Source organism: Thamnophis elegans, chromosome 4 (genome assembly GCF_009769535.1).
Source record: "Thamnophis elegans isolate rThaEle1 chromosome 4, rThaEle1.pri, whole genome shotgun sequence".
NCBI classification, from domain to species: domain Eukaryota; kingdom Metazoa; phylum Chordata; class Lepidosauria; order Squamata; family Colubridae; genus Thamnophis; species Thamnophis elegans.
In genome coordinates this window covers 139,536,107-139,607,600 of record NC_045544.1, presented here as the reverse complement: position 1 = coordinate 139,607,600, position 71,494 = coordinate 139,536,107, and the positions used below count along the sequence as shown (strand labels likewise).

Sequence of the window (71,494 nt, the reverse complement as noted above, 5' to 3'; positions counted from 1 at the left end):
ACCATCTAGGTCAGAGGTGTCCAACCTTGGTCACTTGTAAGACCTTTGGACTTCAACTCCCAGAATTCCCCAGCCAGCAGGTCTTCCAGTGGCCAAGGTGGAAGTTCACAGCTCTTTTAAGTCTTGTGGACTTCAACTCCCAGAATTCCTCAGCCAGCAGGTCTTCAAGTGACCAAAGTTGAAGTCCACTGGTCTTTAAGTCTTGTGGACTTCAACTCCCAGAATTCCTCAACCAGCAGGTCTTCAAGCTGGAGTCCACAGTTCTTTAAGTCTTCTGGCCTTCAACTCCCAGAAATCTGACTGGGGAATTCTGGGAGTGGAGGTCTACAGGTCTTCAAGTGGCCAAGGTTGGTCATCTCTGACCTGCAGTGTCTCCCAGAGCGGGAGGATATCGAATCCCCTTTGAGGATGAAAACAATGGAGCGGTCAACCAGAGTCAAATTGCACCCACAACATTTGTCCTGCCGCCCTACCGAAATAAAAGCGAGCCTCTTTGTGGTCCTTCTTGAAGTAAAAACCAGAAGTCTTGGCATGGACACAAGCCCCGTTCTCCACCAGGAGCTTCACAAGAGCAAGGTTCCTCTTCTCAATGGCGATGTGGAGCGCTGTTTGGCCTGCAAAGATGGTGAGAAATGGCACCGGGAGAAGATGGGAGATTTTATCAAGAGGTCTGCACAAGTTTAGGTCAAAAAAAGTCAAGATGGCGGCCACCCCTGGGCCATCAAAACTCCAACTGTTTCCCTGTTTAACTGAAAAAGCTCCATTGTTTTTAACTGTATCAATAATGCAGCCATTCCTGATACACCCGTACCGGTGCCTGCTGGAAGCAGCAGCCACCGTACCAGAACAGTGCTTTGGTGGGCCCCGCCCACCCTCGTTCCTTACCTGTATTTGAAGGAAACGGGCCATTTGTGCAGCGTTCGGCACCTGCGCGACGCTCTGCTGAGTAGCTGGAGTGTCGCAGGCGGTGGATGCGCATGCGTGCATAATGCCCGTACCCGTGGTGGACACCCGGTCCTGTTGCAGCATACGGGATTGTAACGGGATCCGGAACCCACCGCTGAGCCATTCCCCCGAATTTCCAATTGCATGGGAAGAATTCTCATTTCAAGAATGAGAAAAGGACGGTCTCTTCATGGGATCACCCCTGGGATCAGGGGTGAAATGTAAAAATGTTTGCCACTGGTTCTCTGGGCGTGGCTTGGTGGGTGTGGCTTGGTGGGGGCATGTGACTGGGTGGGCATGGCCAACTTTTTAAAAAAAAATTAATATACTTTTTTATTTTCCATTTTCATAACATATAATCACATGTATACTATTACATAGCCAATATCCTATTGTATTAAGTAGTAATTACATCAGTTCCTCTTGTCATCAACTCCCAGAAAGATAAAAACCCATTATTAGCTCTTCTGCTCTCCATACACCTCTTTCTTCTGCCTCTCTCCAACTTCCTATCTTCCTCCATCATCCTTTTCTACTCTACTTCCCCTTCCTTTCTCCTTCTCCTTTCTCTTCATTCCACTCCTCCTTATCCTCCTCATCTTCCCCCCTTACCCTCTCTCCTATCCCTCTCTTCCTATCTTTCTTCTCTCCTTTCCCACTCTTCCTCTCATTCACTTGGTGAACTTTTTTTTAATTTTTAAAGTATTTTTACTACCTATTCGCCCGAGCCGGTAGTAAAAAAAGAATACTTTAAGAAGGGGGAAATACAGATGAGAAATACAAGCTGGAATGGAGAAGATGGATTGATTATATTCAAAATAAATATGGGACTAAGAAACTTCAGTTAGCTTATGAATGAATGAACAAGGAATGTTACAACTTTTCTAAGTTAGCTTTAGTTAAAGTACGAGCGAAGGGACGATGCTAAAGTTAGTTAGTTTATTTTAGTGTATGATTGCTAAATGTTCATACCCTGTATTTGCTCTGGGAGGTTGGGGGGGCGGGGAAGGGTGGGAGGGGATGTGGGTTTGGTGGGGAGGGAGGGAAGGGGAAAGGTATATAATTGTAAAATTTATTAAAACTTTTAATAAAAAAAAAGAAGGGGGGAGGTTCAGCTGTGCAGGGCCATCGTGGGAACCTTTTCGAGGTTCCGAGGTGGTGCAGTGAGTAGAGTGCAGTACTGCAGGCCACTTCAGCTGACTGCTAGTTCAGCGGTTCAGCGGTTCAAATCTCACCGGCTCAGGGTTGACTCAGCCTTCCATCCTTCCGAGGTGGGTGAAATGAGGACCCGGATTGTTGTTGGGGGCGATATGCTGACTCTGTAAACCACTTAGAGAGGGCTGAAAGCCCTATGAAGCAGTATATAAGCCTAACTGCTATTGCTATTGCTATTCCCCCCCCCCATTTTTAAAGCATTTTTTTAAACTACCGAATAGGTAGTAAAAAATACTTTCAGAAGTGAAAAAAAATAATATTCCCACCATTAAACAGCACAGCTGATTGTCACAGAACCTTTTCCCCCCCCCACTTTTTAAAGCATTTTTTAACTACCAGTTCGGGCGAATAGGCAGGAAAAAAATGCTTTAAAAAGTGTGGGGGGAGGGGAAAAGCTTCTGACACTGTGAGCGGAACCAACAACAATTGTCCCTATCGGTTCGCGCAAACCGGTAGCATTTCACCCCTCCCTGGGATGGTGGTGGCCATCTTGACTCTTATGACCACATTCCTGGCTGTCTATTCAGAAAGGCGTTTGTTATATTAACGTTGGGGGGAGGGCATGGAAATTGATGAAATAAACAAATTCCCCAAATTTGTTGGCAAAAAATGCCATGGGATTTCCATAAGATCGAGGCAGGTCTTCCCTCTGCTTGGACAGCCTATGCTCCTAGTCCTCAGTGAGGTGCTTCTGCTGAGCCTCCTTCTCGGTCGGATCCGGTTTGAACTGAGCTGTTGTGCCAACTCTTTCTCCTGGCGGCTGCTTAGCTCCAGCAACGGCTTCCTGTTGGGGCCCCAAGGAGCCCGGGCGGGCAGGCGAGGAGTGGCTGGGAGGGGGAAGGGCTAAGAGAGGCCAGCGAGGCGCCCCACAATGTGAGTGACACCGAGTTGGCCACACCCACGCAGTCACATGACCACCTGGCCACGCCCACCCAGCCAGTCGCTAGGCAGATGATATCATTGGCCCAGGGGATTTAAAATTATGAATTTAGTGGTCGCTGAAGTCCGAAAGGTTGGTGATCCCTGACCTGGATGACTGAAGATTCTCCCCAGAGTTTCTCCCAACTGAAGATCTCCTTCCAGCCACCCCATCCTAGAAGACAGAGTCCTCCACCCTCACCGTCCCAGGAAGGAGCCTTACCCTCGTAGCTGTCAGTGCAAGCGGTGTTGACCAAAGACCTGGGGTTCTCTGTCTCCTTGTCTATCTCCAGGAGCAAAGGGATAGTGGGGTTCTGTCCATCTTTCAAATGGAGCAAGGCCTTCATCAAACAGGTCTTCCCCTTCTTCCCATCTGGAAGAAAGAAGAAGCTTAGGTGAAGCCCATCTCGTCTTCCATCTTCCTAAAACAGCCTTTTCCACTTTAGCCGTGGACGGACTTCAATACCCAGAATCCCCCAGTCAGGATGCCTTAAGAGGGATGGACTCCCACTCCCAGAATCCCCCAGCCAGCAGGCTTTAAGAGGGATGGACTCCCACTCCCAGAATTCCCCAGTCAGGATTCTTTTAGAGGGGTGGACTTCCACTCCCAGAATCCCCCAGCCAGCATGCTTTAAGAGGGATGGACTCCCACTCCCAGAATCCCCCAGCCAGCAGGCTTTAAGAGGGATGGACTCCCACTCCCAGAATTCCCCAGCCAGGGTTCTTTAAGAGGGATGGACTCCCACTCCCGGAATCCCCCAGCCAGCAGGCTTTAAGATGGGTGGGCTTCTACCCCCAGAATCCCCCAGCCAGCATGCTTTAAGGAGGAGGAATTTCCTAACAGTTGGGACAATTAACCAGTGGAACAGCTTGCCATCAGAAGCTTTGTGTGCTCCATCACTGGATGTTTTTAAGAAGAGTCTAGACAGTCACTTACAGTATCTGAAATAGCATAGGTTCTCTTGCTTGAGCAGGGGGTTGGACTAGATGACCTCCAGGTTCCCTTTCAGCTCTATTCCGATTAACCCCACAGTTCTCCCCTGAGCTGCAAATATTCCATTTTAGGGGAAGTTCTATAAGGCTTGTCTTTTTGTTACCCTAATGTAACGGCATGAGAGTCAGCAAGATCTACCTCTAAATTGAGTGTCGGTGAGAAAGGTGGACGTTCTCCGCAGATAATTACTCAGGCCATTGAGCCGTTCCGGGCCTCCCGCGACTACGGCTTGGAAAATGCGCTTTTTGTCGAAGTGATTTGGATCATCCGGTCTGAGGAAGAGAAAGGAGAGGGAAAGGGTCCAAGACAGATTCACTCCTTTGGTCCACTGCCCAGCTGTTAACTTTGGGCCAAATACCAGGAGATGGTGAGTTCTAGTCCCTGCCTTAGCCATGAAAACTGGCTGGGTGACTGTGGGCCAATCACCAGGAGCCAATGAGTTAAAGGTGGCTCATAGAACATAGAATAATAGAGTTGGAAGGTTAATAATAAGTTAATAAGGTTAATAATAGGTTGGAAGGCTCGGTGCCTTTGGGCCAATCAGCAGGAGACGGTGAGTTTAGTCCCACTTTAGCCTTGGAAGCCAACTGGGTGTCTTTGGGCCAATCACTGTGTCAAATATTTATTTTATTTATTTTTAAAAAAACACAAATATTTCATCATTTGTCAATCATTAAGGCATTGAAGTACAATTTTTTTGTGTGTGCCCCTCCCTCCCTCCACCCCCCCAACCCCCTCCTCCTTCCCCCCCCCGACTTCCCAGAACCCGTACACGGTATGGATTTTTAACTAACACAGTCTAAAATCTATTGAGAAAAAAGAAATAAAGAAATTAATGACATTCTGCATTGACCTTAGCTTCTTCTTACTGAACTAACTTTTAACAGTTTAAATCATTTCTGATCTTAAGCATAGGCTAACTGGAATTTCTTGGTCCCGTATTTATTTTGTATATAGTCAATCCATTTTTTCCAGTCTCGTTTATATCTCTCATTTGAATGATCTTTAAGATATGCCGATATTTTAGCCATCTCGGCTAAGTTTGTCACTTTCAATGTCCATTCTTGGATTGTAGGCAAGTCTTCCTTCTTCCAATATTGTGCCACCAACAGTCTTGCTGCCGTTATTAGGTGCAGAATCAAATTGGTCTCTACCACTGTAAAGTCAGTACATATACCTAGTAAAAATAACTGAGGAATAAACTTTATCCTTCTTTTAAAAATATTTTGCATGACCCACCATATTTTTATCCAGAATGCCTTAACCTTTTGGCAGGTCCACCATATATGATAATATCTAGCATCGAGAGAACCACACCTCCAACATTTAGGCTGTACATTCGGATACATAGAAGCCAACTTTTTAGGATCTAAATGCCATCTATACGTAGAACATCTTGTAAAAATTTTCTCTCAGATTTTGAGCTTGTGTAAATTTCACATTTCTTACCCAGATTCTTTCCCATGTATCCAACATTATTGGTTCCTCAATATTTTGAGCCCACAATCTTTAACTAATTCTGTTTCCGAATCCATCTGTATTAATACATTATATATCCTCTTTATATGCATTAAGCTTTGATCTCTTATTTGTTTAAACAGATTATCCTCAACTTGGATAAAACCAATTTTTTGATCTATTTTCCACCTAGCCTGTAATTGCCCATACTGGAACCATGTTTGAACTACCTTCTCCTCTTTTAATACCTCTAAAGATTTTAATTGTAATACCCCCCTTTCCGAGGTAAGAAGCTGTCTGTAAGTAATTCTGTCCTGTTTTTGTGCTGTATTCATATTTTCAATTGCGTGTCTAGGAATTGCCCACATGGGTATCTTGTCATTTAATTTAAATTGGTATTTCTTCCAAACCCGCAATAAAGCATTTCTTAAAATATGACTTTTAAAATTCTTATCCAATTTTTTGTTGAATAACAGGTAAGCATGCCAGCCAAATACCAGATCGTGTCCCTCAATATTCAATATTCTATCATTGGTTAAATGAGTCCAATCACTAATTACAGATAATGCCACTGCATCATAATATAGTTTTAAATTAGGTAGTTTCAATCCTCCTCTCTCACGTACATCTTGCATTACTTTCATCTTTACCCTCGGCTTCTTTCCTGCCCACACAAATTTGTTGATACCCTTCTGCCATTCTAAAAGGTTCGCATCTTTTTAAAGTATAGGTAACATTTGGAAAAGAAATAAAATTTTTGGTAAAATGTTCATTTTCACTGCCGCTATCCTACCCAGCAAAGATAAGTGCAATTTCTCCCATTTTTTCATCTCCATCTGTATACTATGCCAAAGTGGTTCATAATTATGCTTATATAATTTCCCATTTGAAGTTAAAATGTTAACTCCAAGATATTTGACTTTTTTAACTACCTCACATCCTAGCATCACTCCTAATTCTTCCTTTTGTTTAATATTCATATTTATAGCTAATATTTTGGTTTTTCCTAAATTTATTTTAAAGCCAGACACTTGACCATATTGATTAATCGTATTCATAAAACCATACTGGATTCCTGCGGTTGTTCCAATATTATGACCAAATCATCCGCAAAAGCGCGGACTCTATATTCTTGCTGCCTAATCTTGATCCCTTTTAAACCATCCAAGCCCCGTATTTTATTCAACAATACTTCCAAAGTTATAATAAACAATAATGGGGACAAAGGACAGCCCTGTCTTGTACCTTTTCCAATTTGAAAAGAGTCTGTTAAACTTCCATTGACTATGATTTGTGCTGTTTGCTGTTGGTATATTGCTTTAATTGACTGTAAAAAATTATCTCCTATCTGCATTTTTTGCAATATCTTTGGGCCAATCACTAAGAGCGGTGAATTCTAGTTCTGCCTTAGGCATGAAACCCTGCTGGGTGCCTTTGGGCCAATCACTAGGAGCCAGTGAATTCTAGTTCTGACTTAGGCATGAAAGCCAATTGGGTGACTTTGGGCCAATCACTAGGAGCCGGTGAATTCTAGTTTTGCCTTAGGCATGAAAGCCAATTGGGTGACATTCGGCCAATCATCAGGAGGCAGTAATTTCTAGTCCCACCTTAGCCATGAAAGCCAGCTGGGTGCCTTTGGGCCTATCACTAGGAGCCAGTGAATTCTAGTCCCACCTTAGCCATGAAAGCCAGCTGGGTGCCTTTGGGCCAATCACCAGGAGGTGAGTTCTAGTCCTGCCTTGGGCATGAAATCTGGTTGGGTGACTTTGGGCCAGTCCCCCCGCCCTCTCTCTTTCTCTCCCTCTCTCTCTCTCTCTCAGGCCAACCCACAGGGTTGTTGTTGTGGGGGAAATAGAAGAAGGAAGGTGCCTTGGATAGATTCACCGTCTTGAGTTATTTGTAAAAATAAGAAAGGCAGGGAAGAAATGAAAAAAAATAATTGTGTCGTGCATCGCTTTAAGATGACAGAATAACAGAGTTGGAAGGGACCTTGTGGGTCATCTAGTCCAACCCAAGGCCGCGATTCCTGCACTGGACTGCAAAGCAACCCGTAAACCTTGGACAGAGACCAACACAAAAATTCTTCCTGGTGGCGAATTTCTGCAAAATAATTCCCATTGTGATAAATGACTTACGGGACGAGTCCTGGCCGGTAATTCAGGTTCACCCGGATCTGGGGGGAGGGAGGGGCTTCCTTCTGGAAAGGGCTCTCCAAGGGTGGCAGCCCATGCTCCGCCCCAGCTGCCCCCTTCGTGGCTCCGTTCGGATCCTCCGCAAGGCCATCATCCGTCTCCAGCGCAAAGTGGGATCTGCTCATTGTCCCGACAGTGGCAAGTGGGCCAAAGGCTGAACCTAAAGGGCTGGCAGAACTGGGTAGGGAGGGGTTGTGGGGAAGGGGTTGGGACAAAGGGATCTTGCTGTGGACAATCAATTAAATACGAGCCAGCAGTGTGCATTGTCAGCCAAGAGCCCATGCAATCCTAAATTGTTTGCCTCCTGAAAAAAGCACCGTTGGGACAACCACGAACTGAATGACGGAGAATATCTACAGAGTTTTAGCTACGCAATTTGGGATGAAGACCCTTGGAATGGTTGTGGGAACAGGAATGGATTTCCAGAGGGAAAAGAATTGCAGTCGACAGGAACCATTTGCACCCCTCGGGTGACCCTGAGGACACAGAGAAACCTGCAAGGGTGGGTGTTGTGGCCCAGCAGGAGCCGTTGGAGCTGCCACCAGACTCCGACAGCGAGGGGCCCTATGAGTCGGCTCTGGAGGATGTGGAGGACCCTGGACAGGGTTCCGACTCCGAGCAGGGCGCAGAGAGGCTGGTTGGCAACAAGGAGGTGCCTGAGCCTTGGACCAGTGGGGAGGAGACAAAGGAGTGTGATCCTGACATCATGAATTGGAGCAGTTGGGAGGAGACAAGGGAGTTGTTCCTGGATGCCCGGCAACGGAGAGCTAATAGGCGTAAGGAACAGTTACGCAGTTACAGGAGATAATTGCACTCAGCCGGTGGTAATTAGGCTCCTCTCAAGATTATAAAAGGAATTATTGTGCACATGCCATTTTGCAGGAGTCAACGTATTCACTAAAGTTGGAGAACATTCGTGGCTAGCCTGGCAGGCTGGATTGCTGCCAAGGTTAGTCTGTGCTGGATTGCTGCCAACGTCTTGTCTGTGCTGGCTTGCTGCCAAGGTCCTGTCTATGTGTCAATAAATCCTTGCAGTATCTTTGTCTCGGCGTGCTTTGGTGTAGGACGAGGGAGGTCAGAACAGGTGGGAATGGAGAGTTTGCAGTACCCTTCCCCTGCCAGGCCCACCAAGCCACGCCTGCCAAGCCACACCTCACCCACAGAAGTGGTAGTAAATAAATGTGAATTTCACTACTAAACGCATCCCATTAGTAGCAAAGCAAAAGTAAGCATTTGATTCCCTCTGATCTAAACTGCAAGACAGTTCAGCAGTCTGCACATGCTCTAAAGCCATCTCGTTCACGAGCCCCATTGTTTTATTTTCGGAGGGGAAGGAGGATACTCACTGACTGGTTGGATTTCACGAGGCTAATCCTCCCAGATCTCCAGAATCCTTTGCAGGGATCTTCATCAAAGGCAAGATATCAACCTGGGTCCTTGGTCTGCAACCCCGACACGACCTCTCCGCTGCGAGATTGGCGGTGCATCCGAAGAGCAGCAGTTCTACCTGGAGTAGAGAAGCCTTAAGTATCTCTGCCAGGAAGGATGTGGCTACCATTATAACCTGAAAAAGGGGGAAGTGGTCGGAGTTCTCAGACTCAGACCAATTATATTAGACACACCACCGTGAGAAGTGACATTTCGCAGGTTCAGGTTATGTGTCTAGAAGAACCAAGAACATTTCTGGAATTAGCCCGTTTAACCCCTGTGTCCAAAGCAGGAAAAAAATGTGTTCCGATATTTGTAAGAGGTTATTTCTTCTTGGACTGGAGGTCATCCAGTCCAACCCCAGCTCAAGCAGGAGACCCTATATCAGTGTTTCTCAACCTTGGCAACTTGAAGATGTCCGGACTTCAACTCCCAGAATTCCCCAGCCAGCGAATGCTGGCTGGGGGATTTTGGGAGTTGAAGTGCGGACATCTTCAAGTTGCCAAGGTTGAGAAACACTGCCCTATATCATTTCAGACAAGTCTTTTTAAACACCTCCAGTGATGGTGCACCCATAACTTCCGGTGGCAAGCAGTTCCACTGGTTAATTGTTCTCACTGTTGGGAAGTCTCATCTTAATTCCAGCTAAACCCACATCCTGCAACCATTCTTCGTATGTTTTAGTCTCCAGGTCTTTAATCACCTTCGTTTCTCTTTTCTGCACTCTTTCCAGAGTCTCCACAAGTTTTTTATTTTTTCATTTTCATACAAATAACCGAATGTACCCTGTTACATAACCAACATTGTTTTATATTATTAAATATTTAAATACAATACAATACAATAGCAGAGTTGGAAGGGTCCTTGGAGATCTTCTAGTCCAACCCTCTACCTAAGCAGGAAACCTATACCGTTTCAGAGAAATTGCTATCCAGTGATGGGGCATTCACAACTTCTGGAGACTCTAGAAAGAGTGCAGAGAAGAGCAACAAAGAGGATTAGGGGACTGGAGACTAAAACATATGAAGAACAGTTGCAGGAACTGGGTATGTCTAGTTTAATAGAAAGAAGGACTAGGGGAGAGATGATAGCAGTCTTCCAATATCTCAGGGGTTGCCACAAAGAAGAGGGAATCAAGCTATTCTCCAAGACACCTGAGGGTAGAACAAGGAGCAATGGGTGGAAACTAATCAAGGAGAGAAGCAACTTAGAACTGAGGAGAAATTTCCTGACAGTGAGAACAATTAACCAGTGGAACCGAAGTTGCCTCCAGAAGTTGTGAATGCCCCAACACCGGAAGTCTTTAAGAAGATGCTGGATAGCCATTTTTCTGGAATGGAATAGGGTTTCCTGCTTGATCAGAGGGTTGGACTCTGATCCAACCCTCTGATCAAGGGGGTCTCTTCCAACTGTATTATTATGTTCTGTAGCAGAAGAAGAACCAACATGAACAGAAAGAAGAAGGAAGTGGCAAGTGAGAAGAAGGGAAGGAAGGAAGGAAGGAAGGATCAATGATAATAGAGCTTGAAAGGACCCACTTCTTCAACCAGAAAACCTTACTCTATTTCAGACAAGTGACTGTCCAGTCTCTTCTTAAAAATCTCCACAACTTCTGGTGGCAAGCTGTTCCACTGGTTAATAGTCCTCGCTGTTGTCCTCACTGTTCTCCTTAATTCCAGGTTAATTCTCTCTTTGATTACTTTCCATCCATTGTTTCTCCTCCTGCCTTCTGGTGCTTTGGAAAATACGTATGTTGACCCCAGTGGTGGGTTTCAAAATTTTTAGAACCTATTCTGTAGGTGTGGCCTGTTTTGTGGGAGTGGCCTGGTGGTCATGTGACTGGGTGGGCGTGGCTTGGTGGGCGTGTGACCGGGTGGGCGTGGCTAACTTGGAAAATGTGGTGAAACTCACTTAACAACGCTCTTGCTTAGCAACTAAAATTTTGGGCTCAATTGTGGTCATAAGTTCTCTTTCTTTTTCTTTCTTTCTCTCTCTTTCTTTCCTTCCTTCCTTTTCTCTCTCTTTCTTCTTTCTTTCCCACTTCCTTTTTCTTTCTTTTTTCTTTCTCTTTCTATCTTTGTCTCTCTTTTTTCTCTCACTTTCCCTCCCTCCATTCCTTCCTTCCTTCCTTTCTTGTGTGTATATCTCTCCCCCTTCCTTCCTTCCTTCCTTCCTTCCTTCCTTCCTTCCTTCCAAACAGGTTCCAAAAGGTATGCTAAATTTCACGAACCGGTTCTGGCGTACCAGTGCAAACCGGGAGAAACCCACCCCTGGTTGACTCCCTCCTCTTTGTGGCAAGCACTCAAATACTGGAATATTGCTGTCATGTCCCCCCCTAGTCCTTCTTTTCTCTAGGCTGGAGATATATGCAACATGATATGTTTTAGTTTCTAGGCCTTTGACCCCCTTAGTTGTTCTTCTTTGCATTTTTCCAAAGTCTCAACAACTTTTTTGTAGCGCGATGACTGAAATTGGATGCAGGATTCACGCCCACCCAGTCACATGACCGCCAGGCCACTCCCACAAAACAGGCCACACCTACAGAATAGGTTCTAAAAATTTTGAAACCCACCACTGGGGTCAACATACGTATTTTCCAAAGCACCAGAAGGCAGGAGGAGAAACAATGGATGGAAAGTAATCAAAGAGAGAATTAACCTGGAATTAAGGAGAACAGTGAGGACAACAGCGAGGACTATTAACCAGTGGAACAGCTTGCCACCAGAAGTTGTGGAGATTTTTAAGAAGAGACTGGACAGTCACTTGTCTGAAATAGAGTAAGGTCTTCTGGTTGAAGAAGTGGGGGTTGGACTAGAAGACCTCCAAGGTCCTTTCAAGCTCTATTATCTTCCTTCCTTCCTTCCTTCCTTCCTTCCTTCCTTCCTTCCTTCCTTCCTTCCTGCCTTCCTGCCTTCCTGCCTTCCTGCCTTCCCTTCTTCTCACTTGCCACTTCCTCCTTCTTCCTCCTCATGTTGGTTCTTCTTCTGCTACAGAACATAATAATACAGTTGGAAGAGACCCCCTTGATCAGAGGGTTGGATCAGAGTCCAACCCTCTGATCAAGCAGGAAACCCTATTCCATTCCAGACAAATTAGCTATCCAGCATCTTCTTAAAGGCTTCCAGTGTTGGGGCATTCACAACTTCTGGAGGCAACTTCTGTTCCACTGGTGAATTGTTCTCACTGTCAGGAAATTCCTCCTCAGTTCTAAGTTGCTTCTCTCCTTGATTAGTTTCCACCCATTGCTTCTTGTTCTACCCTCAGGTGCCTTGGAGAATAGCTTGACTCCCTCTTCTTTGGGGCAACTTCTGAGATATTGGAAGACTTCTATTGTGTCTCCACTAGTCCTTCTTTTCATTAAACTAGACCTGCCCAGTTCCTGCAACCGTTCCTCATATGTTTTAGTCTCCAGTCCCCTAATCCTCTTTGTTGCTCTTCTCTGCACTCTTTCTAGAGTCTCCAGAAGTTGTGAATGCCCCATCACTGGATAGCCATTTCTCTGAAATGGTATAGGTTTCCTGCCTAGGTAGGGGGTTGGACTAGAAGATCTCCAAGGCCCCTTCCAGTAGTTAGTAGTTGTAGTAGTTGAGTTTATTTATAGGCCGCCCTTTTCCCTGAGGGGACTCAGGGCGGCTAACAACTTGTATGGGAGGGGAAGACATACAATAACATAAAAACACAATGTATAATTAAAATCAAGCAACATTCATACAACATTCGGGTGGGGGCGGATTATGGTCTTTACCCCCAGGCCTGGCGGGATAGCCAGATCTTGAGGGCTGCGCGAAAGGTCTGAAGGGTGGTGAGGGTACGAATCTCCATGGGGAGATCGTTCCAGAGGGTCGGAGCTGCCACTGAAAAGGCTCTCCTCCGCGTAGTAGCCAGCTGGCAGATGGCACTCGGAGGAGGCCTAATCTGTGAGATCTTATGGGTCGAGAGGAGGTGATTGGCAGGAGGCGGTCTCCCAAGTACGCAGATCCACTACCATGAAGGGCTTTGTAGGTAGTAAGAAGCACCTTGAAGCGCACACGGAGATCAACAGGTAGCCAGTGCAGCTCGCGGAGGATAGGTGTTATGTGGGCGAACCGAGGTGCACCCACAATCACTCGCGCGGCCGCATTCTGGACTAGCTGAAGCTGCCGGATGCTCTTCAAGGGCAGCCCCATGTAGAGCACGTTGCAGTATTCCAGCCTAGAGGTCACGAGGGCGCGAGTGACTGTTGTGAGAGCCTCCCGATTCAGGTAGGGTCGCAACTGGCGCACCAGGCGAACCTGGGCAAATGCCCCCCTGGTCACAGCCGACAGGTGGTCATCAAAGGTCAGCTGTGGATCCAGGAGGACTCCCAAGTTGCGAACCCTGTCTGAGGGGTGTAAAATTTGGCCCCCCAGCCTGAGCGATGGGACACTAACCAAATTTTTGGGAGGGAAACACAACAGCCACTCGGTCTTTTCTGGGTTGAGTACAAGCTTGTTAGCCCTCATCCAGTCCCTAACAGCTTCAAGTCCCTGGTTCATCACGTCCACCGCTTCATTGAGTTGGCACGGGGCGGACAGATACAGCTGCGTATCGTCTGCATATTGATGGTATCTTATCCCGTGCCTCCGAATGATCTCGCCCAGCGGTTTCATGTAGATGTTAAATAGTACGGGGGACAGGACCGACCCCTGCGGCACCCCATATGTTAGGGGCCTCATGGTCGATCTCTGTCCCCCGACCAACACCGACTGCGACCTGTCCGAGAGGTAGGAGGAGAACCACTGCAAAACAGTGCCTCCCACCCCCACCTCCCGCAGTCGTCGCAGAAGGATACCATGGTCGATGGTATCGAAAGCCGCCAAGAGGTCAAGGAGAACCAAGATGGAGGCATGGCCTCCATCCCTGGCTCTCCAGAGATCATCGGTCAATGCGACCAAAGCGGTTTCTGTGCTGTAACCAGGTCTGAAGCCGGACTGGAAGGGGTCCAGGTAGTCGGCTTCCTCCAAGGACCGCTGGAGCTGGTAGGCCACCACCTTCTCAACAACCTTCCCAATAAAGGGGAGGTTGGAGACTGGAGGGTAGTTGTTAAGTACGGCTGGATCCAAAGATGGTTTCTTCAGGAGGGGTCTCACCACTGCCGTTTTAAGTGCGGCGGGGAAGTGCCCCTCCCGAAGCGAGGCAGTAATAACCACTTGGATCCAGCCCCGTGTCACCTCCCTGCTGTTAGCAACCAGCCAGGAGGGACACGGGTCCAGTACACAGGTGGAGGCACTCACAGCCCTCATGGCCTTGTCCATGTCCCCGGGGGTAACATCCTGAAACTCAACCCAGCGATGGTCTACCAAATCGTCCTCTCGTGTCTCGGCTGGCTCTGCAAAGGTGGAGTCCAAATCCGACCGAAACCGAGCAACTTTGTCCGCCAAGAACTGGGCATAGTCTTCAGCCCTACCCTGCAAGGGGTCCCCCATATCCCTCTTATTTAAGAGGGAATGGGTTATCCTAAACAGGGCGGCTGGACGGGACTCGGCGGACGCAACCAAGGTGGCAATATAAGATCTCTTTGCTGCCCTAAGTGCCCTGATGTAATCCTTGGTGCAGGTTGTTAAAAGTGCTCGGTTCGATTCGGATTTATCGGACCTCCACAGGTGCTCTAGGCGTCTCCTCCGGCGCTTCCTCTCCCGGAGCTCCTCGGTGAACCAAGGAGGCCTCCGGGATCCGCCGCCTCGGAGGGGCCGTAGTGGCGCAATCCGGTCGAGGGTCTCCGATGCTGTCGAATGCCAGGCAGCAACCAGAGTCTCTACCGGACTGTGGGCGAGAGTATCAGGAATAACCCCAAGCTCCGTCTGGAACCTCAAAGGGTCCATAAGTCACCTGGGGCGGAACCACTTGGTCGGTTCCTCCTCCCTACAGTGGGGGTTTGGTCTTCGGAAGTCAAGCCTCAGTAGGCAGTGGTCTGACCACGACAGGGGTATGATCTCATTACCCCTCAGACCAAGGTCACAAGTCCACTGCTCCGAGAGGAATACGAGGTCGAGCATGTGACCCGCAGAGTGAGTTGGGCCCCGAATTATCTGGGTCAAGCCCATGGCTGTCATGGAAGCCATGAACTCCTGTGCCCCATCAGAGTGTTCACCGAGCATAGGCAAATTGAAATCCCCCAGGACCATAAGCCTGGGGAACTCAATTGCCAGCTCGGCTACCGACTCGAGGAGTGAGGGGAGGGCTGCTGCAACGCTGTTGGGAGGCAGGTACGTTAGCAGCAGGCCCACTTGACCCTTGAGGTCCAGCTTCACCAGTAGGGACTCACACCCGACAAGCTCCAGAGCAGGGATCCTACGAGGTACTAAAGACTCCCGAATAACAATAGCCACACCCCCACCCCTTCCCTGAGCTCTCGGCTGATGAAGCACCTGAAATCCTTCTGGGCACATCTCTACGAGGGGGACTCCTCCCTCCGGGCCCAGCCAGGTTTCAGTAATACATGCCAGGTCTGCCGCCTCGTCTAAAATTAAGTCCCGGACGAGGGGAGCCTTGTGAACAACAGACCTGGCATTTAGCGACAACAGCCGGAGACCAGGGTCCTGATTACTCGCGCCATCTGGCCTCGGAGTGGGACTCATAGGGCCGGAAGGAGGGATCGCTGTGACGTAGCGAACCCTCCTTCCCCGGTAATGGCCAGCCCTAAAGTCCCCGCCATATCTGCCCCTCCCCGTTACGACCGTAATGCTCCGGCCCACTCCCGTGTCCGTGGTCCCCCCAACCACACCTATAGCTCCCGCATTCCCTGACAGGCCCTCCGAATCAGACACACTCATTCGTTCACTCAGACAGTCCCCACGTGATAATTAAAAACACATAAATACAGCAATATAGGGTACTCTGCTATTGCATTTGTATTGTATTTAAATATTTAATAATATAAAACAATGTTGGTTATGTAACAGGGTACATTCGGTTATTTGTATGAAAATGAAAAAATAAAAAACTTTTAAAAAGATGTGAAGATTCTGGAAAGAGTGCAGAGAAGAGAAACGAAGATGATTAAAGGCCTGGAGACTAAAACATACGAAAAATGGTTGCAGGATTTGGGTTTAGCTAGTCTAAAGAAAAGAAGGACTAGGAGGGACATGACAATAGTATTTGGGGGATGCTTCCAGTATTTAAGGGGCTGCCCCAAAGAAGAAAGGGTCAATTTATTTTGCAAATCCCCTGAAGGCAGGACGAGAAGCAATGGATGGAAACTAACCAAAGAGAGAAGCAACCTGGAATTAAGATGAGACTTCCCAACATTAACCAGTGGAACTGCTTGCCACCGGAAGTTATGGGTGCACTATCACTGGAGGTGTTTTAAAAGACTTGTCTGAAATGATATAGGGCAGTGTTTCTCAATCTTGGCAACTTGAAGATGTCCGGACTTCAACTCCCAGAATTCCCCAGCCAGCGAATGCTGGCTGGGGGATTCTGGGAGTTAAAGTCCGGACATCTTCAAGTTGCCAAGGTTGAGAAACACTGATATAGGGTCTCCTGCTTGAGCTGGGGGTGGACTGGATGACCTCCAGTCCAAGAAGAAATAACCTCTTACAAATATCGGAACACATTTTTTTCCTGCTTTGGACACAGGGGTTCTTGGTTCCTCTGGACACATAACCTGAACTGGAGAAATGTCACTTCTCACGGTGGTGTGTCTAATCTAATTGGTCTACTCCAGTCTGAGAACTCCGACCACTTCCCCCTTTTTCAGGTTATAATGGTAGCCACATCCTTCCTAGCAGAGATACTTGAGGCTTCTCTACTCCAGGTGAAACTGCTGCTCTTCGGATGCACCGCCAATCTCGCAGCGGAGAGGTCGTGTCGGGGTTACAGACCAAGGACCCAGGTTGATATCTTGCCTTTGATGGAGATCCCTGCACAGGATTCTGGAGATCTGGGACGATTAGCCTCGTGAAATCCAACCAGTCGGTGAGTATCCTCCTTCCCATCCGAAAATAAAACAATGGGGCTCGTGAACGAGATGGCTTTAGAGCATGTGCAGACTGCTGAACTGTCTTGCAGTTTAGATCAGAGGGAATCAAATGCTTATTTTTGCTTTGCTACTAATGGGATGCGTTTAGTAGTGAAATTCAAATTTATTTACTACCAGTTCTGTGGGCGTGGTGTGGCTTGGCAGGCGTGGTTTGGTGGGCCTAGCAGAGGAAGGATACTGCAAAATCTCCATTCCCACCTGTTCTGACCCCCCTCATCCTACACCAAAGCACGCCGAGACAAAGATACTGCAAGGATTTATTGACACATAGACAGGACCTTGGCAGCAAGCCAGCACAGACAAGACGTTGGCAGCAATCCAGCACAGACTAACCTTGGCAGCAATCCAGCCTGCCAAGCTAGCCACAAATGTTCTCCAACTTCCTGCAAAAGGGCATGTGCACAATCATTCCTTTTATAGTCTTGAGAGGAGCCTAATTACCACCGGCTGAGTGCGATTATCTCCTGTAACTGCGTAACTGTTCCTTACGCCTATTAGCTCTCCATTGCCGGGCATCCAGGACCAACTCCCTTGTCTTCTCCCCACTGCTCCAATGCATGACGTCAGGATCACACTCCCTTGTCTCCTCCACACTGGTCCAAGGCTCAGGCACCTCTCTGCGCCCTGCTCGGAGTCGGAACCCTGTCCAGGGTCCTCCACATCCTCCAAAGCCGAGTCATAGGGCCCCTCGCTGTCGGAGTCTGGTGGCAGCTCCAACGGCTCCTGCTGGGCCATAACACCCACCCTTGGAGGTTTCTCTGTGTCCTCAGGTCACCCGAGTGGTGCAAATGGTTCCTGTCGACTGCAATTCTTTTCCCTCTGGAAATCCATTCCTGTTCCCACAACCATTCCAAGGGTCTTCATCCCAAATTAGCTAAAACTCTGTAGATATTCTCCGTCATTCAGTTCGTGGTTGTCCCAACGGTGCTTTTTTCAGGAGGCAAACAATTTAGGATTGCATGGGCTCTTGGCTGACAATGCACACTGCTGGCGCGTATTTAATTGATTGTCCACAACAAGATCCCTTTGCCCCAACCCCTTCCCCACAACCCCTCCCTACCCAGTTCTGCCAGCCCTTTAGGTTCAGCCTTTGGCCCACTTGCCACTGTCGGGACAATGAGCAGATCCCGCTTTGTGCTGGAGACGGATGATGGCCTTGCGGAGGATCCGAACGCAGCCACGAAGGGGACAGCTGGGGCGGAGCATGGCCTGCCCCCCTTGGAGACCCCTTTCCAGAAGGAAGCCCCTCCCTCCCCCCAGATCCGGGTGAATCTGAATTACTGGCCAGGACTCGTCCCGTAAGTCATTTATCACAATGGGAATTATTTTGCAGAATTTCGCCACCAGGGAGAATTTTTGTGTTGGTCTCTGTCCAAGGTTTATGGGCTGCTTTGCAGTCCAGTGCAGGAATCGCGGCCTTGGGTTGGACTAGATGACCCACAAGGTCCCTTCCAACTCTGTTATTCTGTCATCTTAAAGCGATGCACGATACGATTATTTTTTTCATTTCTTTCCTGCCTTTCTTATTTTTACAAATAACTCAAGATGGTGAACCTATCCAAGACACCTTCCTTCTTCTATTTCCCCCACAACAACAACCCTGTGGGTTGGCCTGAGAGAGAGAGAGGGGGGGGGACTGGCCCAAAGTCACCCAACCAGATTTCGTGCCCAAAGCAGGACTAGAACTCACCGCCTCCTGGTGATTGGCCCAGAGGCACCCAATTGGCTTTCATGCCTAAGGCAGGACTAGAATTCACTGTCTCCTGGCAATTGGCCCAAAGGCACCCACTCAGTTTTCATGGCTCAGACGAGACTAGAACTCACCGCCTCCTGCTGATTGGCCCAAAGTCACCCAATTGGCTTTCATGCCTAAGGCAGAACTAGAATTCACTGGCTCCTAGTGATTGGCCCAAAGACACCCAGTTGGCTTTCATGGCTAAGGTGGGACTAGAACTCACCGTCTCCTGCTGATTGGCCCAAAGGCACCGAGCCTTCCAATCTATTATTAACCTTATTAACTTATTATTAACTTTCCAACTCTATTATTCTATGTTCTATGAGCCACCTTTAACTCATTGGCTCCTGGTGATTGGCCCACAGTCACCCAGCCAGTTTTCATGGCTAAGGCAGGGACTAGAACTCACCATCTCCTGGTATTTGGTCCAAAGTTACCAGCTGGGCAGTGGGCCAAAGGAGTGAATCTGTCTTGGACCCTTTCCCTCTCCTTTCTCTTCCCCAGACCGGATGATCCAAATTGCTTCGACAACAAGCGCATTTTCCAAGCCGTAGTTGCGGGAGACCCGGAACAGCTGAATGGCCTGACCGATTATCTGCGGAGAATGTCCACCTTTCTCACCGACACTCAATTTAGAGGTAGATCTTGCCGTTACATCAGGGTAACAAGAAGACAAGCCTCATAGAACTTCCCCTAAAATGGAATATTTGCAGCTCAGGGGAGAACTGTGGGGTTAATCGGAATAGAGCTGAAAGGGAACCTGGAGGTGATCTAGTCCAACCCCCTGCTCAAGCAAGAGAACCTATACTATTTCAGATACTGTAAGTGACTGTCTAGACTCTTCTTAAAAACATCCAGTGATGGAGCACACACAGCTTCTGGTGGCAAGCTGTTCCACTGGTTAATTGTCCCAACTGTTAGGAAATTCCTCTCCTCTTAAAGAATCCTGACTGGGGGATTCTGGGAGTGGAAGTCCACCCATCTTAAAGCCTGCTGGCTGGGGAATTCTGGGAGTGGAAGTCCATCCCTCTTAAAGAATCCTGACTGGGGAATTCTGGGAGTGGAAGTCCATCCCTCTTAAAGAACCCTGGCTGGGGGATTCTGGGAGTGGAAGTCCACCCATCTTAAAGAACCCTGACTGAGGGATTCTGGGTGTTGAAGTCCGTCCATGGCTAAAGTGGAGAAAGGCTGTTTTAGGAAGATGGAAGACGAGATGGGCTTCACCTAAGCTTCTTCTTTCTTCCAGATGGGAAGAAGGGGAAGACCTGTTTGATGAAGGCCTTGCTCCATTTGAAAGATGGACAGAACCCCACTATCCCTTTGCTCCTGGAGATAGACAAGGAGACAGAGAACCCCAGGTCTTTGGTCAACACCGCTTGCACTGACAGCTACTACGAGGGTAAGGCTCCTTCCTGGGACGGTGAGGGTGGAGGACTCTGTCTTCTAGGATGGGGTGGCTGGAAGGAGATCTTCAGTTGGGAGAAACTCTGGGGAGAATCTTCAGTCATCCAGGTCAGAGATCACCAACCTTTCGGACTTCAGGGACCACTAAATTCATAATTTTAAATCCCCTGGGCCAATGATATCATCTGCCTAACGACTGGCTGGCTGGGTGTGGCCAGGTGGTCATGTGACTGGCTGGGTGTGGCCAACTCGGTGTCACTCACATTGTGGGGCGCCTCGCTGGCCTCTCTTAGCCCTTCCCCCTCCCAGCCACTCCTCGCCTGCCCGCCTGGGCTCCTTGGGGCCCCAACAGGAAGCCGTTGCTGGAGCTAAGCAGCCGCCAGGAGAAAGAGTTGGCACAACAGCTCAGTTCAAACCGGATCCGACCGAGAAGGAGGCTCAGCAGAAGCACCTCACTGAGGACTAGGAGCATAGGCTGTCCAAGCAGAGGGAAGACCTGCCTCGATCTTATGGAAATCCCGTGACATTTTTGCCAACAAATTTGGGGAATTTGTTTATTTAATCAATTTCCATGCCCTCCCCCCAACGTTAATATAACAAACGCCTTTCTGAATAGACAGCCAGGAATGTGGTCATAAGAGTCAAGATGGCCACCACCATCCCAGGGAGGGGTGAAATGCTACCGGTTTGCGCGAACCGGTAGGGAAAATTGTTGTTGGTTCCGCTCAAAGTGTCAGAAGCTTTTCCCCTCCCCCCACACTTTTTAAAGCATTTTTTTCCTGCCTATTCGCCCGAACTGGTAGTTAAAAAATGCTTTAAAAAGTGGGGGGGGGGGAAAGGTTCTGTGACAATCAGCTGTGCTGTTTAATGGTGGGAATCTTTCTTTTTTTCACTTCTCAAAGTATTTTTTACTACCTATTCAGTAGTTTTAAAAAATGCTTTAAAAATGGGGGGGGGGAATAGCAATAGCAATAGCAGTTAGGCTTATATACCGCTTCATAGGGCTTTCAGCCCTCTCTAAGCGGTTTACAGAGTCAGCATATCGCCCCCACAGTCTGGGTCCTCATTTCACCCACCTCGGAAGGATGGAAGGCTGAGTCAACCCTGAGCCGGTGAGATTTGAACCGCTGAACCGCTGAACTAGCAGTCAGCTGAAGTGGCCTGCAGTTCTGCACTCTACTCACTGCACCACCTCGGAACATCGAAAAGGTTCCCACGATGGCCCTGCACAGCTGAACCTCCCCCCTTCTTTTTTTTTATTAAAAGTTTTAATAAATTTTACAATTATATACCTTTCCCCTTCCCTCCCTCCCCACCAAACACACATCCCCTCCCACCCTTCCCCGCCCCCCCAACCTCCCAGAGCAAATACAGGGTATGAACATTTAGCAATCATACACTAAAATAAACTAACTAACTTTAGCATCGTCCCTTCGCTCGTACTTTAACTAAAGCTAACTTAGATAAGTTGTAACATTCCTTGTTTATTCATTCATAAGCTAACTGAAGTTTCTTAGTCCCATATTTATTTTGAATATAATCAATCCATCTTCTCCATTCCAGCTTGAATTTCTCATCTGTATTTCCCCCTTCTTAAAGTATTCTTTTTTTACTACCGGCTCGGGCGAATAGGTAGTAAAAATACTTTAAAAATTAAAAAAAAGTTCACCAAGTGAATGAGAGGAAGAGTGGGAAAGGAGAGAAGAAAGATAGGAAGAGAGGGATAGGAGAGAGGGTAAGGGGGGAAGGGAGGAGAATAAGGAGGAGTGGAATGAAGAGAGAGGAGAAGGAGAAAGGAAGGGGAAGTAGAGTAGAAAAGGATGATGGAGGGAAGAAAGGAGGTAGGAGAGAGGTAGGAGAAAGGTGTATGGAAAGCAGAAGAGCTAATAATGGGTTTTTATCTTTCTGGGCGCTGATGAGAAGAGGAACTGATGTAATTACTACTTAATACAATAGGATATTGGCTATGTAATAGTATACATGTGATTATATGTTATGAAAGTGGAAAATAAAAAAGTATATTAATTTTTTTTAAAAAGTTGGCCACGCCCACCCAGTCACATGCCCCCACCAAGCCACACCCACCAAGCCACGCCCAGAGAACCAGTGGCAAACATTTTTACATTTCATCCCTGATCCCAGGGGTGATCCCATGAAGAGACTGTCCTTTTCTCATTCTTGAAATGAGAATTCTTCCCATGCAATTGGAAATTCGGGGGAATGGCTCAGCGGTGGGTTCCGGACCCCGTTACAATCCCGTATGCTGCAACAGGGCTGGGCGTCCACCACGGGTACACGCATTATGCACGCATGCGCATCCACTGCCTGCGACACTCCAGCTACTCGGCAGAGTGTCGCGCAGGTGCCAAACGCTGCACAAATGGCCCGTTTCCTTCAAATACAGGTAAAGAACGAGGGTGGGCGGGGCCCACCAAAGCACTGTTCTGGTACGGTGGCTGCTGCTTCCAGCAGGCACCGGTACGGGTGTATCAGGAATGGCTGCATTATTGATACAGTTAAAAACAATGGAGCTTTTTCAGTTAAACAGGGAAACAGTTGGAGTTTTGATGGCCCAGGGGTGGCCGCCATCTTGACTTTTTTTGACCTAAACTTGTGCAGACCTCTTGATAAAATCTCCCATCTTTCTCCGGTGCCATTTCTCACCATCTTTGCAGGCCAAACAGCGCTCCACATCGCCATTGAGAAGAGGAACCTTGCTCTTGTGAAGCTCCTGGTGGAGAACGGGGCTCGTGTCCATGCCGCGGCTTCTGGTCTTTTGTTCCAGAAGGACCACAAAAAGGCTCGCTTTTATTTCGGTAGGGCGGCAGGACAAATGTTGTGGGTGCAATTTGACTCTGGTTGACCGCTCCATTGTTTTCATCCTCAAAGGGGATTCGATATCCTCCCACTCTGGGAGACACTGCAGGTCAGAGTTGACCAACCTTGGCCACTTGAAGACCTGTAGACCTCCACTCCCAGAATTCCCCAGTCAGATTTCTGGGAGTTGAAGGCCAGAAGACTTAAAGAACTGTGGACTTCAGCTTGAAGACCTGCTGGCTGAGGAATTCTGGGAGTTGAAGTCCACAAGACTTAAAAGAGCTGTGAACTTCCACCTTGGCCACTGGAAGACCTGCTGGCTGGGGAATTCTGGGAGTTGAAGTCCAAAGGTCTTACAAGTGACCAAGGTTGGACACCTCTGACCTAGATGGTCAATGCAACCTTGGCCCATCATCCTCTCTCTTCCAGGTGAACTTCCTCTCTCCTTGGCTGCTTGTACCAACCAGCCAGAAGTGGTCATGTACCTTCTGAATAACCCTCACCAGAAGGCCAGGCTGACCGAGCAGGATTCCATGGGCAACACCGTCCTCCATGCGCTGGTGATGGTGGCCAATGACACGGAGAAGAACACTGAGCTCGTGGTCAACATGTACGATATGATCCTGATGAAAGGCGCCGAGATTGACCCTTCCCGCAAATTGGAAGAGATTAAAAACAAGGAACAGCTGACTCCTTTAACGCTGGCCGTCAAGACCGGGAAAGTCGAGGTAATCTCCCTCCTCAACAGTATACCTAGTCCTCGACTTACAACCATTTGTTTAGTGATGTGTTGCAGTTACAACAGCATCAGAAACAGTGACGGGCAATCCTAATTGCATCCCCATGGTCACCAATGTTCCCTCTAAGCTGCGTGGCTGCGCGGCCGCGCAAGTGGCAAGAAAACACCGCGCAGCAGTTTCCAATTGCCACGCCGTGATTTCCAGTGTCACAGGTTCCGGAAGCTGAGGAGCCTCAGATGTTCTGTCCTGGTTAGGGTTAGCACGGGCGGGGAGGTGGGGATGGCGGCAGGAGCTTACGTGGCACAGCCGATCTCCTAGGATCACCTAGGCACTGGCTCCACCGCTCAAACTACCGTCAGTCGCCCTGTATTCAGCAAATCCGGCAGTGCTGTTGGAGGAGGAGGAGGCAGCAGCAGATATTCCGGTGGCGGTGGGGGCTTTGGGGCTTTACTTCAGCCGCAGTGCCGAGCACAAGCGGCTAGGAGTGATCACCCGCAAAGGACCTCCCCGGACTCGTTTTGATGAGCACGGGGTGACTGACGGTAGTTTGTGCTGGCTGTGCCAGGTCCGGACGGAGGTAGCCATAGCGGCGCCAAGGCGAAAGAGCAACATGACTGGAGGAGGAATTCTGGGAGTTGAAGTCCACACGTCTTAAAGCTGTCAAGTTTGAACATCTCTGGGGGTTTTTTTCCTAGAGGGTTAGGGGTGAAAGGGTCATGTAACTTTACAGCTTTAAGACTTGCACTCCTCAATGCCAGAGTTCCTGAGCCAACATGAGTGGAGGAGGAATTCTGGGAACTGAAGTCCTCAAGTCTTAAAGCTGTCAAGTTTGAACACCCCAGGGTTTTTTTTTCTAGTGGGTTAGGGGTGCGAGGGTCTTGTAACTTGATAGCTTTAAGACTTGCACTCTTCAATGCCAGAGTTCCTGAGTCAACATTTGGTTGCTAAGCAGGAGCGTTGTTAAGTGATACTGATATTATATAACACTTTTAATTAAGTGGGTACCTTGAATAAACATAACTTTCAAATAATACTGTTTTTGTTGTTGTCTTAGGTGACATCTGTGAAAAAAATTCAGGTGCTCAGGCATGAAAATGTGCTTCTCAAACACTATACTCACACTGAAAAAAAATTAGAGGGAACATAATCAAAATTCAGATGATTGGCATGTAGTTATGACAGTTGGCATGTCTTGGGTTACAGTAGTTAGTTCTGGATCCCATCACAACCGGTACGCTTTGATGGGGCCGGGCGTCCACCTTGGACATGCGCGCATGCGCATGCCACCGCCCTGTGACACCCACTCAGCGGGGATTGTGCAGGCGTTGTAAGCTGTATGTGTGTAAGCGATTGGCCTGTTTCCCTCAAAAAGCAGGAAGGAATGCGGGCGGGTGGGTAGGCCCAATGCTATCCCTTTTCATGATCTACCCAGCCATCTTCCAGCAAGCAAAGTCAATGGGGGAAGCCAGATTTGCTTAACGACCGAGTGATTCACTGAAACACTCCTTACTATGAGAACCATCTGTCTCCACATAATTGTTCGACTGACTTGGCATTTTTAAGACGGGTGGACTTCAACTCCCAGAATTCCCCCGCCAGTCTTGTGTGAAGCACAGGTAGTCCTCGACTTATGACACCCCAAATTTAGGTGGCTGAGTGAGACATTTGTTAAGTGAGTTTTGCCCCATTTCGCGAACCTTTCTCACCACAGTTGTTAAGTGGATCACTGCAGTGGTTGAGTTGGTAGCATGGTTGTTAACTGAATCAGGCTTCCCGTTTGACTTTGCTTCTCGCGAAAGGGGGTCTCATAACACTGTGACCGTCATAAATATGAGTCAGTTGCCAAGTGTCTGAATTTTAATCACCTGACCGTGGGGATGCTTCAATGGTCATAAGTGTGAAAAACAGTCATAAGTCACTTTTTTCCGTGCCGTTGTAACTTTGAATGGCCACTAAATGAACATTGTAACTCAAGGACTACCTGTATTGTCATGTCTATATCGTGGTGTGTGTAATGTCAACTTGACTTCATTGTGGGTGCATCCATTTTCTTGCAGACAGATTAGAAAAAAGGAGAAATGGACATAGGTGCAAGAGGATTATTATTATTATTATTATACAATTGTATCACAGCGGCCAGTTGTTTCGCCGGATTTGGCATTGGTTACTAGTCGGGCCCCACCCAGGGGCCTAGGACGTTGTAACGTATTTTCGTAATATGCGTGCAGATCCAAGCAGTGCGGCTTTTTGCAATTGACTGATGGTGATTTTGTCAATTTTTAACTGTTTTAAATGTAATTCCAGTGCTTTTGGAATAGCACCCAGTGTGCCAATTACCACTGGAATTACCACTGCTGGTTTGTGCCATAGTCGTTGAATTTCGATTTTTAAGTCCTGGTATCTTGCGATTTTTTCATGTTCCTTCTCAGCGACCCTGCTATCACCTGGTATTGCGATGTCTATAATTGTGACCTTATTTTTCTCAACCAGTGTGATGTCTGGTGTATTATGCGCCAGTATTTTGTCGGTTTGTATACGAAAATCCCATAAGATCTTGACCATCTGATTTTCGGTGACTTTTTCAGGCTGATGTTCCCACCAGTTTGTTGCTGTTTTAATATTATAATTTTTGCACAAATTCCAATGGTTCATTTGTGCTACTGAATTGTGCCGCAATTTATAATCAGTCTGCGTGATTTTTTTACAGCAGCTGAGTATGTGATCAACAGTTTCGTCAGCTTCTTTGCAAAGTCTGCATTTGGCATCATCAGAGGATTTTTCGATTTTGGCCTTAATGGCATTTGTGCGGATAGCTTGTTCTTGTGCAGCCAGGATTAGTGACTCTGTTTCTTTCTTTAATGTACCTGTTGTTAACCATAACCAAGTTTGTTTACTGTCCACTTTATCTTTTATTTTTTCCAGAAATTGGCCATGTAGTGCTTTGTTCTGCCAACTCTCCATTCTTGATTTTATCACATCTTTTCTGTATTCTTGTTTCGTCTGTTGGGCCTTCAGCAGTTTTTTGTTCTTTTGTTCTTGTACTCTCGCCTGACAATAGTTTTTACTTCTCCATGTTTGATGTTATCCAACTGCAGAATGCCTTAGTATTTGTAGGCTTCATTTTCGTTGCATTTAATTAGTTGGCCATTGGGCATTTCAATTCCCTCACGTGCAGTGATTTTGCCTCTTTTTATGGCTATAGTGGCGCATCTTTCCATGCCAAACTGCATTGAAATATCGGTGCTGAATACTCGGACTGTGTTTGTCAATGATTGGATTTCTATTTCTGACTTTCCATAGAGTTTCAAATCATCCATATATAGTAAATGTGAAATTTTTTCAGCTTCTTTGGCTGTTTGGTAGCCTAATTTCATTTTTTTTTTAAGATTACTGTTAGTGGGATCATTGCGATGATGAAGAGAAGAGGTGAAAGTGAATCACCCTGGAAAATTCCTCACTTGATATTAACCATTTCGTAGATCTCATTCCCTACTGCCAACTCAGTTCTCCATTGTTTCATCGCCTTTTCAGTAAAGAATGTAATATTTTTGCTAATGCCAGTTGTTTCTAAGCATTTTATGATCCAACTATGTGGCAGTGAATCAAATGCCTTTTTGTAATCAATTCAAGTTCGTTTTTCTGTTCTTACAATTTTCTAATATCATTTTATCAATTAGGAGCTGATCTTTTGTGCCCCTGCTCCTTCTTTTGTTGCCTTTTTGCTCTACTGGCAAGATGTTGTTTGTTTCCAAATAATCCATCATGTTATCTGCAATAATGCCTGTGAGTAATTTGAAGGTTGTTGGCAAGCATGTTATTGGTCTATAGTTTTCAGGTGTTGTTCCTTTAGTTGCATCTTTCTGAATCAAGTATGTTTTTCCAGTTGTCACCCATTCATCAATTTGGCCCTTTTGTAAAATTTCATTCAGTTGCCTGGCCAATATTGCATGTAAACTGGTCAGATATTTGAGCCAGAAACCATGTAATTGGTCCTTTCCAGGTGATGTCCAATTCTTTACCTTTTTTACTCGATTTTTGACCATCTCAGTTGTTATTTCTAATACTTGCATTTGTTTGTTGCCAATGCTTTTCTCAAAGTCATGTATCCACTTTGCTTCCTTGTTGTAGTCCTTTGCATTTTCCCACAATTCTTTCCAGAATTAAACTGTGGCTTGCTTTTCTGGTTTTTCACTTTTGGTGTCACCATTCACATTAAGACTTTGATAAAAACGCCGTTGGTTTGATCGAAATTGCTGATTTTGTTTATATTGGATGATTCGTGCCTCATATCTTTCAATTTTTCTAGATGTTGCTGTTATCCGCTGTTTTACAATCTCTAAAGCTTCATTGATGTTTCTTGTATCCAATCTATATCTTCTGATTAGCCGATCTATGGTTTTGTTGTTTTTAAGCCGTTGCTCATGCATGTTCTTTAAGTTACTAGCATCTGCCCTTAATTTTTTGACTTTTTGTTCTAATCGGATTTTCCACTTTGGCTTTGATGCTTTTTCTGTTGTGTGACTAGGTACTTTGATTTTTTTTTTTTTTTTTTTGTAGATTTTATTGGTAAAAAGAAAATACAACATCCATAACTTGTAACAAACAATACAACTACATTTCGAGATATTCCCATACTATCAAATCATTATAAACATCAAAGGTTAGGTATCTTTCCCTCCCTCTTTTCTTCCCTCCCCCCTTACTTCCTTCTCCCCTGCCTTCCCTCCTTTCTTTTCTCCTTTTCTCCTTTCCTTCCCCCTCCTTTCCCTCCCTCGCTCCCCCCTCCTTCACACATACCTTCCCTCCTTCCCTGCCTCTTTCCCTCCTCCTTCCTTTTCTCTTAATCTCCCTCCTTTCCTCCCTCCTTCCTCCTTCCTTTCAACTCTCCTTCTCTCTTTCTTTCCCTCCCTCTTTCCCTCTTTACTACCCTCTCTTCTTCCCTCCCTCCTTCCTCCCCCAGTTTCTTCTCTTTCTTCTCTCCTTCTTTCTTCCCACCTTCTTTCCCTTCTCTTCTTTCTCTTCCTCCTCTTTCTTCCCCCCTTCTTCTGCCTTTCCTATTCCTCTCCTTTCTCCTCTCCATCCAGACTTCCCTACTATCCTCCTTCCCTCCCTTCTAACCTTTGTTACATTTGCATATTTCCTCTGCTGAGGACAATCTGGTTCTCTTTCCCTTTCCTTGCTTGAAGAGGCAAGGATTATACGTCTTCTCGCCTCATCTAAAATGAAGTTTGATCACTAATTTCATGCAGGTAATTATAGCGAATTTCCTATCAGCTTTTTAAAGTTTTCCCAGCATTGTAGCGTGACAAAATTGCTCGACGGTGGGTTCTCGCCCCTGATACATTTCTCCTTTCGTTTATCTCTCAGTTGTTGTATATTGTTCATTTGAGTTATTGGTTTAATCGTGATAGGTTAGTTAGCTATCTCTTTTTATGTCTAGGTCTTCACTGACTCATCAAGCCATTTGTATAGCTTCTCCCAGACTGTATAAAAGTCTGTGTCTTCTTTGTCATTAATTCGCATCGTCAGTCTGTTCATTTCTGCTAGTTCTAAAATTTATTCATCACCATAGTGTTGGTGGGGGCATTTTCACTCTTCCAGCGCTGTGCGTAAACAATCCTTGACGCTGTCAGAATATGGACTAGGAGGTATTGGTCAGATTTGCAAATTTTTTGATCTATTATTCCTAATAAGAAAGTTTCCGGCTTAAAGCATAGTTTAATTGACAGGATTCCATTCAGCCATCCTAGTATTTGCTTCCATATGCTTTGGCTACCGGACACGTCCACCACATATGGTAGTACGTGCCCAGCACCGTTTTACATTTCCAGCATATGGCTGAAACTTTTGAAGACATTTTCGCCAGTCTTGTCGGTGGAAGATCCCAGCGGTAGAACATTTTATATATATTTTCTTTATAGGCCGTCGACTTTGTCAATTTTAGATTCCATTCCCAGACTCTTTCCCAGTCGTCTAGATCTATTGAGTGGCCGATGTTTTGGGCCCAGGTTACCATGACTTCTTTTACTCTTTCTGCTTCCGTTTTCGAATCAGTAAGCAGTTGTATATTTTTGAAATTAATTTCTCATCTGGTCCAATTAAAATTTTATCTAATTCCTGGTTCTTGTTCTGGAAGCCAGGTTGTGCTAGATCGAATTTATGTTTGTTTTGAATTTGAAGATATGGCCACCAATCGATGTTTATTCCCTTATCAGCCAAATTTCCCTGGGGTTTAGTTTGTTTTGGTCGTCTAGCAACTGTTGGTAGGTAACAATTTTATCCAAGTTTATCAAATTCGGGTATATCAGGGCTTCCGTCGGAGATATCCATTTAGGTAGTTGCGTATAGTATCTCCTTCTAATTTCGAGCCAGTCCTTAATCAATACCCCCCTTAAATGGTGACTACTAAAATAATTGTGGATTTTATTTCCCTCGCACCATAAGTAGTTGTGCCACCCGTATTGCAGGTCGTGGCCCTCTATTGTTAAGATTCTTTTATTAGCTAACATTACCCATTCTTTTATCACATAGTTGTTGCTGCTTGATGATATGTTTTCCATTCCGGTAATCCCATTCCCCCTTGAGTTCTTTTATCCTGCAGGTGCATATATTTTATTCTGGGCTTTTTACCATTCCATATAAAGTTTCGAATCATTTTGTCCAAATCATTATAAAATTTTTCCCCTAGCTTAACCGGTGCCGTTTGAAATAGGTAGAGGATTTTTGGGAGAACATTCATTTTAATTACTGCGACTCTTCCCATCAGTGATAGTTGTAGTTTTGACCAGGTTTTTAAGTCCTTTTGGGTATTCTGTAACAACTTATCATAGTTGTCTTCTTTTATGGAAGAGCACTTCGCAGACAGCCAGATCCCTAAATACTTAATTTTTTTAGTTACCTTTAATTCCATTGTTTCCTCTAGTTCTCCAATCTGGTTTTTGGGGAAATTTTTTATAATCATTTTTGTTTTTTCCTTGTTTATTTTTAAACCGGCCACACACCCAAAGTTCTCAATGTCCTTCATCAAATTCGGTCCTGAAAGTAAGGGGTCTTCCACGATAAAGACCATGTCATCCGCGAAGGCCTGTACTTTATATTGTTCTTTTTTTATGGTCAGGCCCCTAATTTCCTGATTTGATCTTATCCGATTTAAAAGGACCTCTAGAGACGTAATAAATAGTAGTGGGGAGAGCGGGCACCCTTGTCTAACACCCTTTCCAATTTGTATCCTCTCCGTTAGTTCCCCATTGACTATAATATTTGCAGATTGCCGTGAATATATAGATTCTATAATCTTAATAAATTTATCGCCAAATTTCATCATTTTTAGTTGAGTGATTAGAAAGTTCCAATCTAGGTTATCAAAGGCTTTCTGAGCGTCGACAAAGATTAATGCGAGTTGTTTCTCGGATCTTGTTTGATAGAATTCCAGGGTGTCCATTATTATTCTTGTATTGTTTCTAATATGTCTTTTTGGGAGAAAGCCGTTTTGATCCGAATGGATACTTTGATTTAATATTATTTTTAGTCTTTCCGCCAATATTGATTCAAAGATTTTGTAATCTGCATTTAACAGGGATATGGGTCTATAATTTGGACCTTGCTACTGTCCGCCTCTTCCTTTGGTATTAGGGTAATGTAAGCTTCCCCCCATGATTTTGGGACCCTACCATTTTGCAATGTATCATTACATAGTTCTAATAATTTGTCTTCTATGGTATTTTGAAGTTTTTTTATATATTTCCGACGGGAGCCCATCCGGCCCAGGTGTTTTATTGTTTTTTTGTTTTTGAATGGCCTTTTTCAGTTCTTCTTGTGTAATTTCTTTATCGAGCATCTCTCTCATCTCCTCCGACAAGACTGGAAGCTTCTGCTTTATAAGGTATTTTCTAATGTCCTGTTCATTAATTTCGTCTTGTTTATATAGTTTCCTATAATAGTTCTGTACTATCTTTTTCTTTTCTCCTATTTCTTGTTTCAGATTCCCCTCCTCGTCATACAGTTGTTTAATAATTCTTTTGACCTTCTCCTTTCTTATTTTGTGGGCCAACCATCTCCCAGTTTTATTTGCATGTTCAAAATAATTCTGCTTCATTTTCTTTCGGTGACTTTTTTTTTTTTTTTTGTAATACATTTTATTTCATTTTCATTTTCATTTTATACAATCACTTATATACTGTGCATAAAAAAAAAACAAGGAAAAAAAAAAAACCCAACATAACACTTCATTCCCCCATACACCCTCTCTTCTCCCCCTCCAACTTTCCTTTCACCCCTCCAGCATTCCCCTCTTCTACTTCCCTACCCCCTCAGACATCTCCCCCTCCCTCCATCTCACCCTCCTTACATTCCCTCTCACTCCCTCTTTACTTCTCCCTTCTCTTTCCCTCTTCTCCTCACTTTGGTGTATCTATACAATTCAGTTTGTTTTTAAAATAAAAGTAGAAAAAGAAAAAAAGAAAAAAAAAAGAAAAACGAGCCGCAGTATACAAGTGAATTCTTATTGTTCTAAAGATTGAAACTGTAATTCCACCCTCCCCCCTCCCCCCTATAATCCCCCCTCCCTAACCCCCTTACGGCTTCGCAGGTCCCATACCCGGCATAATTCTTTAACAAGCATTTGAGTATAATAAGGCCAGCTAACTTTAAAATTAAAAAAATAAAATAAAGTAAAGCCAAAAAGAAAAAGGAAAAATAGTAGAAAATAAGAAATTAAAAAAAAAAAAAAAACACACACTCACACACAAAAAGAAGAAAGAAACAAAAAGGGTCAATAAACCCACTACGTTAACACAGCTTCCATTATCTGTAAATCTTAAACAATGTAGTTCATTCCAAATTTCGGTTATTTTGCTACTTGCAGGGTTTTCAAACTATATTAGAGCCAGGTAAGTTGATCAATTAGGATTCCCCAACTAAAAGTCTCATTGCTTTGTCTATCTATTCAGACCTTTAATTTATCTTTTTTTTATCCAAATATCCAAACCTTTCTATAACACCATTAAGCTCAAATACTTCTTTCATTTTCATTTCCAACACCTCCCTTTCTATCCTTTCCCACCTCCACATATAAATTTTTTACCTTCCACCCTGCCTTTATCCATATCCACATATATATTTTATCCACATTCATTGCTCCTCCCATGTTTACTCCACTTTCCTGAAGGTTCTCCGACCAATCTTTCTTAACCTTATATTGAGATAGCAACTCAAACAAACATCAGCTTGCGTTCTAGCCCCAGGTAATCTAGTTAAGCTTTCGCTACCCCTCCCTCTCCCACACACCTCCCAACTCCGTTCGTCCCAAACCACAACTCAAAAAAAATCACAATTTCCGCTCTCCTCGCCTAAGAAAATAGTTCATGCGCAATTTGAGTTAGAGTTCAGACAAAACTTATGTACAATATATGTCCACAATCAGCAACGCTTCTTTCAGTCTCCATGTCTCATCATCAATATGCCACTTTTCCATTTTATCCCAGACGGAAATCATAAAGCTTTAAAACATCGCTTAGTCTTTATTCTTTAGTCTTCTGCCCTTCCGGAAGAGAAAGCAGCACCCTCCGCCTTGTAGCCACGTGTCTCGCTGTTTGTCTTCTCCTTCTCCTTGTCTCTCTCCAGGTCCGGATGGATCAGGAAGTCCCGCCTTCAAGGTCTCGTAGTAAAATTTTTGGGCTTCACAGACAGAATTAATGCGGTGTTTTTGGTTGCCAAATGTAACTGTAATACCAGCTGGGACTTCCCATTTGTATGGAATCTGAGAGTTTCTGAGTTCTTCGGTTAAGAAAGCGTACTGTCTCCTTGTTCTTAATATTTGAAATGGTATCTCTTTAAAAACAATCAAGTCCTCCCCATCAATTCTCAACCTCTTTCCGTAAAGCCTCTGTATTATCTCATTTCTAGATTCCCTTGTAGTAAAGTATATTATTATGTCCCTCGGAAGCGGTCGCTGTTTTGCTACCCAGGAATTCTGGCGGTAAATTCTTTGAATCTGCCAATCAAAGTTAAGTCCCGGACTTCCACCAAGCGGCTGAAAGCCTCAAAGAAGGTCTGTTTCAAATTCTCCTGTTGGTTTTCACGCAGTCCTCTAACTCTTATAGCAAAGGCAGTCTTATCATAATTTATCATGACAAGTTCTTTTTGAGCAGTTTCAATTTCCTGTTGCAACGTTTGAATTTTTGGTATCAGATTAAGGTTAGTTTCTTCCAAAAGTTCCAATTTGTCCTCCGTTTCAGCAATATAATCTGTCATGACTGTCATTACTCCGATCATATCCTGCTTTGCCTGAGCAATTTTAGCATCAAATTGATCACATAAATCCGATATCAGTTGATTAATCTCCTGTCTGAAATCATTAAGCGTTTTGAGAAGAAATTCTTGTGTTAGCAAATCTCCCGTGGAGGGTGTAGGAGACAAGGGTAGCGACTTCATAGCAGTTTTGGAGATATGTTATTAAGGAAGCGCTTCTGTTTAGATTTGGGAGCCATTCCAGAATAAAAATAAAAGACAAGCAATCAAGCGAGCCAAAAATCAAAGTCTCTGCTCCCCTCAGTTAATCTTTTAGCAATTAGTACGGAGAAGCCTTCAGGAGGGTAGGGTTAACTAAGTACGTCACATCAAACACAAAAGCTACGAGATCGCCATCTTGTGACGCAGCTAAAAAAGAAAGGGAGCCTTTTGCGAAATTGAAGCTGGTATTTTAAATAGTAATGGAAGAAATTCCTCGGGAATGGTCCCCGCCCGGATTGACTTTAAATAGCTTGGCTTTGTCCTGGGGGGGGAGGCAATCTGCCTAGGCTGCAAAAAGGCAGCGCGGAAAACTGGCCGGAGTAAAGGCTCAGCTAATGTTGAACCTCTTCTCCATTCACAGCAAAAAGAAAAGCTATGAATTACAAAGAGATCCTAACGACTGACCTTCTCCCTGCCCCTTTCTGCCAGAAAGGGGAGATATCTATAGATCTTATAAGATATACGAACCAGAGTCTGGCAGGAGCTTTGTTGAGCTCCCGACGGCGGCAGCTCCTCCCCCCGAAGCCTCTGCTTCATTTTCTTAATGTTTTGTGCTATTTCCTCTTGGGAGATCAAATTTATTTGGTGTTTAATTAACTCTCCTTTTCCCTGTGTCTACTATTTTCTGGCTCTTTCTGGGTCAGCAGTTCCGTCTCTCTTAGTTCTTTGTTCAGTGTATTAAGTTTTTCCCTGTGCATTTTGTTTCTTCTTATTATATAGGCTATGGAAATTCCCCTCACAACTGCCTTCATCGTGTCCCAAACATTTTGTATTGAGGTCTGCTCTTTATCGTTTTCTTTAAAGAAGTAGCCCAGTTCCTTTTCTATTTGTTGTACAAATTGTTTCTCTTGTAGTATGTTCTGGTTTAATGTCCACCTAGCTTTTATCCTTGTCTTCCCTTTCCATTGCCATAAGACTGGGTGATGATCGCCCACTTGTTGGTTATTATTTCAATATTTACAGTATCCATGAGTAGCTCCGAGTTTGACCAAACCATGTCGATACGGGACCATGAATTATGTGGATGGGAGTTAAAACGTGTACTGTTGCATCTTGTCATTCATTGCTCGCCAGACATCATAAAGATCTAATCCTTCACCATATTTACATAGGCAGACGGTAGTTTCCTTCTTGTGCTTTTCTTGTGGGTACCCTGTTAGTCCATCTTACCATCTGCTATAGCGTTTGAAATCCCCTAGAATACATATATTTTGCCACTCTATTTCATTTATCCTCTTATATAGATTAATATAAAATCTCTCTTGTTTTTGATTTGGGGCATAGATTCCAACTAGTAAATTTTTTCCCCACCATTAATTATCTCCACCATTAATACCATACCATCTTTGTCTGCATATATTAATTTGGGGTTCAACCATTCTTTTATATACATCACAATTCCTCTTTTTCTGGTTTGTGCTGACGAGCAGAATGTTTTACCTAGTTTTGGACAGACCAACAGGTTATTGTATTTTTCTTTAATGTGGGTTTCCTGAAGACAGATTACATCTAACTTTTGTTTCACTAGATCCAACAGTACTCGTTTTCTTTTGGAAGTTATGTTAAGACCATTTACATTAGCTGATAGTACATTCGTTTCCCATTCTTCAATTCCCTTACACGTTATTCGCTTTGAGGGCACCTTTGGATCGAGTCTCGATGGGTGACCTTGCTCTCGAATCTTCTCTGCCATATCTCTCTCGTTCTCTGGCCTCTCCTGGCCCCCGCCCCTCTGGTTGAGTTTCAATTATAGTGTCCCCCTGTCTTAAAAGTCCTTCTTTATTAAATCTCTCATCGTCTGCTAGTAAAGTTCCTGGAATTCTTGAGCTTTCGCCAAGGTATCTATTCGGTATTTCTTTTCCCTCCATGTTATCAACATTCCTTCGGAAGGAGCCATCTGAACTGAATTCTGTCTCTGTTTAAACGTGTGGAGAGGAAGTTGTATTTCCTTCTCTTCTCTCTGACTCTCCGTGGAGTCTGTTTTAAGATGAGAATTTCTTTACCTTTGTATGTTAGAGAGTCCCCCTCTTATTGTACTTAGAATGTCCTCTCTCAGCTGTCTTCTCAACACCCTCACATGGATCTCCCTCGGAAGCCGGTGGCGTCTCGCGAAGCCTGTATTGACTCTATAGGCTTCGTCCAGATCATTAATAACCTCTTTTTTCGGCCTGCCGAGGACTAATCCCAGGATTTCTCCAATCAGCTCCCGGAGGTTTTCATCTTTTGCTTCCTCCACGTTTTGTAGTCTTAAATAATATGCTGATCGCTCTAATTCTAGCTGGAGGATGGCCTCCTCCAGGCTTGAGTTTATAGATTCCAGATTGTCCTCCACTTTGTCTATCCTTTTTTCCGCTATTTCCGTTCTCCCCTTAACATTTGAATTTCCTGCTCATTTTTCAGCAGCGCTGTTTGTATTACTCCTATACGTTCCTCAATTTTTCCCATATTGTTTCTTACTTCACGCATTTCATTCTTTACTCCCTCCAGGCCTTTGGCGACACTTTCCCCCATCTTCAATATTGTCTCTTGTAGGGAGTCCATTGTTACTTCCTGGTCTTGCAGGGTTGGGGCTGCCTTATCTCCCGTTTGCCTGCCCTCAGGGGACTTTTCCCTCACAGGGGTAGATAGGGGAGTTTGCTTTTTACTCCCTTTAATTAAGGTTACTGTTTTCGTTGCCATTTGCTTTAATTCAGCTCTTCCCCTATAAGGTGTAAGTCTAGTACCTTCTGAGTGCTGCTTAAGTAGTTATACAGAGCCCGGGTACATACAGGGTAATTAAGCTGGAGCAGGGCTGTGAAATATAGGCTCAGTTAATTCTATAGTATCTGGGAGAGTCAGGAAGAGAAACGTGTCAGCGTGATACGACAGGGTGCAGGAGAGGCCAGAAAGTATTTAGAACTCACCCATCAATCTCTTCCTGTTGTCAGTGTAGTGTTTTCCCTTCTGCTGTCTCTGGCTGTAATATGACCACCGGGTACTTCAAACCCTTGTGATTAACTTCTTTCCTTTTCCCAGGCAGGCAAATCCAGCTTCTTCTTCTAGTCTCGTCCTCTGTTAATCCTCAAATTTAACTAGTCCAAAGCCTGTCTTCTTCTATTCACAACGTCAATCAGCTTTCACAAAAGTTCACTGTTGTATTTAATAGCCGCTGCAGATACATGCGCCCACACACGTATCTGTATTTATTGCAGTAAAGTTGTTTATCTTTTAGGTTAGGCTTTTAAGTCAGATCTTGTGATTACCGTCATTGGTCCGCTATATATTCCCTGCAGCTGTCTCTCTCCCTTCCTTATTAGTGGCTGGCAGTCACGCCTTCTGGTCGGCCATTAATCAGCCGACCTCTTTGCACGAACTCTGAGGGAGCCTCTTGCTTCGTGGGAGGAGATCGCCTTTCACCCTCCACTGCACAGAGGTTTCCCCTCTCCAAAGGTCCTCGCACCTCGAAGGGACCTTGCCTATTACGGCCACGCTCGTGGAAAGGACCGGGCGAACCGAACAGAGAGTCTGTCAGCAGCCCGTTCCAGCGTGACGCCAGACCGGAAGTCCTGTTATAAATACCCGGTACTTTGATTTTAATGCCTAGTTCATTAGTGACTATTACAGCTGCACTGTACATTAACTTGTTCGTTTCCAAGATGGATCCCGATTCAATTGTTGGAACACTGCATTAACCATTTTCATGATAGGGGCCAAAATTTTCTTAGGCACAGTTTTTAGTGATGGTAAACGTTGCCTTTCATCATTAAGCAGAAAATGCTCCATGATCTTATCCTTCAATTCTTTTTGTTTTTGAGTTAGTTCATCAGTTGGTTCAGTGATAACTGGATCTAGTGGTGGTGGCGTTATTTCCTCCCCGAGAGCTTCTTCTGGGAGTTCTACTATAATGTCCTTTAGTTGTGTCGTGAATATCAGTTATTTCCGCTTATGATATTGTTTTTTTGGTTTTGCAATTTGCCTGAATCTCCTCATGTTCAACTTCACTAAACACTTTAGCAGACCGTGACGATCCCAGTAGTCCCAGTAGTTTCGGAGACTCCGGAGACAACTTTATAGACACCGAGAAGGCAGAGCTTTACTTGGAGAACAGCAGCAGCGTTCCTTGGCCATTCTAGTGCCTGGTTCATCTTTTCGCTTCGCCTGCCTCTGACGGTGAGATTGGGGGAAACTCCCTGGGGTGGTTTTACCCCCAGAAGAAGACCCTTGGGCTGGGCTACTATTGAGACTGGGGGTGGACAGATGATGGCGGCACTGGGCGTCCTCATTGAACCCCCGCAGCATTTTTTAACTAACATTACCCAGCTGGCTGGGCTTCCGGTTTCTTCCCCAAACGGACAAACAAACCGCCATTACTTTAGAGGACGTGGATTGGGGTTGGGTGCCTGTAGAGGCTGCCCAAATTATGGGATTGACTGTGACTGCCATCATCACAACTCTCACAGACGCCCTCCCCTCCTCCCTGCTTTGCCCCGTGGCTTAGCCTTCGTTTTCAACATCATTATTGTCCTGGTTCTAACATCATTCTTGCTGACTGTGAAGCCATCTGTGGAGAACTATTTGGCCTCCCCCGGAACTCGCAACTTTAATAGAACTTTTGCGCATTTTTATAACTTTTTTCTCTCTTTCCCCTTCTTAACAAATCCCCTTTTCTTCCCTTTCCCCTCTTTTCTTCTTTCTCTAATTTTTAAACAGGTATGCTGAGTATATGGGATTGTATGTGAGTGTGTGTGTGACCCACTTTTATTGTTGTTACTGCTGTATTTGTGTTTTTTAATAATTATGTGGGGGCTGGTTGTGTGAGTGTCTGAGCATGTCTGATTCGGAGGACCTGCTGGGGAATGCGGGGGGGACCGGGTGGTTGGGGGGACCATGGCCACGGGAGTGGGTCGGAGCATTGCGGTCATGACAGGGAGGGGCAGATATGGCGGGGACTTTAGGGCTAGCCATTACCGGGGAAGGAGGGTTCGCTACATTACAGAGATCCCTCCTTCCGGCCCTATGAGTCCCACTCCAAGACCAGATGGCGCGAGTAGCCAGGACCCGGGTCTCAGGCTGCTGCTGCTAAATGCCAGGTCTGTTATTCAGAAGGCTCCTCTCGTCCGGGACTTAATTGTTGACGAGAGGGCAGACCTGGCATGTATTACTGAAACCTGGCTGGGCACAGAAGGAGGAGTCCCCCTTGTAGAGAGGTGCCCAGAGGGTTTTCAGGTGCTTCATCAGCCGAGAGCCCAGGGAAGGGGTGGCGGTGTGGCTATTGTTATCCGGGAGTCTTTGTTACCCTCGTAGGGTCCTGCTCCGGAGCTTGTCGGGTGTGAGTCCCTGCTGCTAAAGTTGGACCTCAAGGGTCAAGTGGGGTTTGCTGCTAACGTACCTGCCTCCCAACTGCGTTGCAACATCCCTCCCCTCGCTCCTTGAGTCAGTAGCCAAGCTGGCAGTTGAGTTCCCCAGGCTTATTGATTCTGGGGGACTTTAACTTGCCATCAGCTCGGTGAACGCTCTGACGGGGCGCAAGTAGTTCATGGCTTCCATGACAGCCATGGGCTTGAACCAGGTAATTCGGGGCCCAACCCATACAGCGGGTCCAATGCTCGACCTCGTATTCCTCTCGGAGCAGTGTATGTGTGATCTTGGTCTGAGGGGTAATGAGATCATACCCCTGTCGTGGTCAGACCACTGCCTACTGAGGCTTGACTTCCGGAGGCCAAACCCCCACCGTAGGGAGGAGGAACCGACCAGGTGGTTCCGCCCCAGGCGACTTAGGACCCTTTGAGGTTCCAGACGTAGCTTGGGGTAATTCCTGACGCTCTCCGCCACAGTTCGGCAGAGGCTCTGGTTGCCGCCTGGCATTCGGCGGCATCGGAGTCTCTTGACCGGATTGCGCCACTACGGCCCCTCCGGGTCAGTGGATCCCGGAGACCTCCTTGGTTCACCGAGGAACTCCGGGAGAAGAAGCGCCGGAGGAGACGCCTAGAGCACCTGGTGGAGGTCTGATAAGTCCGAGGCGAACCGAGCACTCCTGACCACCTGCACCAAGGATTACATCCGGGCACTGGAGAGTTGCCAAAAGAACGCATATCTCCGCCTTGGTTGCGTCCCGCCGAGTCACGCCCAGCCGCCCTGTTAGGATCACCCGCTCCCCTCCTTAATAAGAGGGATGTGGGAGACACCTTGCAGGGTAGGGCTGAGGACTATGCCCAATTCTTGGCGGACAAAGTTGCTCGGTTTCGGTCGGACTTGGACTCCACCGCAGTAGATTCAGCCGAGACACAGGGGGATTACTTGGCAAACCATCTCTGGGTTGAGTTCCAGGATGTTGCCTCTGGGGATGTGGACAAGGCCATTCGAGCTGTAAGCGCCTCCACCTGTATTCTGGACCCGTGTCCCTCCTGGCTGGTTGCCAACAGCAGGGAGGTGACACATGGCTGGATCCAGGCGGTTGTGACCGCCTCCCTTCGGGAGGGGCACTTCCCCGCCGTACTTAAAACGGCGGTGGTGAGACCCCTCCTGAAGAAACCATCCTTGGATCCAGCCATTTTAAACAACTATCGTCCTGTCCTCCAACCTTCCCTTTATCGGGAAGGTTGTTGAGAAGGTGGTGGCCTTCCAGCTTCAACGGGCCTTGGAGGAAGCTAGTTATCTTGACCCCTTCCAGTCCGGCTTCAGACCTGGTTACAGCACAGAAACCGCTTTGGTCGCATTGACCGGATGATCTCTGGAGGGCCAGAGATGGAGGCCATGCGTCCATCCTGGTTCTCCTTGACCTCTCAGCGGCTTTCGATACCATCGACCATGGTATCCTTCTGCGACGACTGCAGGAGGTGGGGGTGGGAGGCACTGTTTTGCAGTGGTTCTCCTCTTACCTCTCGGACAGGTCGCAGTCGGTGGTTGGTCGGGGGGCAGAGATCGTCCCTGAGGCCCCTAACATATGGGGTGCCACAGGGTTCGGCTCTTATCCCCCCTACTATTTAACATATACATGAAACCACTGGGCGAGATCATTCGGAGGCACGGGATAAAATACCACCAATACGCGGACGATACACAATTGTATCTGTCCGCCCCGTGCCAACTCAATGAAGCGGTGGACGTGATGAGCCGGGGTCTTGAGGCCGTTAAGAGCTGGATGAGCGCTAACAAACTGTACTCAAACCTGGACAGACCGAGTGGCTGTTGTGCTTTCCTCCCAATAATTGGTCGACATCCCAACACTCAGGCTGGGGGGTCAAATTTTATACCCCTCAGATAGGGTCCGTACTTAGGAGTCCTCCTGGATCCACAGCTGACTCTCGACCATCAGTGTCGGCTGTGACCAGGGGGGCATTTGCCCAGGTTCGCCTGGTCCGCCAGTTACGGCCCTACCTGAACCGGGAGACTCTCGCACAGTCACTCGAGCCCTTGTGATCTTTAGGCTGGAATACTGCAATGGGCTCTACATGGGGTTGCCCTTGAAGAGCACCCGGCGACTGCAGTTAGTCCAGAATGCGGCCGCGCGAGTGATAGTGGGCGCACCACGGTTCGCCCACATTACACCCATCCTCCGCGAGCTGCACTGGCTACCTGTTAGTCTCCGGATGCGCTTCAGGGTACTGATGACCACCTTAAAGCACTCCATGGTAGTGGATTCTGGATACTTGAGAGACCGCCTTCTGCCGATTACCTCCCTCCGACCGATCAGATCACACAGGCTGGGCCTCCTCCGGATTCCATCCGCCAGTCAATGCCGACTGGCGACTACACGGAGGAGAGCCTTTTCTGTTTGTAGCTCCGACCACTGTGGAACGATCTCCCCGTTGAGATTCGTACCCTCACCACCATCCAGACCTTCTGCACAGCCCTCAAGACCTGGCTCTCCAGCAGGCCTGGGGATAGGTTTTTAAATTACCCCGCCCCGAAGTTGATTGTTGAATGTATGTTGTGGTTACTATTTTATTATTGGTCACTTATTGTTTGTCTTGTTATTGCACACCCTTCCCTTTGTGATTGTAAGCCGCCCTGAGTCCCCTCAGGGAGAAGGGCGGCCTATAAGTCTTATTAAAATCTATTAAAATCTATTTAAAAAATCTATTATTCCGTATAATAAATCGCCTTTGATCTGCTAGTCGTTGTTCACTAACATTTGAATCTGGATATTGTTGTTTCCATAATTCATACATTCGCTTTAAATAACCTCTTTTTTCTGGCTCTGAGTTGTAGTAACAGGCCATTATGGCACGGTTTTCATCTGCACTATATTTTTGTCGTTTTATTGGCTGGTCCACTTGTAGCCCACTTGTCGATGGATGTCCAGGGACCCCAACTATCCGCCGCGGCCCTTGTTAACCCGCGCGACGACCGATGCGGTATAAAAATTTTATTCGTTTCTTTCATCATATTGTATGGGTTGGCGGGTTTTTTATGGGGCCAGTTGCCAACCTGACCCCAACCCTCCTCCTTTCTCATCCGGGCTTGGGACTGGCAATGGCGGAGTTGTTGTTGTTGTTGTTCTTGTTGTTGTTATTATATTATTATACAATTGTATCACAGCGGCCAGTTGTTTCGCCGGATTTGGCATTGGTTACTAGTCAGGCCCCACCCAGGGGCCTAGGACGTTGTAACCTATTTCCGTAATATGCGTGCAGATCCAAGCAGTGCGGCTTTTTGCATTTGACTGATGGTAATTTTGTCAATTTTTAACTGTTTCAAATGTATTCCAGTGCTTTTGGAATAGCACCCAGCGTGCCGATTACCACTGGAATTACCACTGCTGGTTTGAGCCATAGTCGTTGAATTTCGATTTTAAGTCCTGGTATTTTGCATTTTTTTTCAAATTCCTTCTCATCGACCCCGCTATCACCTGGTATTGCGATGTCTATGATTGTAACCTTTTTCTCAACCAGTGTGATGTCTGGTGCATTATGCGCCAGTATTTGTCCGTTTGTATGCAAAAATCCCAAAAGATCTTGACCGTCTAATTTTCGGTGACTTTTTCAGGCTGATGTCCCCACCAGTTTGTTGCTGTTTTAATATTATAATTTTTGCACAAATTCCAATGGGTCATTTCTGCTACTGAATTGTGAGGCAATTTATAATCAGTCTGCGCGATTTTTTTTACAGCAGCTGAGTATGTGATCAACAGTTTCATCAGCTTCTTTGCAAAGTCTGCATTTGGCATCATCAGAGGATTTTCAATTTTGGCCTTAATGGCATTTGTGCGGATAGCTTGTTCTTGCGCAGCCAGGATTAGTGACTCTGTTTCTTTCTTAATGTACCTGTTGTTAACCATAACCAAGTTTTTTCACTGTCCACTTTTTTATTTTTTCCAGAAATTGGCCATGCAATGCTTTGTTCTGCCAACTCTCCATTCTTGATTTTATCACATCATTTCTGTATTCTTGTTTCATCTGTTGGACCTTCAGTAGATTTTTGTTCTTTACTTCGATTAATAGATATTCTTGACTTTCTTTTAAATAATCAGCCAGTGCATGTTTTTCTTCTTCAACTGTTTGCTTCACTTGTAATAATCCTCCACCACCTGATTTCGGGGCAGGTACAGTCTATCAGTATCACCACGTGGATGCAAACTGTAGTGCATTGTTATTAGTTTCCTGGTTTTTTCCGTCCAAAATGTCCAAATCAGCTAGGCAGGAAACCCTATACCGTTTCAGACAAATGGCTATCCAACATCTTCTTAAAGACTTCCAGTGTTGGGGCATTCACAACTTCTGTTCCACTGATTAATTTCTCCTCAGTTCTAAGTTGCTTCTCTCCGTGATAAGTTTCCATCCATTGCTTCTTGTTCTGCCCTCGGGTGCCTTGGAGAATAGTTTGACTCCCTCTTCTTTGGGGCAACTCCTGAGATATTGGAAGACTGCTATCCTGTCTCCCTAGTCCTTCTTTTCATTAAACTAGACATACCCAGTTCCTGCAACTGTTCTTCATATGTTTTAGCCTCCAGTCCCCTCATCCTCTTTCTTGCTCTTCTCTGCACTTTTTCTAGAGTCTCCGCATCTTTTCTACATCGTGGCGACCAAAACTGGATGCAGATATTCCAAGTGTGGCCTTACCAAGGCCTTATAAAGTGGTATTAACCCTTCACGTGATCTTGATTCTATCCCTTTGTTTATGCAGCCTAGAACTGTGTTGGCTTTTTTGGCAGCTGCTGCACATGGCTGGCTCCTATTTAAATGGTTGTCCACTAGGACTCCAAGATCCCTTTCACAGTTACTACTGTTGAGCAAGGTACCACCTATACTGTACCTATGTATTTCATTTTTCTTGCCTAAATGTAGAACCTGACTCTTTTTACCACTGAATTTCATTTTATTAGATAGTGCCCAATGTTCAAGTTTTTCAAGATCCTTCTGTATCTTGAGCCTGTCTTCTGGAGTGTTAGCTATTCCTGCCAGCTTGGTGTCATCTGCCAATTTGATGAGTTACCCATTTATCCCCACATCCAAATCATTGATGAAGATGTTGAAGAATACTGGACCCAAAACAGAGCCTTGGGGTCCCCCACTGCATACTTCCCTCCATGTAGATGCACTTCCATTGAGGGCTACACGTTGAGTGCGGTTGGTCAGCCAGTTACGAATCCATCTGGTGGTGATGCTGTGTAACCCACATTCTTCTACTTTATCTAGTAGTAGGTTATGGTCTACCTTATCAAATGCCTTACTGAAGTCCAAGTAAATTATATCGACGGCATTCCTCTGGTCCACTAATTTTGTCACATTATCAAAGAATGCAATAAGAATAGTCTGCCATGATCTGTTTTTGACAAACCCATGTTGGCTTTTGGCTATTACTTTGTTTGCTTCTAGGTGTTCAGCTAATTCATTGCTTGATTATCTTTTCCAGAATCTTTCCTGGTATTGAGGTCAGGCTGATAGGTCTGTAGTTTCCTGGATCTGTTTTTTCCCCCCTTTTTTGAAGATGGGAACCACATCAGCTCTTTTCCAGTCCTCTGGCAGTTCCCTGGTGCTCCAGGATCTCTGAAAGATATAGTTCAGTGGTTCTGAGATCTCGTCTGCCAGTTCCTTCAGAACCCTGGGGTGTAATACATCCGGTCCTGGTGATTTGAACTCATCTAGGGTAGACAGGTGCTCACTTATCATTTTCTTCCCAATTTCAATTTGTGTTCCTAATCTGATTTTTGTGGCGCTGTTTTGATAGGTTGGACTGTTTTATCCCTTTGTGTAAAGACAGATGCAAAAAATGAGTTAAATAGTTCTGCTTTCTCCCTGTTGCTTGTCACCTTCTTGCCACTTTCTCCCAGCAATGGAGCAATGGATCAATTGTTTCCTTAACTTTTTTTTCTTGTTTTTAACATGTTGCAAGATAAATATTCTTCATCTTTCATTCTATTTACACTTATTTCTAATTTCTAGTTCATTAATCGTCTTTCGCTATTTGTTTTCTAATCTTTGCATCTACTATCTAGCCAATTATACCATACATCCCAAATTAAGTAGTATTCTGTTTTTCCTTTGTCTTTGATTTCCATTGTTAACCTATCCATCTCAGAGCAGTCTAATATTTTCTTTATTACCATTTCCTCAGAGGGCAAATTTCCATTTTTCCAGTTTTGAGCATATATTATTCTAGCCGCCGTTATTACATGTAACATTAAATATTGGAATTTTTTCCCTTATATTTCCCTGATAATATGCCTATATTATTCATATGAACTATGAATAATAGTTTTAACTCTATTTGCTGTTTTACCATTTCCTCTAACCATTTTTTAATCCTTATCTAATATTTTTTTGCTGAGGGACGGGTCCACCACATGTGATAGTATGTTCCCTGTATCTGTTTGCATTTCCAGCGTTCTGGTGATCTGTTGGGAAACATTTCTGCTAGTCTTGCTGGTGGTAGATGCCATCTACAAAACATTTTATATACGTTTTCTCTATATACTGCCGACATTGTCAATGTATAATCCCCTCCCTCCCACAATTCCTCTGTGGGGAAGTTTTCTTGATTGTGTAGCTTAGTTATCAGACGTGACCTCCAGAAGGTCAAAAATGTCCAGATGATGGATGGACAAGGAGAACACCTTGGCTTTTCTGACCTACCCCCTAGAGAAACTTCAAAATTCAAATTTAATAAATTTATATGCCGCCCAATCTCGAAGGACTCCCGGCGGCTTACAGAAATACATCTCTGAAAGGATAAAAATTAAAAAATAGAGAAAAGAAAAGCAGATTAAAAAAACACTTCATGCACTCAATTTAGGCGGGGCTGGACCTCATCCAGGCCTGCCAGAATAGCCAGATTTTAGTAGCCTTTCGGAAGGCCAAGAGAGTGGGAAGGGTCCGGATCTCTGGGGGTAGATCGTTCCATAGGGTCGGAGCAGCTACAGAGAAGGCCCTCCCCCAAGGAGCCGCCAGACGATGTTGTCTGGTTGACGGCACCCGGAGAAGGCCCATCCTGTGTGATTTTATCGGCTGTTGGGAGATATGTGGCAGAAGACGGTCTCACAGATATCCGGGTCCTAGGCCATGTAGGGCTTTAAAGGTAATAACCAGCACCTTGAAGCGCGTTCGGAGACCGATAGGAAGCCAGTGCAGCTCGCGGAGGATAGGTGTAACATGGGTGTATCTTGGTATACCCAATATCACTTGCGCGGCTGCATTCTGGACCAATTGTAGTCAATTGTAGAGACACTCCTGTTGCCAATTTAACCGTTTTGGTCTTTCCAGATCCTTAAGCACATATTCCAGCGAGAAATGAAGGACCCCAAGTTCCAGCATCTTTCACGCAAGTTCACCGAGTGGCGCTATGGTCCCATCCAAATGTCCCTCTACGATTTGACCTCCATCGACAGCGAAGATGAGAACTCAGTGCTGGAGATCCTGGCCTACAACAGCAACATTCCAGTGAGTGGATCCAGTCAAGGATGGTCCTTCTCAGATCTTCTCTGCCTTGTGATTCCTTCATTCAGCATCTCCTCCTCCTTCTCCTCCTCCTCCTCCTCCTCCTCTTCCTCTTTCTTTTCCTCCTCCTCTTTCTTTTCTTCCTCCTTTTTCTTCTCCTTCTCTTCCTTCTGCTCTTCCTTCTCTTTCTCAAGTGAGAAGACTAACAAAGATGTTTAGGGGAATGGAGGCTAAAACATATGAGGAACGGTTTCAGGAACTGTGTATGTCTAGTTTTATTAAAAGAAGGACTAGGGGAGACATGATGGGAGTCTTCCAATATCTCAGGGGTTGCCACAAAGAAGAGGGAGTCAAGCTATTCTACAAGGCACATGAGGGCAGGACAAGAAGCAAAGGGTGGAAACTAATCAAGGAGAGAAGCCACCTAGAACTGAGGAGAAATTTCCTGACAGTTAGAACAATGAATCAGTGGAACAGAAGTTGCCTCCAGAAGTTGTGAATTCTCCAACACTGGAAGTTTTTAAGAAAATGTTGAACAACCATTTGTCTGAAGTGGTATAGGGATTCCTGCCTAAGCAGGGGGTTGGACTAGAAGACCTCTAGGGTCCCTTCCAACTCTTCTCTTCTCTTCTACTCTACTCTACTCCACTCCATTCTATTCTGTCCAATTTTGCTTAACCCAAAGTTCCTGCATTTTCTCATAAGCGTAAACCGAAATAAACAGGTGTATTTCTAACTCTTGTGGTTACAGCAAAGCTGTTAACATTTCCTGCCTTTCCTTCTTATAATTCTAAGCCCTTTTACATTTCTTAGTACTGGTCCCTTCAAATGTATGAGGCCCGCAAAAACAACATTTAGCTGGTCCAAATCAGCAGAATACCACCTCTTCTCCAGAAGTTGTGAATGTTCCAACACTGGAATTGTTTAAGAAGATGTTTGGATAACTATTTGTCTGAAGAGGTGTAGGGTTTCCTGCCTTGGCAGGGGGTTGGACTAGAAGACCTCCAGGGTCCCTTCCAACTCTGTTATTCTATTCTATTCTTTCTCTTCCTCCTCTTTTTCCCCCTCTTCCTCCTTCCATCTTCTCTCTCTCCTTCTCCTCCTTCTTCTCCTCTTCCTTCTTCTCCTCTTCCTTCTGCTCCTCTTTCTCTTCCTCCTCCTCCTTTTTCTCCTCCTCCTCCTCCTCCTCCTCCTCCTCCTCCTTCTCCTCCTCCTCCTCCTCCTCCCTGCTCTTCTTTCACCTTTTTCTCCTCCTCCTCTTCTTTTTCTCCTGCTTCAATGCTGTGGGTGTGGAGGGAGAATTCAATTCAATTCAATTCAATTTATTAGATTTATAGGCCGCCCAATCCCGGAGGACTCCGGGAGGCTTACAAAGAACAAGAAAAGAAAAACAAAATAAAAATAAAAAATTTAAAAATTCCCCAACACGCATACGTTCTGATCGGGGCTGGATCCTACATAATAAGGTCAACAGCCCCAGGCCTGCTGGAACAGCCAGGTTTTAACAGCTTTTCTGAAGGCCATGAGGGTGGGTGAGGCCCGGACCTCTGGGGATAGCTGATTCCACAGGGTCGGAGCAGCCACAGAGAAGGCTCTCCTCCGAGGCCCCGCCAGCCGACACTGTCCGGCTGACGGCATCCTAAGGAGGCCCACCCTGTGGGATCTTATCAGCCGTTGGGAGGTATGTGGCAGTAGGCTGTCTCGCAAATACGCTGGTCCTGAGCCATGTAGGGCTTTAAAGGTAATGACCAACACCTTGAATTGCGTTCGGAGACCAATTGGCAGCCAGTGCAGCTCGCGGAGGACAGGTGTAATATGGGTGTATCTCGGTACACCCAATATCGCTCGCGTGGCTGCATTCTGGACTAGCTGTATTCTCCAAACGCTTTTCAGGGGTAGCCCCATATAGAGTGAATTGCAATAATCCAGAATTCCCCTTTTTTCCCTGCCTTTTTCTTCCATGGGCCCTGTTTGCTCTGTGATTTTACCTCGTGATTCTCCTGTTTGCCTGACTATCTACTTTGCTACCTACGTAGATGTAAATGTATATTTTGTTGATATAAAAGGACAAGTTCTGGTCAGCATCTCTGACTTCACTTCATTGGACACCAGCAGCTGCACAATTCCCTGACGTGATCTCTCCGTCCACAGAATCGGCACAAAATGGTGGCCCTGGAACCCCTGAACATGCTGTTTCGTTACAAGTGGGAATCCTTCGTTAGAAAAAGGTTTTTCTTCAGCTTATTCCTCTATGGGACTTTCATGACGATCTTCACAGTCACTGCTTATCACCACCCGCCAAAGCATGAGGTAAATAATGGATGGTTTTGTATAAAGAACAGGACAGAGTTGGACGGGGCCCTTGGAGGTCTTCTACTAAGCACCATACCACAAATGTTGTTCCTAATTCCTCTTCGTGAAACCTCCAGCAAATGAGGAGCACCCACCACTTCTGAGGGGCAATCATTCCAGCCGTTAATTTTCGGGTTTAAGCTCTGGAATTCACTCCTTAATTCAAGGTTGCCCCTCTCCCTTGATTAGTTCCATCACATTGTTTCTTGTCCTGCCTTTCAGGCCGCTAGTGGCTGGGTTTCAAAATTTTTTGAACCTACTCTGTGGTGTGGCCTCCCTTTGTGGGGCGAGTGGCTTGACAGCCATGTGAACTGGTGGGCAGTGGCTTGTGGCATGTGTTTTCTTTCTTTATTCTTTCTTTCTTTTCTTTCTCTCTTTCTTTCTTTCTTATTCTTTCTTTTTCTTTCTCTCTCTCTCTCTCTCACTCTATCTCTCTTTCCATTCCGTTTTGGTCCCTCTTCCCTCTTTTTCATCTCTCTCTCACTCTTTTTCTTTCTTTTCTTTCATTTATTTATTTTCTTCTTCTTTCTTTCTTCTCTCCCTCTCTGTGTCAGTCTCTCTCTCTCTCTCTCTCTCTCTCTCTCTCTCTCTGTCTTTGCAACTTTGCAACTTAAATAAGATGTGTATGCCACCACTCCCTAGGGACTCTGTGTGTGTGTGTGTTTGGTGGTGTGTGTGTGTGTGTGTGTAGCAGTGGTGAGTTTCAAATTTTTTCGAACCTACTCTGTGGGTGTGGCCTCCTTTGTGGGAGTGGCTTGCCGGCCCTGTGTTTTCTCTCTCTCTCTCTCTCTCTCTCTCTCTCCTTCCTTTTGTGTCTCTGTCCCTTTTTCCTTTTTTCTTCATCGCTCTCTCACTTTTTCTTTCTTTTTCTTTTTCTTTTTTTCTTTTTTCTTTCTTTCTTTCTCTTTCTCTTTCTCTCTGTGTGAGTCTGTGTGTGGTGTGTGTGTGTGTGTGTGTGTGTGAGTGGTGGGTTTCAAAAATTTTTGGAACCTCTTCTGTAGGTGTGGCCTGCTTTCCGGGTCCACTGGTGGAACCTCTTCTAACCGGTTCGGTAGATTTGACGAACCGGTTCTACCGAACTGGTGTGAACCAGTAGGATCCCACCTCTGCTTCAGGGGCTTTGGAGCAGGGGTAAAAATGCTCTGTGTAGCATTTAAGGTCCCGAGGCTGAAGATGAAAGAAAGTAATCCACCCACGGATAGCTGAACCAGCAGATGTTTATTGAGCAAAGCAGTTCATGGATAGCAGAATCAACAGCAGAATCAACAGCAAAATTATTAATCATGACACATCCTTCTTACAGTGTTTGCAGCTCCTTCTTCGTTCTGCGTGTTATATCATTATTGGTTAACAAGTCTCCAAGGCACAATAATTGGTTAGTCATTACATCATTGGTGTTCGTGAGAATGTGCATGTTCTACAAACTGAATGAATCAAGGGTTATTCATTCAAGCAGTAAAATGTTACAGGTTCATTATTTTTGTATCACTCCGTGTCCTTGTTCATGCCTGGGAAACACATTGCAAGCAAAGAATAGCTGACAGGCAAATATTTCTGCAGATTGCTGCAGTTTGTACTTACACGTGTAACCTCAGTTCTAAGGACCATCCTACAGCTCTGAAGTCTGCTACCGGTTTGCTTCACGCGCGGATGCGCTAAGAAGCCTGTCCTGAGTCTGCAAAAGTACCGTATTTTTCAGAGTAGAAGATGCACCATGTTAGATCGGGTAAAGGAGGCACAAAAGGCTAGTAAACAAACAGCTCTTTATCGCAGGTCGAAGTAAACATGCTGCTGGGGAACTGGTCGGACAGCATCCCCTTTCAAAGGGATCTGTCAGACCTCCCAGCCAATCAGATTATTCCCTCTGCTCCCGCTGGAACAGAGGACCTTGGTGGAAACCTCTTGCTGCCTGACAGCACGGGGGAGTATCTAACACACCAAGGTTTTGAAGAGGCAAATTAAATAAAAAAAGGTTTTGACACTTTGCAAACTTCCCCAAAACGGCACATTTTTCGTGCAAACGGGCCTGTTTGCCCCCCCCAAAAAAGGCATGAATAGCCCTTTAGGGAGCTTGCAGCGTGCTTCCCCCAAAAAACGAGCACAAACAGTCCATTTTTTTAGAAAACAGGCCTGTTTTTTGTCAAAAAATTGCATGGATAGCCTTTAGGAGGCTTATAGAGTACTCCTGGGGGCTGGGGGGGGGTGGAGATTGAGCAAAAAAGGGCCCGTTTTCACTCATTTCTGCCTTCCCCGTAGCCCCAAGGAGCTCTCTGAAAGTCTTCTACAGGGCCATTTGGTGAGGGTGGTGGTGGTGGTTCGGGAGGCTAAAATTCTGTATTTTCTGCTTTCTAGCGAATATAATCACGCGGCATAGCTGACTGTCACAACGCTGATCATCGGAGCTTTTAAAATGTTTAAATCATTTTTAACTACCTATTGAACCAGTAGTAAAAAAAAAATGCTTTAAACAGTAAAAAAAAAGTTCAGCAATCAGCAGTGAGACAATTGGCTGTGTCGCCTGATCTCTAGTGAATATAAATCATGCAGCAGAGTTGATTGTCACAAAAACTGACTCCTTATTCTGGTTGGGGAATTCTGGGAGTTGAGGTCTCCCCCTTAAAGCATGCTGGCTGGGGGATTCTGGGAGTGAAGTCCACCCTTCTTAAATCATGGCTGGCTGGGGATTCGGGGGGCGGAAGTCCACCCTCTTAAAGCAGACTGGCTGGGGAATTCGGGCGGAAGTCTTCCCCTCTTAAAGCATGCGGCTGGGGGATTCTGGGGACAGTGGAAGCCCACCCCGCTTAGGAGCCTGCCTCTCTTCCTCTCTTTTACAGCCTTTTTTGCAACAACGATGAATTCCCGAAGTATTAAGACTTCTTGGAGTTGTGGTCATTTTAATTGGTGGCATTTATCTCTTCATTAATCAGGTAGGATGTCTAATGGCCCGCGTCAGTGGGCATGACAAGGTGGTCATGTGACTGGGTGGGTGTGGCCAAATCGATGTCCATTCATGTCGAGGGGTGCCTTGCCAGCCTCTACTCGTCACTCCTCCCCTGCCCGCCTGGGCTCCTTGGGGCCCCAACAGGAAGCCGTTGCTGGAGCTAAGCAGCCCCCAGGAGAAAGAGTTGGCACAACAGCTCAGTTCAAACTGGATCTGACCGAAGAAGGAGGCTCAGCAGAAGCACCTCACTGAGGACTAGGGGCATGGGCTTTCCAAGCAGAGGGAAGACCTGCTGGGAGTGCAAGGCCAGGTGCGGCGCCTGGAGGCTCAGCAGGCTGAGATGTCAGCCAATTCCCGGCCATGATGCAGCCCCACTGGAACGAGGCCTTCCAGCTCTTCCCACCCGCCCTTCCAGCCTTCTCCCAAAGCCCCCCCCAGGAGGCTGAAGCAGAACCCCAAGTCGGAATTTCTGCCCCCCCTCTGACCCCACAAAAAGACCCAAAAGGGGGGAGACATCTCTGCAGCAACACAAACAGTTCATTCCACGTATCCGTCCCAGGGGCCGCAGTTTGAGGACCCCCTGATTTAGTGCAATATAAAAAATGCAAATCATTTTTCTGGGGACGACCAGAATTTTCTCGTGGTTTTTGTTTACGGCTCCTCTGACCACACATGCATTTTTTTACTACAGGCAGTCCTCGATTTACAACAGTCCACTTAGCAATTGTTCAAAGTTGCAACAGCTCTGAACAACGTGACTTATTTTCACAGCGACAGCCATTGCAGCGTCCCCTGGGTCATGTGATCCAAATTCACTCGCTTGGCAAGCGACTCATGTTTACGACGGTTGCAGAGTCCCCGGGGGGTGGTGGTGGTCAGGTAATCCCCTTTTTGCGACCTTCTGACAAGCAAAGTCAACGGGGGAAAGCCAGATTCGCTTAACAACCAGTGGACTAACTTACGAACTGCAGGGGTTCGATTAACAACCGAGGCAAGAAATGCTGTAAAAATGGGGCAAAACTCACTTAAGAAAATGTCTCGCTTAAACATCAGAAATTTGGGACTCAGTGGTGATCGTAAGTCAAGACTACTGATTGGCCCCATTTTCCCACCCAAGCCAACGAAGCCACCCCCTCCTCAATCTCCTTCGGCTCCAGTTCCCACCTCGTCTTCCTTTGCAGATTCAAGAGCTCCCCCAGGGGGAGAGCCTTCTCTGTGGGAGCCCTTCCCTCTGGAATGAGCTGCCCCCGGAGCTTCGTATAATCCCCGACCTCCGGTCCTTCCGACGCGCCCTAAAAAGTTGGCTTTCCAGCAAGCCAGCCTGGCCTGAACAAAACAAATCAAAGTATTGATTATTGTTAATTTTAATTTGAATTCTTTTTTAAAAATGTGTCATTGTAATTTTAACTGGATTTGGGGATATCCTATTTAATTTATTTTTAACTTTTGTAGTATGTGTTTCTTTTAATGTTGTACGCCGCCCTGAGTCCTTGGGAGAAGGGCGGCATATAAATCGAATAAACCTCAACCGGCGGGAGCACAGTGTTCTGATTTTGATTCTTCTCTATTCCCCTTTAGGGTCTTCACTTCTGGAGGAGACCATTGTCTCTGAAAGGTTTACTAAAGGACAGCTGGTTCAGCATATTCCTGTACGTGGGTACATGCTGCTATTTTTTACGGAGGGCTCCAATCCATCAATCTATCCATCAGAATGGAGCTCGGAAGCCATGGTGAAATTCATTTTTTTTTTACTACTGGTTCTGTGGGCGTGGCCTGGTGGTGGGGTCCTGTGAACTGAGTGGGTGTGCCAACTCGATGTCACTCATGGTCATCGCCCACTCGTTATTATGCCACCGCCACCACCAAGCCACGCCACTGAACCCGGTAGGAAAAAAATGTGTGTAGCAGCAGAGCTACCGCTCCCTTTATGGTTTCCCCCCTCCCCACTCCTCCCGGGGACTACCTTGAAAGGGACAGGACTGCAGCAGCTCTGCTGTGATGGAGGGGGAAACATTCGGGATTGGGTGGGTGGATTTTTTGCCACTGGTTTAGAGAACGGATGCCAATCGTCCCTGCCAGTTTGGCTGAACCGGGCCGAACCTGGAGGATTTCACCTCTGGCTGTGTTGTAGAAAAGACGGAACACGCAAGCCAGCTCTTCAGAGAAGGAAAGTTTATTGCGCAGGTTCAGAATGAATGGCCTGAACAATGAGTGAAAGTCAGGAAATTCTTTTTACAGTTTGAAGGAACGAACAATATGTGTCTACCAAACAGATTAACAGCCAAGCCAGCAAATAGGCTAAGATAGATGCTTCGCTTCAGCATATTTCATGTGCAGACTTCCTTCTAACCATGTCTAACCACACTATATCCTAAAAGCAAGCTTGGCAATTTCTATATGAACAGTTAAAGCTAATATCATGAAACCCTAATTTGGTTCAGGCTTGAGGCCTACCTTGGTTCCAGCCTGCCACTTTAGAGAGCCGAGGTGGCGCAGTGGTTACAGTGCAGTACTGCAGGCCACTTCAGCTGACTGCTAGCTGCAGTTCGGCGGTTTCAAATCTCACTGCTCAGGGTTGACTCAGCCTTCCATCCTTCCGAGGTGGGTAAATGAGGACCCGATTGTTGGTTGGGGGCGATATGCTGACTCTGTAAACCACTTAGAGAGGGCTGGAAAGCCCTATGAAGCGGGATATAAGTCTAACTGCTAGTGCTATTGCTATTGCTATTGCTATTGCTATTAGTTGGAAGAGCCTTGTAGGTCTCTAGTCCAAACCCTTGCTCAAGCAGGAGACCCTAGCCTAAACCATTTCAGATAGGAGGCTGTCGACACTTTCCTCTTCCTCCACTGGTGGAGCCACCTATATAGAGCTAGAAGGGTTAGGGCGGAAAATGGGCATACCAGAGGTTCGCGAAGTCTGGAGCCCAGGGGAGGCCATTTTTGCCCTTCCCGAGGCTTGAAAAAAAGTCTCTGGAGCCTGGGGAGGACGAAAAATGGGCCCATGGAAGTTCCGAATTCCAGAAATGGGCCCATTTCCGTCCTCCGAGCCCGGGGGAAGCAGATTTTCGTCCCCTCGTGAGCTCGAAAAAGCTTCCAGAGCCTGGGAGGGCAAAAAAGTCCCCCCCTCCACCATGGTGCAGGAGACTGAGTAGGTCACAGCCCCCCTGGCCACGCCCACCCAGCAACCGGGAAGCGAATACTTTGCTGGAACTTTTGAAGCTCACCCCTGGCCCTAAACTGCATCTTTTCCACTGTCAATTACACACACACACACACACACACACACACACCAGAGGTGGGTTCCTACCGGTTCGCACCTGTTCGGTAGAACCGGTTCGTGAAATCTACTGAACCGGTTAAAAGAGGTTCCACCAGTGGACCTGGAAAGCAGGCCACCCCTACAGAAGAGGTTCCAAAAACTGACACACACACACACGCACACACACCAAATCGGGGGTGTGTGGTGGTTTGCTACCGGTTCGCACCGGTCCAGGCGAACCGATTGTGGAAATTGCGACTGGGTCGCTGAACTGGTACAGACGGCAGGCTGGCCATACCCCCAAACCGGTTCCACGGTCTCTGCGGCATGTTTTTTTTTAATGTTCTGCACACCGCCGGACCTATTAACAGGCACAACTGCAAATTGTGCACGCACCAAACTGGCCCGGCATAAACCCACCCCTGCCCCCAAATCATCACTGCTTCTCCTCTTACCTCCTCTCTCTGTCCATTCCAGTTTGGGGCAGGCATTCGATATCTTGGCCTCGTGCGGGATGTTCCTTTGCAAAGATGGAGAGCTATATAGTACCCATGGTCTTCCGCTTTGCTTTTGGGGCTGGTTGAAACATGATCTACTACATCCGCGGGTTCAAGCACATGGGAATCTACATCGTGATGATCCAGACGTAGGTCACGTAAGCGGGTCGTTTCCGTTTGCAAATTCAGATAGTCCGTGTGAGATTAAAAAAACAAAAACAAAACAACAATTATTAAAATCCTCACCACACAGAGACAAGTCTGGTTCACAGTTCAAAAAGGTTTGTTTACAGAAAAAATAAAAGTGTTTGCAAAGGCGGCCTCCAAGTCCGTGACCCGAAAAATGCGCGCTAGTCAAATGCATGCCGACAAAACCGCGACGTCAAAATCGCGATTAGGGTTTAGGGTTAGGGTTAGGGTTTAGGGTTGGGTGGATGGTATACGGTTGTTTTCGGCGTTCCTAGTTGTTGATTGTTGATTGTTGATGGCGCAAACGATTTTGATGTCACAGTTTTTGTCGGCGCGCATTTGAGTAGCGCGAATTTGTCGGTGAACCCTCCAAGTCTCCTCCCAAGTGGATCGAGTAACAAGGAGAGCAAAGAAATAGCATTCAAACAACTACATTTTTATACACTCTACTCATAAGAAACTCTCCCCCTTCTGCTCATCATTTATGTCATTTTTGTCGTCACCCATACTGTAAAGGGTCAACTTGACAACTTCTGAGAGGCCCTTATCTCTTACTTGTTTTTGTGGTTAAATGCAGCACTGCAGGCTACTTCAGAGACTGCAGTCTGCAGTTCGGCTGTTCAAATCTCACTAGCTCAGGTTGACTCAGCCTTCCATCCTTCCGAGGTGGGTAAATGAGGACCCGATTGTTGTTGGGGGCCGATATGCTGGACTCTGTAAACTGCTTAGAGAGGGCTGAAGCCCTATGAAGCGGTATATAAGTCTAAACTGCTGATTGCTATTGCTATTCACCTGATTTTGAATTCTATGGCCTCTTGTTTAAAACAACCAAGAATCGTATTAGCTTTTTTGGCAGCTGCCACACACGGCTGGCTCATGTTTAAGGGATCGTCCACTAGGAATCCAAAGTGACTGTTTTGAGCCAGTTTTCACCTATTCTGTACTCACACCCTTTGGTTTTTTCCCGCCCAGGTGTAAAAGCCTTGCTTTCCTCCCCCGTGAAATTTTCATGATTTGGAGAGTGCCCACTGTTAGGCGCCGAGCTTGAAAAGTCAACAATCTACACATTGCTTTCTTGTTTTTCTTCCAGATCATCTTGGAGGATCTATTGCATTTCCTGTTGATTTATATGGTCCTCCTAGTGGGTTTTTACAACAGGTGAGTATCATGACGAGGGGAGGCACAGGTGAGCATAGCCAAGTTAAATTAAGTCAAAGTAAGATAGGCTCCCAATTAGGAAGTAACCAAAGACCAAAGAGAGATTCAAACGAGAAATTTTCTTGCCTCCAGAAGCTGTGGGAGCTTCATCGCTGGAGGTTTTAAAGAAGAGACTAGACAGCCATTTGTCTGGAATTGTCTAGGCCCTAGAGGTCTTCTTCCTTGAGCAGGGGGTTTAACTAGAAGACCTCCAAGGCCTCTTTCAGGCCTATGATTCTATGAAAGTTCCTGCTCTTAGTGTCCTTGGTTAAAACAATGGTGAAGGAGGCTTGTTTTGAACTCCAAGCCCCAGCTCTGATGCTGGCCTGGGATTGTATTAGGAAAGATTTTCTGTGGCAGGTGTACCTTATGTCAGCGTTCCAAATATCATGCAGAATTAAATATCCAAGGCAGAGCTAATCCTTAAAGTTCCAATTTAATAAGACAGACATGTTGGCATCGTGCTATGAAATCCCAAATACTGGAAATGACATCAGAATCCCACCCAGTTAAAAATTCGTGATCTTGTCCCCACACCCACAATCCATCACACGGTCCAATCTTCTTCTTTCCACGCTGGCATCCACACCCAGCTGCTTCTGGTCAGGTGTGAAGTACGGAGACAAAAGACGACCTTGCTTCTCTAGAAAAGAATGAAAAACAATACATTCCACAATCCTACTCCTGTCTATTCCCCCCTCCATCACCTATACTAATGAAACAGCTTAAATGAAATAAGAATCGTGTGGCAGGGGCCAAAATTCTAAAAGGAATATAATTGCAGGCCTGCACACTTTAATTGGGGGATGAGGAGATTTCAGTTTTGAGAAGTACAGAAGGTCCATCAGGTGGAATCCAGGTGGAAATTTGAGATATGGGTGGCCATAGAAATGGAATGCAGGAACGAGGTGAATAGAATTTATGAATGAAGTGATGTGAATGAATGCATGCGTGAATGAGTGAAAGAGTGACTGAATGACTAAACTAGTGATGAGTGAGTGAATAAATGAGTTGACAATGAACGACTGGATAAAATGTCAGGGTTCCAAATAAGACCCCCAAGGAAAGAACTCCAAGACTTGAGTTTCCGCAAAGTTCCATTTATTCGAGATGTTATATTGGCCCATCTGGGAAAACCCGAATCTGAAAGCGTCCAGGTTTTCCCCACCTTCTTCAAGGCCTGACAGAATGAGTGAATGAATGAGTGAACGAGTGGATGAATGAGTGAATGAGCGAACAAAATGAATGAATGAATGAGTGAATGAAAGAGGATGAATGAGTGAGTGAATGAATGGGTGTATGAAAGAATGAGTTAATGAGTGGATGAATGAGTGTGAATGAGTGAACAAAACGAATGAAAGAAAGAAAGGATGAATGAATGAATGAGTGAATGAATGAATAAATAAATAAATTAGTTAATGAGTGAGTGAGTGAGTGAGTGAGTGAGTGAATGAATGAATGGGAAGATGAATGGGTGTGAAAGAGACTGAGCAAGCTAATGAGTGGATGAATGTGTGAATGAGTGAACAAAAGAATGGATGAAAGAGGATGAATGAGTGAATGAATGAATAATTAAATGAATGAATGAGTGAGTGAATGAAAGAGGATGAATGAGTGAATGAATGAATAACTAAATGATTTAAGGAGTGAATGAATGAATGAATGAATAATTAAATGAATGAATGAGTTAATGAGTGGATGAATGAGTGTGAATGAGTGAACAAAACGAATGAAAGAAAGAAAGGATGAATGAATGAATAAATAATAACTAAATAACTAAATGAATTAATTAGTGAATGAGTGAGTGAGTGAGTGAATGTGAATGGGAAGAAGATGGGTGTGAAAGAGACTGAGCAAGTTAATGAGTGGATGAATGAGTGTGAATGAGTGAACAAACGAATGGATGAAAAGGATGAATGAGTGATTGAATGAATAACTAAACGATTTAATGAGTGAATGAATGAATGAATGAATAATTAAATGAATGAATGAATGAATGAAAGAGGATGAATGAGTGAATGAATAACTAAATGATTTAATGAGTGAATGAATGAATAATTAAATGAATGAATGAGTGAATGAAAGAGGATGAATGAGCAAATGAATGAATAATTAAATGAATGAATGAGTGAATGAATGAAGAGGATGAATGAGTGAATGAATAACTAAGATTTAATGAGTGAATGAATGAATAATTAAAATGAATGAATGAATGACAGAGTAGAATGAGTGAATGAATGAATAACTAAATGATTTAATGAGTGAATGAATGAATGAATGAATGAATGATTAAATGAATGAATGAGCGAATAAAAGAGGATGAATGAGTGAATGAAAGGATGAATGAGTGAATGAATGAATAACTAAACGATTTAAGGAGTGAATGAATGAATGAATGAATGAATGAATAATATTAAATGAATGAATGACACGAGTATGAATGAGTGAATGAATGATAACTAAACGATTTAATGAGTGAATGAATGAATGAATGAATGAATGAGTGAATGAATAATTAAATGAATGAATGAATGACAGAGTATGAATGAGTGAATGAATAACTAAATGATTTAATGAGTGAATGAATGAATGAATGATGATGAATAATTAAATGAATGAATGAGTGAATGACAGAGGATGAATGAGTGAAGATGAATAACTAAATGATTTTAATGAGTGAATGAATGAATAATGATGAATGAGTGAATGACAGAGGATGAATGAGTGATGAATGAGTGAACAAATGAATGGAGGATGAATGGGTGAGCGAGTGAGTGAGTGGATGAATGAGTGTGGATAAGTGTGAATGACTGGACAAAATGAATAGATGGGTGGGTGAAGGAATCCCTGAATCAATGAGCGAAGACTCCAGGGGAAGGAAACACAAAGAATGAGCTCTCAAACCAGAGCCACCTGTCTGCCTTCCATACATCACCGAATGCGCACCTGGGTTTTCTTCTCCACACTCACCAACAGCTCTCAAGATGTCAAAACAGCCCTTTAGATATCCTGCACAGACTAAGTCCAGATTTGTTGGTATCTTGATGCAAAAAAAACAACCCTCGAACAAAAGAAAAAAAAAAAAAAAAAAAATAGGTCATGTGTGGAACCAACTATGCCTCCAAAGATCACCATCCACTTGGGTCTCCTCCTGTCCTTCCACTGAGAAGTTCCCCAAAAGTTTCCAGAGTATATTGACATTTCACAATGGCTCCTTCCAGCTCTCATCTTTCTCACTGGGAGCGCTTACGTCTTGGCGCACAACGCATCTGTCCCTCTCAGCCGGACCACTCTAAATACCAGGCATACATCTGGGCCGCTTCAGACGGCTCTGCTGCTCTTCAGGTTCACCATCGGCATGGGCGACCTGGAGTACAAGGAGAACTTGAAGCACAGCTATGTCGCGTGCTGTTGGTCCTCCTCTTTGTCGTCTTGACCTACATCCTCTTGCTCAACTGCTGATTGCCCTGATGAGCGAAAGGTCGCCAAATCTCTGAGCACAGCAAGAGCGTCTGGCAGCTGCAGGTAAGACCCCTCCCCCCTTCCATTGGGACGGTGGCCTTTCCAGAACCAGATCCAAAACCAGTAGAAGAGAAGAACCCTGAGCCCAGGGTTCAACTGTGTGTGGGGAGGTCCGCTTGGGCTCCTCTGACTGGGTGGCTTTCCTTGCAGACGTTTCATGACCCACTAGGTAACATCATCAGTGCTAGAAGAGCGTGGTGGGGTTTGCAGAGAGGTGGTGGTTGGTGTGGTGTGGTGGTGGTGGTGGTGGTGTGGAGGAGGAGAGTAGGAGGAGTAGGAGGAGGAGGAGAACTGTGGGTCCTTGGTGCTCTCTGAGCTGTGAGCTAGAAGAGACACCCCAAAGAAAAGGAGTCAAGCTATTCTCCAAGGCACCTAGTCAGAACAAGAAGCAATGGTGGAATAATCAAGAGAGAGCAACTTAGAACTGAGGAGAAACTTCCTGACAATTAACATTAATCATGGAACAGAAGTTTGCCTCCAGAAGTTGTGGAATGCCCCAACACTGGAAGCCTTTAAGAAGATGCTGGGTAGCCATTTGTCTGGACGGTATAGGTTTTCCTGCCTATGCAGGGGGTGGACTAGAAGACCTCCAGGCCCTTCCAACTCTGCTATGTATTCTATTCTATTCTATTTCCCCCTCCCTCCCCCCTCTCTTTGTAAGCCCTGTTCACCATTCCTCTATTTGCAGAGAGCCCTCACTATTCTGGAGGTAGAAAAACACTGGACCGATGTTGGAAAAAGCCCCAGAGGCCGGCATTACCGCCCCATCGTCTCTGGAGGACAAGAGGTGGTTTTTTTTCGGTAAGATTTGACCACAGCCCAATTGAGGTACAAATGTGTCTTCAGAAATGGCCCTCCCTGGTTGTCTCAAGAATAAAAGAGAGAAGAAGGAAGGAAGAAAGAAAAAGGAAGAAGGAAGGAAAGAGGAAGGAAGGAAGCACAGCCAGGAGGAAGGAACAGAATAAGGAAGGAAGGAAGGAAAAGAAGGAAAGGAAGGAGGAAGGAAAGGAAGGAAGGAAAGAGAAGGAAAGCAGGGAAGGAAGGTGATTACAAGAAAAGAAGGAAAAGAAGGAAGGAAAAGGAAGGAGAGAAGGAAAGAAGACGGAAAGTAGGAAAGGAAGTGAGGAAGTAATGAAAGAAGAAGGAAAGGAAGGAAGGAAAAGGAATGAAAGATATTAGAAGAAAGGAAGGAAGGAAGGAAAGAGGGAAAGGAAGGAAGGAAGGAGATTAGAGGAAGAAAAGGAAAGAAAAGGAAAAAGGAAAAGGAAGGAATGAAGGAAGGAAGGAAAGAAGGAAGGAAGAAGAAAGGAAGAAGAAGGAAGGAAAGAAGGAAAGAAGGAAGGAAGGATGAATGAAGGAAAGAAGGAAGAAGGAAATGTCCCACTGATAGCTCTTGGGGTCTTTTATTTTCTAAGTCAAAGGTGAACTGGGAAGATGTACTGAAAAACTGGTCCTCAAAGAAACCCCCAGAGGACGGAGTTTCTGGAGAAGTCGTCGGGTAAGAGGGCACCACAGTATGCCAAAGTGGTCATCCACACCTTTGTGATTTCTAAGCCAGGGATGCAACTCAGTTTCAATTGAGGCTGCACCAGGGTTTTGACCTCGGAGGGCCGGGGGGGGGGGAGAGGCTGGCTAGGTGGGTGGGACACGAGACTCCTGTTGGGGGCACCTGTGGTGGCCAAGTGCTAAGGTAGATCTTCCCCAACACCCTCCCACTCATTATAATCTCCCTCCACCTCCTTCCTTCTAATCTCCTTCCTTCATTATAATCTCTAATCTCCCTCCCTCCTTCCTTCCTTCCTTCCTTACGTAATCTCCTTCCTCCTTCTAATCCCTCATATTCATTTCATTTAATCTCCTCTCTCTCTCCTTCCATTCCTTCCTTCCTTCCTTCCTTCCTCTTCCTCCTTCCTTCTAATCTCCTTCCTTCCTTCCTTCCCTTATATCTCTCCCATCTCCCTCCCTTCCTTCCTTCTAATCTCCTTCCTTCATATAATCTCCCTCCTTCCTTCCATTCCTTCCATCCTTCCTTCCTCCCATTCCTTCCATCCTTCCTTCTATCTCCTTCCTTCCTCCTTCATTAAATCTCCCTCCCTCCCTCCTTCCTCCTCCTTCCTTCCTTCCTTCCTTCCTTCTAATCTCCTCCTTCATCATTCATTATCTCCCTCCTTCCTTCCATTCCTTCCTTCAATCCTCCCTCCTTCCTCCCTCCCTTCCTTCTAATCTCCTTCCATATAATCTCCTCCTTCATTATAATCTCCCTTCCTTCTAATCCCTTTCTTCCTTCATTATAATCTCCCTTCTAATCTCCCTTTCTTCTCTAATCTCCTTCCTTCCTTCATTCCTCCCTCCCTCCCCTCTTTCTAATCTCCTTCCATTATAATCTCCCTCCTTCCTTCCTTCATTATAATCTCCCTTCCTTCTAATCTCCTTCCTTCCTTCTAATCTCCTTCATTCATTCCTCCCTCCCTCACTTTTAATCTCTTTCCATTATAATCTCCTTCCTTCCTTCATTATAATCTCCCTCCCTTCTTTCTAATCTCCTTCCTTCATTATAATCTCCCTCCTTCCTTCTATCTTCTTCCTTCATATACTCTTCTTCCCTTCTAATCTCCTTCCTTCCTTCTAATCTCCTTCTTTCCTTCCTCCTTCCTCCCTCCCTCCTCCTCTTCCTTCTAATCTCCTTCCCTTCCTTCTAATCTCCCTTCCTTCATTATAATCTCCTTCCTTCCTTTCTTCTCTTTCCTTCCCTCTTCATTCACCTTTCTTGTTCCTTACCCTCTTTCCTTATTTTTCCTTCTTTCCTTCCTTCTCATTTTTCCTTTTTTTTTCTTTGTTTTTCCTCTTTCCCTCTCTCCTTTCCTGTCCCTCCTTGCATGCTCAAATGTGAAAAGGGGAAACGTTTGTTTTTAGTTTGTTCAGATAGCCCTCGGCCGGGGGAAACGGAGCCCCGGGAGTGCCACACACAGCCCTCCCGAGCGCCATTTTTGCTAGCACAGGTCCTTCGCTGTTTCCAGGCTGGCTCCGTGGGCCAGATCTAGTACCCCATAGGCCGGATCCGGCCCCCAGGCCTTGAGTTTCACACCCTGTTCTGTTTGCAGAAAATGACAGGCTTTAGACTCCTCAGGATACAGGAAAAGTTTATTTGGCAGCCAGGTTCAGAAAGCTAGCCCATGGCTTAGCATTGCAAGTTGCAACAACCTTCATTAGAGCCGAGGTGGCGCATTGGTTAGAGTGCAGTATTGCAGGCCACTTCAGCTGACTGCAGTTCTGCAGTTCGGCGGTTCTAATCTCAACTGCTCAAGGTTGACCAGCCTTCCATCCTTCCGAGATGGGTGAAATGAGGACCCGGACTATGGGGCGTTATGCTGACTCTGTAAACCGCTTAGAGAGGGCTGAAAGCCCTATGAAGCGGTATATAAGTCTAACTGCTATTGCTATTATCAAAGCACGCACTCTTATACATTCTCAAAGCATGCAATGGAAACTTAACACATTTCTTAGTGGTTACCTTGAGGAGAAAACCTTATAAGGAGATGAGGGTCTACTTCTCCTTTTGTTTATGGAGTACGTGTCATTAACGAACTTTAATTGAACCTTGGACTTTTAACATAGGCTTTCGACATAGAGACATCTTGTGGTTAGGCACTGGCTTCCTGTTCTTTGCAAGCTGCAATTCTGCCTATGTGGCTTTAATAGAAGTAAAGGGGCTCTAAGAGGCTGTCCAGCCGACCCAGTAGGTTTCACACTTAATGTCCAAATCTCACTTTACGTCTGCTTTAGTTCTAAGCTGTGCATTGGGTTTTATGGAGTGACCTTGAAGTGAAGGTATACTAAGATAAGTATTTATTTATTTATTTATTTATTTATTTATTTTTATTTATTTATTATTTATTATTAATAAAATTTATAGGCCGCCCAATCCCGAGAGAACTTAAGAGTCTTAGGAGACAATTACTTAAATAGGAGCCAGCCGTGTGCAGCAGCTGCCAAAAAGGCCAACACAGTTCTATTTTTTATTTTTTTAGGTTCAAAAGTTTTATTTCTTTTAAAACAAACATTTCATCATTCCTCAATCAGTAAGACATCGAAGTACAATTTTTTGTGTGTCAAAATAATTCTAGTTTACCACCAAATTCTTGTCTAGCCTAATATACCCCTCCCTCCCCCCCTCCCCCAACCCCCCTCCACCTTCCCCCCCCGACTTCCCAGAACCCGTACACGGTATGGATTTCTAACAAACACAGTCTAAAATCTATTGAAAAAAAGAAATAAAAATTAATGACATTCTACATTGACCTTAGCTTCTTCTTGCTGAACTAACTTTAAACAATTTAATCATTTCTGATCTTAAACATAGGCTATCTGGAATTTCTTAGTCCCGTATTTGTTTTGTGTATAGTCAATCCATTTTTTCCAGTCTCGTTTATATCTCTCATTTGAGTGATCTTTAAGATATGCCGATATTTTAGCCATCCCGGCTAAGTTTGTGACTTTCAATGTCCATTCTTGAGTTGTAGGCAAATCTTCCTTCTTCCAGTATTGCGCCACCAACATCTTGCTGCCGTTATTAGGTGCAGAATCAAGTTACTCTCTACCTGTAAAATCAGTACATATACCTAGTAAGAATAACTGAGGAGTAAACTTTATCCTTCTTTTAAAGATATTTTGCATAATCCACCATATTTTATCCAGAAAAGCCAACACAGTTCTAGGCTGCATCAACAGAGGGAGAGAATCAAGATCAGGTGAAGGGTTGAATACCACTTTACAAGCCTTGGAAGGCCACACTTGGAATATTGCATCCAGTTTTGGTCGCCACGATGTAGAAAAGATGTGGAGACTCTGGAAAGAGTGCAGAGAAGAGTGCAGTGAGAATGCAGATTGGGGAAACAAAACAATCACTTCACAAACTCATGGCACACCATAGGAGAACAAACCCCGATAAAGCAGAATAAATATGGATTAAAAAAAAATAAGAATGAAGACATAGAATAACAGGGACAGTTTGAAGTTGCTTAAAGGAAGTGTCCCCATTCACTAACCACAGGATGTTCTCGCCAACGTCCCTATGTCAAAACTTGTGTCAAAACTCCAAACCACAAAGTTCAATTAAAGTTCGTTAATAACACGTAAGCCATACCTGAAACAAAAGGAGAAGTAAGACCCCATCTCCTTCTAAGGCTTTCTCCTCAAGGTAACCACTAAGAAATGTGTTAAGTATTTCCGTGTTGCAATGCTTTGGGGAATGTATAAGAACGCGTGCTTCGATAATGAAGATGGTTCAGAATTTGCAATGCTAGCCATTTCATTAGCTTTCTGAACCTGGCTGCCAAATAACTTTTCCTGTATCCTGAGAAGTCTAACGCCTGTCATTTTCTGCAACACCCCGGGATGACCTTCAGCATTTCCATCTGCGTTTAAAAGACAAAAGCCATTGAAGACAGCAAAGTCCACATTTTGGACAGAGAAGACCGCTGGTTTCAAAGGGGTCAAAGAAGCCATCTAGGTCCTAATTAAACAGCCCTCTCTCAACAGAGGGGAGTGATATGACGTCATGTCTAGGCTGACTAAGAGAAGGACTGGGGAGGTGGGTGGTGACATGATCGCATTGTTCCAATATCTCAGGGGTTGCCCCAAAAGAGGGAGTCAAGCTATTCTCCAAGGCACGTGAGGACAGAACAAGAAGCAATGGGTGGAAACTAATCAAGGAGAGAAGCAACTTAGAACCAAGGAGGAATTTCCTGACAGTGAGAACAATTAACCAGTGGAATGGAAGTTGCCTCCAGAAGTTGTGAATGCCCCAACACTGGAAGTCTTTAAGGAGAGATTGGACAGCCCTTTGTCTGAAATAGTATCGGTCTCCTGCTTGTGCAGGGGGCTGGACTAGAGGACCTCTAAGATCTTTTCCAACCCTGTTATTCTGCTATGATTATTTTGTCTTGGTGAACATAGCCTTCTGTCCGCCAGCAGATGGCAGTGTTGCTCCATCGAACTCAAAACATTGGTGGAATTCTAGATTAATTTAGCAGCTCCTTTTCCAACCAGGTAGTCCTCGATTTATGACCAAACACTTAGTGGCCAAAATTACAACAGACCAATCTTGGGGCTAATTACAAGCCAGTTCCAAAGTTCTGACGGTCGCTTCCCCCGAACTTTGGGTGCATGACCATTGGCCGTTTCCAGCGGTCATATGGCCGTGATTTATGAAGATTTGCTTAATGACCACGGTGTTCTCTTAACATGGCCACCAAATGGTCCTAAAATCAACGGATCTGTTTTACAACCGTCGTGGAGAGATTCCATTATGGTCAGAAGGCGAGGATTACCTGCAGACATTTTAGGGAGCTCCAGATCGGAAGCTCCGATGCTGCATCTTCCCGAAAAGTTCTATACGATAGTCCTCAACTTACGACCACAACGGAGCCTCAAATTTCTGTTGCTAAACGAGACAGTTGTAGAGTGAATTTTGCCCCGTTTTCCCACCTTCCTTCCCACTGCCGTTAAGTGAAATACTGCAGTTGGTAAGTTAGTACCACGGTTGTTAATGAATCCGGCTTCCCCAGAACTCTTGCTGGTCAAAAGGTCGCAAAAGTGGGTCACGTGACCCCCCCCTGGGGGGACACTGCGACCGTCATAAGTGCGAGTCAGTTGCCAAGCGTCCGAATTTTGACCACTTGACCATGGGAATGCTGGAAATGGTTGCGATTGTGAAAACTGGTCAGAAGTTGCTTTTTTCCCAGTGGCATTCAAACTTTCGAAACGGTCCCTAAATGAACGGTCGTAAGTCGAGGACGGCTTGCGAAGCGCCGCTTAGCGTGGGAACTTGTGTTAATCACTTGTTTCTTGACTTCCCCTGTTACTCCAGTGTCGAAATTAAGGAGCTGGGTGCAGCAAGCCATGTCCCGCTTGTCTCGCTCGGGGGAGCTGGAGGAGGAAGAGGAGGAGAAAGAGGAGAGGAGGAGAAAGAGGAAGAGGAGGAGGAGAGGAGAGAGGGTGCCGATGAAGAACTTCGGGCCGTAGGAAGAGAGGAATTGCCAGGCAGGCAGAAGGACAAGAGAACGGACTCCCATGGAGGAGACTTTTGTGGGGGTCTCAGTTAAAGCACGCAGAAGTTCTCTGTGAAAGGCGGCTTCTCCGGAGAGCTTAGTCGCGTCAGATTGTCAATTTCAATTCAATTCAATTATTTATTGCTTCGCTTACTTGCTATCGCTACCATAGAAACGGGAGGGAGGGAGGGGCATGGTATTTGGGGATGGGAATAAAATGGTTCGGGAGGTGATAGGGAAAAGGGAGTTTTCTTCTCGCTCGTCTTCTGTGCATGCTGGTGGACGGTGTTTGGACCTGGTCAAGGTCGGTTCCACCACAAAACCGCGTTCGACTAAAGCGCGCTCGACGAAACCGCGTAGCTGACGTCATCACAGGGCGACAACAGCGCGGAGACAGAAGCACGCTGTAAATGCTAAACCTAAAATTAACACCTAAACCTAAACCTAACCCCCCTAAACCTAACCCTAAACCTAACCCTTAACCTAACCCTTAACCTAAACCTAAACCTAACCCTAAACCTAACCCTTAACCTAACCCTAAACCTAACCCTAAACCTAATCCTCCCTTAACTTAACCCTAAACCTAACCCTAAACCTAACCCTAAACCTAACCCTTATCTTAAGTTGAATCGGCTTGCTTTCAAAGCGCTATTTAAAGCGCCCTTCTTTCTCCGCGCTCGCTGTTGTCGCCCTGTTGATGACGTCAGCGACGCGGTTTAATCGGGCCGGCTTAGTCGAGCGCGGTTTTGTCGGCCACGGTCAAGGTCAACCATCCTGCATACCAAGGTGATGATGCCTTTGGGAGATGCAACCCACCTGACACCTAAGGGATGGCAGATTGGAGACTGGGCTGGGGTGGTTGGAGGGAGGGGGCTGGGCTATCATGTACGATATGTACTTGTTCTCGCCTTTCTGGCTCAGATCTTGCTTTTCTTCCGTTGCTCTCTTTTCATAAGCAGTAAAAGTATTTTAATTCCACAAACAAGGGAGTTAGGAGTTTTCTTTTTTGGTTATTGATGGAGGCACGCCTGACACAGATCTTCTTCCTTTCTTCCTCCTTTTTATTTCTCCCTCCTCCTCCTCCTCTTCCTCCCTTTCTTCTCCTCCCTCCTCCTCCTCTTCCTTCCCCTCCAACTCCTCCTCCTTCCCTACTTCTTCCTCTCCAACTCCTCTTCCTCTCCTTCTCCAACTCCTCCTTTCACTCCAACTCCTCCTCCTTTCTTTCTTCCCCTCCTCCTCCCCCTCCAACTCCTCCCCTTTCCCTTCTTCTTCCCCTCAAATTCCTCCTCCTTCCTTTCTTCTTCCCCCTCCCCCTCCTCTTCCTTTCCTTCCAACTCCTCCTCCTTCCCTTCTTCTTCTCCAACTCCTCTTCCTCCTTCTCCAACTCCTCCTTCCACTCCAACTCCTCCTCCATCCTTTCTTCTTCCTCCCTCCCCCTCCTCTTCCTTTCTGTCCAACTCCTCCTCCTTCCCTTCTCCTTCCTCTCCAACTCCTCTTCCTCCTTCTCCAACTCCTCCTTCCCCTCCAACTCCTCCTCTTCCTTTCTTCCCCCCTCCTCCCCAACTCCTCCCCTTTCCTGCTTCTTCCCCCCAATTCCTCCTCCTTCCTTTCTTCTTCCTCCCTCCCCCTCCTCTTCCTTGCCCTCCATTCCTCCTCCTTCCCTTCTTCTTCCTCTCCAACTCCTCTTCCTCCTTCTCCAACTCCTCCTCCTCTCCTTCTTCCCCTCCAACTCCTCCCCCACCCTCCTTCTCCTCCATCTCCATCTTCTCCTCCTTTTCTCTTCCTCCTCTCCTCCATCTTCTTCCTCTTCCTCCTACTTCCTCTTCCTCAAGCCCAGTCAGCTGGTGCTTCTCCTCCTCCTCCCCCCTTCTCTTCCTCCACAAGCCGAGTCAAGTTGTTCTTCTCCTCCTCCTCCTCCTCATTCTTCCTCTTTCTCAATGTGTGTTTGTTGGTGGATGGCTTTGTTTGCGATAGAGATGGGTTAAGGTTGAATTTTGTTGGAGAAAATAACATTCCATCGTATATGCGTTGGTTTCGATGCTTGGCATCCTTCCCAGAGCCGTCGCTGTTGAGAGGAGCCGCACTTTAAATTTAAAATAAAATAAAGATGGGCAGGACAAGAACGGATGGAATCTGATTAAGGACAGAAGCAACCTAGAACTAAAGGAGAAATTTCCTGACAGTGGGGACAATGAACCAGTAAAACGAAATTGCCTCCAGAAGTTGTGGTTGGTGCAACACACTGGAAGTTTTTAAGAAGAGATTGGACAACCATTAGTGTCAGCTTCTGCTTTGCTATCACTTCAGCTGCCATGAAACGGGGAGGGTGGGCATGGTATTTGGGAGGGGTTACTAATTGTGCTGGTGGAAGTTTCTGGAGTCTACCGATTGATTGGACTACGCATGCGTGGGTGTTTCCCGCCAGCTCTAACGGCACCGACATTCCATCTTCGTGATGCCTTTGAAGTTATCTTGCACCTGACATTGGAAGACTTATTATTGGACTGGGTCTATGATGCCAAGGGGTGGGGAATGGGCTATTCTATATATCAACTGTTTTCGCGCCTAATTAACCAGACTTCGCTATGCATTGCCTTTAACCATTTTCAATTAGTAAAAGTACATTTGATTTCTACGCATGGAGTCTCATGGTCATTCTTTCCTAATTAACTAATGGAGAGGAGCTGACAATTAGTCTGGAATGGTATATAGGGTTTCCTCCCTGAGCGAAGGGTTGGACTAGAAGACCTCCAAAGTCCCTTCCAGCTTCATTCTGATTGATTCTATTCTCTATTCTATTCTGTTCTACCCTTCTGTTCTATTTTTCTGTTCTATTTATTCTCCATTCCATTTTTAAATCTTATTCTATTCTATTCTTCTACTCTATTCTATTTCTTTTCTATTCTAATTCTTTTCTTTCCTCTTCTATTTCTGTATTCTATTCCTAATTCTATTCCATTCCATTCTATTCTTCTACTCTATTTCTATTTCTTTTCTATTCTAATTCTTTCCTCTTCTATATTCTCTATTCTAATTCTATTCTCTATTCCATTCCATTCTTCTACTCTATTTCTATTCTATTCTAATTCTTTTCTATATTCTGTATTCTAATTCTATTCTCTATTCTATTCCATTCTATTCTTCTACTCTATTTCTATTTCTATTTCTTTTCTATTCTAATTCTTTTCTTTCTCTTCTATATTCTGTATTCTAATTCTATTCTCTATTCCATTCCATTCTATTCTTCTACTCTATTTCTATTCTATTCTCTTTTCTATAT

At 45.5% G+C, this 71,494-nt stretch overlaps 1 protein-coding gene across 1 annotated transcript; it reads left to right on the top strand.

Annotated features, from left to right (window-relative positions):
• The first annotated feature begins 18,265 nt into the window (after positions 1 to 18,265).
• On the top strand, positions 18,266 to 61,079 carry LOC116507809 (transient receptor potential cation channel subfamily V member 2-like). The gene is made up of 11 exons (XM_032216142.1): positions 18,266 to 18,447; positions 19,389 to 19,522; positions 20,131 to 20,283; positions 22,964 to 23,104; positions 23,535 to 23,833; positions 47,035 to 47,211; positions 49,360 to 49,518; positions 51,334 to 51,502; positions 54,080 to 54,150; positions 57,537 to 57,604; positions 60,989 to 61,079. Exons 1-11 carry the CDS (start codon positions 18,266 to 18,268, stop codon positions 61,077 to 61,079), a joined length of 1,644 nt encoding a protein of 547 aa, XP_032072033.1.
• Positions 61,080 to 71,494: the final 10,415 nt, after the last annotated feature.

Coding starts and splice junctions, on each gene's coding strand:
- LOC116507809 (XM_032216142.1), top strand. CDS start 18,266: ATGAGCAGATCCCGCTTTGTGCTGGAGACGGATGATGGCCTTGCGGAG. Junction 51,503..54,079: donor GGAGTATCTAACACACCAAG/GTTTTGAAGAGG, acceptor ATTCCCCTTTAG/GGTCTTCACTTCTGGAGGAG. Junction 54,151..57,536: donor AGCTGGTTCAGCATATTCCT/GTACGTGGGTAC, acceptor TTTTTCTTCCAG/ATCATCTTGGAGGATCTATT.